Raw genomic sequence first — 72089 nt, 5'->3', positions numbered from 1 at the left:
TTTTTGTTTACACTTTTGGATCCGATGGAATCGAACCAAGCATAAGAAACACCGCGCTTCCCGTTTCAAAATCTCTTTTTTTCTTTTCCACACTTAAAATTTCGCAATCCGCAGATTTATGATTTGTGTTCCCGCAGAACAGACCCTGCGATTCGGCTGACGCAGCTAATAACTCAATTGTAGACGGCTTGCTTGTTATGGCTGGAGTATGTTTAGGTTTGAAGGGAGATGCTTTTCCAATCGCGGATATTTCTCTCTAGAGTTATAATTAACAGAAGCCGCGCGTTCTCTACTGAATACTTCGTTCCTCAAAAAGGCTAACAGACCTTTTCAATCTCAATTTTCTTCTTTAATTTTTCGGCTATAATCAAGAACGAATTCGTTAGGAAGTAATTTCAAAATTAAAGGCGTTAACAGATTTCCGTAGGTATCAGAGTCTATTTTTAATGCTTCAAGATTTCTTAACTGTACTTCGGCGTGATCGATAAGTTTTCTTAACCCGTTTATATCATTAGAGTTTCTAACAGGTGAAGTACTTAAGAGTTGTCCTAAATGCGAATTAATTAAGATGTTCGTTTGACCAAATCTGAAACATAGCAGTTCTAGAGCAGCTTCGTAATTATTTTCGATGAGAGCGAAACCAGAAATAGCTTTGGCGGTTGAGCCACCAAGAAAGCTTTTCAAGTAAATTAATTTTTTCTATTTTTGATAAATTCGGATTTTTATCAATCGCATTTTCGAACTGACCTATAAACTCTAACCAATCCGAAGGATCACCATAAAATTTAGAGATGGTTAATTTTGGAAGACGAGTGAATTTGTTACTTTCGTTTTGGGATTCTGTAACGGTTTCATTAGAAATGTCCCTACTTGCATTGTCCGAATTTTCTAGCTTGTTCAATTCTTTCAACTTTTTCTTTCCTCTAAACTGCCACACTTGAATTTTCTCTTCATATTCCAAAATGGATGAGATTTCAAGTTCAAATTCGTCCACTTCGACTTTTAATTCTCGTTCTATTTCAGCGTCTAAATTGCTCAAGGATTTTAATTTTTCGTTTAACTGGTCTAAAATTTCTTCTAATACATTTACATTTATGCTACTATCATCTTTATTCAGTTCGGTTTCAATTTTCTTTAATATCTTGGACACTGCGGTCCTCAATACCTTTCGTTTTGATTTCAATTTAGCAATAAGATCTTCCTTATTATATCAAAATAGAAAATACAGGCTTACCTTGTCTGTCTTCGCATAAAATGCTATCCAAAATTAAAAAACACAAACTTCTAAATTGGCCAAAGGTTCTCGGCACAGATGCGCCATATTGCGAAAGGTTGATCTAATTCTAAAGGAAGCTAAATACTTCAACAATCTACAAAAATAATAATTTATTTACAAAGAAACCTGGATTGCATCAGTGGTTCACTACTAACTACGTCGAAAACTGCAAAACTAACATTCTTTCTCAGAAGAGAAGCACCCTCTAACGGCGATACATAAATCATTTGGGGGGTTTTTCCATAGCTTTGGTTAAAGCTTCTTTAGCTGCTATAATACCTTTTCAGCTCTCTCAGACGACCGGAGAGGAATTTTAGTATTTTTAGCTGGACGGAATGATTTCTTTTGGTTAGCATGACTTTCGAGAAAATTAAATATGGGACAAAATGTGTGCTGCATGTGATATAAATCTGAGATAGAAACTGAATAGGACAAGAAATCTGTGAAGTTGTATTAAGCTTGTTGGTCTAGGAAATTTAGAAATTGCATCGACCAGAAGTACCTTCTTTAGAGAGTTTAAATCCTAAGAAATCTAAGGTAGGAACTCAAAATGTACACATTGAGGGGTTTATTATTAAACCATAATGGTCTAATCTTTTGAAGAAAGCTCGTAAATGTTCAGTATGTTGTTCGATGCTTTTGAAGGCAATCAAAATGTAATCAATAAATACATATAAACCTTTTACACCTCATCGATAAACCTTTGAAGAGTGTTTGATGCATTGCACGAAGGAAATTGCATTCGAGTACTCTTGAAAAATACGAAAGGTGTACAGATAGCAGTTTTACGGGCATTCTTCGGGAGCAATCGAAATTTGATCAAATGCTTTGACTAAATCTACTTGGGAGAATATGTTGGACCCACGGAGTTCATTAGTGGAATCCACAATATGAGGGAATGGACACTTGTCCTTTTGGTCTCAACATTAAGGGCTTTAATCCTCTCAGCGCTAAGGAATTTTTCCTGAAATTTAAAAGTTCCCCGAATTGTCATGAATAAATAGTATTTTTTATTATAATTTAAAACGACCCTTTAACTCTGCATCTTGACTTCTTTTCTCTCTTTTATTCATCCAACAGGAAATCGGATGCATTAGAATCTGGCAAAAATTTTCGTGTGTAGTGAATTGGAAAATGGTCCTACTATACAGAATTTTAATTCAATAACTTAGAATGCACTTAGAGAGCTAAACTCACCAGCAGGACGGTTTTGCACTTTTCCTATTTTCAATTTATCAAGTTTATTATTGATCAGTTGCAAACTGGCGTGGTTTGGCAATAACGGGACGGTAAAAGTTTCTGTTGCTGAACTGAATCTTTGACAATTTGGTTTGCGCTTTGAGCTTGAACAATATTAGGACATTCATTTAACAACTTAGAATAATTATTGTTACAAAATAAGATTTCGCAGAATATATACTAGCAATATTCAAAATATCATTAGAAGTGAATTTAGTAAAAGTGTCGTTTAAGCGACAATTTCTTAGATTCGGTTAGTTAAAATAATGTAGAAAATCTGCACTAATTATAGCAGTTGGAACATGCACACATATAAAGGATATACAAATTGTTTTCTTAAACCTAAATCTAAAGATAATAACAGATAATAACTTTTGTTTAGACACATTTATTTTAGCTCCATTTGTTGGTAGAAAAGTTTGGTTAGGAGTCGTTAGTTTATCAGATCTTGCGGTGGGAATTAATCGATATTTCGATCAATGTAGAACAATCGAAGTATCAATTAATCGATACTTCGATAATCAAAACCTGTATCGATTAAATAACATTGACTTTGGGATGACGAACAAATAGGTGACGAAAACTAGAAGGCGAGGCGTATGTCGCCATTACTTCTTGCTCTAGAAATTTTCCTGCAAATTGCAGGATGGAGTACACTTCTTGGTTTAGGAGCAAATTTGTGGTGGCACCAACATAAATCACTTTTCTCAAAGGATTTGAACGAAAGAAATTACGATTACGAGAATGACTTCTTGAACGTCGCTGATGTGAAACTTTGAGAAGCGATTTTGTAATTTTGTATCTTTTTAAGCACTTCAGAGCTTAGCGTAAAACTGGATTGCGTACGAAAATTAGAAACTGCCGCTTTCCTGGGCAGATGACGAGTCCAATATTTTATCCGCTATTTCAGCAGCCTTTTTGTGGTTAGAGGGGGGGATAGATGCTAAAAAGGATTGTACATTCTCAAGTATTTGTAGAAATAATTGCCAAACAAGTGTGTCCGCCATATTATGATTCTTCGCACGTCTCTGCATAAAGCGTAAGAGCTCAGACGGCTTTCATCACCAGTTATCATCCGGTCCAATGACGGTACGTTTTTCTTCCGAGCAAGCAGAGATGTGAATATGACAAGAAGATGACGCAAATTTTTCTCTCTTAACTCAGGCACCCATTTGAAATATTTGCAAACCAATACTAGTTTGCGAATATGCTCCGAAATGGTTTTTTGAGCTGACTTACGCTCTTTTGAAATCTACGATGCTATCAAATAGGGATCTTGCTTTATCATGGTCAATATCGTCATTAATTAAAGATGGCGCCCAAGAGCGTGGCTTGTTATTAAAGTCGAAATTACCTGTTTAAAATTTTTCGAAGCATCTTCTGAACGTTCAGCCCGAAACTGCATTACCATTTTCAGTACATATTGACATGCCTCTGTAACATATCTTCCTTGCTGAAATTCATACAAAATGCATTGTAGTAAATCACCTTTATCGATAGTCATGTTTATACGTGTTTTTAGTGGTGAGGAAGAAGAAAAATTCATAAACTTTGTTAATCATATCCAACATAACAACGCTTCGACGAAAGCAAACTTCTGCTCCTCTCCGCATACTTTGCAATATCTCATAGAACCCAATATATATATGTATATAAACTGCAACTGAATTTTACAAAACGAAAACTTCGCACATTCTTCCCATAGCAACACCACAAATTCAGCATGTTTGGGTCATTAACTTTTTCAATCATCTTCTTTGCCATGATTACCGTGTGTGCTACTTTTAACCCTCGGAAATATGGTCAGCCTCTTTATGACTGACCATTTTCTGGCTTATAGCAGACCATGAAATAATATTTTAAATGTAATTTAAATATTTTAGCTTACTTTGCAAATTGAACACTTTTTAAATCTGAATTTCAGATCAGGACTTTTTGTTTCTTTTTTTAAACATTTCATATTGTTGCATGCGTACGGGTTCGTTACGAAATGAATGCACAAATCCGATGAAAAATGAACAAAAATTTATTATTATCACAACAAATATGATTAAATTTTCTCAAATTATCATGCAGTATTACAATATCTTACAGTAGTTATCTTTGAACTACTCAACTGTCCAATAGAACGTAATTCAAAACAGCTAAAGAAAGCTAATCCGCGAATTCGCTACAATCAACAAGAGCAGTTTTCTAAACAACAACAAACTAAGCAACTACTATGAACTGAGATGTTTTCCTCCTTTTATATGATTTTAAAAATCACGCGCTAGAATTTTCTAGTACTTTCTCGAAATCAAAAAGAGATATTTATTTATTTAATGCACGCGCTCTTGTATTTTCAATTTTCCGGCTTAGCTTTCTTTTAATATTCGTCACGCACTGCACTGTGCGAGAAATAAAACCATTTAATTTATAATTGAACTAACATTAGCTTTTTAAATACCAAATTCGTAACACTGCCCCTTTCCCAAGGACTGCACGTCCCGGGCAGTACAATCCCTAGACAGGAAGCCAAACTTACAACTGAGGTATAAATGCAACTGAGGCATAAACATTACATTACAATATCAAACAACATGAACAATAAATAACTTAAACAAATCAAATACTAAATGCATATCAAATATTAAATACAAATCAAATCAAATACACATTTAAAAACAAAAGGGACCATGGTCTTATACTATTTACAATTATTTACATTGCGTACTATGGCCATACTAATGAGCTAACCTGTCGTAATGAACGACTTTAGGTTTAGAGTTCGAAGACTTCGAATCCGAACGACGTCATTCAGCCTGTTTAGGACTGTGTACGGGCTATCCCAAGGTGACTGTAATTTCGGACAAAGTCCTTTCCGTCGAGTCGGATTCCACAACCACACCTTGTCTCCTTCGTGGAATTGATGTTCAGTAACTCTTGTGTCGTATCGGGTCTTCATCTTCTCCGTCGCCAAGTTGACTCGCTCTCGTGCAAAGTTGTGCATCACTTCAAACCGGGCCTGGAGATCTTGAATATATTCCTCAGACAATGAAGGAGCATCCGGAGGGCGGCCAAACAATAGATCACAAGGCAGACGAAGGTCACGTCCGAAGAGCATCTGTGATGGAGAATAGCCGGTAGTCTCGTGGACAGCACTGCGGTAAGCCAGTAAATGGTAAGCGATAATTTCTTGTCCCAGTCCTGATGGTTTCTGGAAACCACTAATGAGAGGTTATTAAGGATGGTTCGATTGAACCTCTCTACCATGCCGTCCGACTGGGGATGTAATGGCGTCGTTTGGGTTTTGTCAATGCCGAGTAAGTTGCATAGTTCTTTGATTACTACCGAGGTAAAATTCCTTCCCTGATCGGAATGTAACTGAAGAAGCACTCCGAACCTGGAAATCCAGTGCTGTATCATCACCTCAGCTACTGTAACAGCCTCTTGATCAGGAATAGGATACGCTTCAGGTCACTTAGTGAAGTAATCAACGACAACGAGTATGTATTTGTTGCCATCAGCAGTTCGTGGCAGAGGTCCCAAGATATCAAAGGCGATACGTTGAAAAGGTGCACCTACGTTGTAACGTTGCAGTTTGCCTCGGCTGCGTCTCTTCGGTCCTTTAAGACCTGCACAGGCATGGCAAGATCGGCACCACTTTTGCACGTCATCCTTCGCATTATTCCAGTAAAAGCGCTAACTCTGCAAGGTCTTCTTTATTCCAAAGTGACCTCCTGTTGGGCTGTTATATAGTTCTTTAAGGACATCAGGAATCCGGGATCTTGGAAGTATTAGCTGCCATCGGAACGTCTTCCCATCATCCGATTCGAATTTCCGGTATAAGACGCCGTTTCGAATGTGAAGTGAATCCCAGAGTGCCCAATATTGTTTGGTTGTAGGACTACAGATAGAAATTTCCTGCCAGATAGGTTTTCTGTTTGATGACTCTATTAAATCAATTATGGGTTTAATGTCGCGGTCTTCCAGCTGGTCTTTCCTAACTTCATCATCACTCCACGGTTCTCGATCAGCCGATGTTGATGTTGTAATTTGTCTTGCGACCGGAGTCAGCAGCTCGTATTTCGCTTCCACCCTGGAACAATATCGGCAGCTTTCTGGGCAAGGTCTTCTAGACAGGGTGTCGGCGTTTCCGTGTGATGATCCCTTACGATGACGGATAGTGATGTCATATTCTTGGAGTCTCTGTGTCCACCTGGCTATTTGACCCTCAGGATTCTTGAAATTTAAAAGCCAGGTCAATGATGCATGATCGGTGCGCAGCAGGAATTTTCTGCCGTATAGATAGTGATGGAACTGTTCTACAGCTTTGACTATGGCGAGCAACTCTTTCCTGGTGACACAATAATTCCTCTCAGGTTTAGACAGGCACTTGCTCCAGTACGCCACTACACGTTCTTGGTCGTCTATTTCTTGGGACAAAACAGCACCGACACTTTCATTGATCGCGTCGGTGTCGAGAATAAATGGTCGGTCGAGCTGAGGATACGTCAGGATTGGAGCAGATGTTCAAGCCTTCTTTAAGTTGTTAAATGCATCGTCGCATTCTTTTGTCCACAAGAACTTTTGGTTGCTCTCTGTCAGCTTGTGAAGGGGTCTTGCGATGGAAGAAAAGTCCTTCACGAATCTCGTATAGTAGGTGCAAAGCCCTAGGACGTTTCTCAGCTGATGGACATTTTCGGGACGTTTCCAGGATTTAACCGCTGATACCTTTTCAGGATCCGTGCGCACACCTTCTGCAGAGATGACATGTCCCAGGTAAGTCACTTCCTTTCGAAACAATTTGCATTTAGCAGAACTCAGCTTCAGATTGGCTTCTTTCAGTTTCTGAAGCACCTTTCTAAGATTTTCTAAATATTCTTCAAAACTCTTTCCGACGATGATGATGTCGTCCAGGTATATCAGGCAGACTTCGTAGGAAAAGCCTTTCAAAACAGTCTCTATAAGACGTTCGAATGTTGCCGGCGCATTACATAGTCCGAACGGCATCACCTTGAATTGCCAAAGCCCTTGTCCCGTAGTAAATGCCGTCTTTTCTCGATCTTCAGGCTGTATTTCTACCTGCCAATACCCACTCTTTAAATCAAGTGTTGGCCCACCAGCGGCCGAGCGGTTAAGTCGCTAAACACTGGTAGTTCGGTCCGAGGTTCGAATCCCGCGAACGGGGTGGCTGCATGTGTGTTTTTGTGGTTTTCCCCATGTGTAACGTGTATACGAGCCAGTTTCCCTTAGAAAGTCCTCCACGAAAGCATCCCTCCCCTTAGGCAGATAGCCCTCGTGTGCCTTGCCATATTTAAATACACCAACACTAAATCAAGTGTTGAGAACCACTTGCTTTCAGAAAGAGTGTCTAGAATGTCGTCAATTCTAGGAAGAGGGTAACTGTCTTTCTTCGTAACCTCTTTCAACCGGCGATAGTCAACGCAAAATCTTGTTGAGCCGTCTTTCTTTCTGACTAGGACGATGGGAGATGCCCATGGACTTACTGAAGCTCGATGTCATCGCCTTCTTCCATATCTTTTAACAGTGTTCGCACCTCTTCCTCTTTAGCAAACGGTAGACGTCTTGGATGTTGCTTGATCGGGGGATGATCGCCGGTATCTATTCTATGTTGTGTCAAACTAGTTCGACCCACATCAGAAGACGAGCGGGGGAAAACAACTTGAAGATCTTTAATGACGCGATCGGCAGCTTTCCTCTCTTTATCGTTTAATTGCGCAATCTGCAATAACTCCGATGTAATGCTCTCTGAGGACACGGATTCTTGGATGTTACTCTTTCTTTGAACGGTGGTTACTGGAGTACATGTTGCAACCGCTTCACCTTTCTTAATAACTCTCGCCTTCTCAGTTACATTGGCGACTCTCACCGGAATAACCTTTCTGGATAGGTCGACGAGTGTTGAGGCTACTAGTACTCCTTTCGGACTGTTACAGTTATTGGGATATTCTATGATGGCGTAGCGGAAATTTCTATTTTCGTCTATGGATTCAGGAAGTAAAAACTCGATTCTTGCGGGTATTGTAATATTATCTTGAGCTATAATTTTGTGCATAGATTTCACTCCATAATTAGTTCCGAATAGGGCTATGTCCTCAGATGTAGAATGCAATTCGTTATTTTTAAAGTCCAAGGAAAAATTGTATTTCCTTAGAAAGTCCAATCCGAGTATGCAAGAATAAGTGATCGCTGCTACATAGGCCGTGTGATGGTAAGCGGAACTTCCAAACGTGATGTTTAACGTTCACTTTTCCGTCCATGTCGATCTTCTCACAGTCTGGAGGGTAACGCAGGGCGGCGTCCAGATAAGTTTGCTTCCCAGTTGTTGAGTCAAATCTTTTCGGATGATGGTAACGTTAGCTCCTGTATCTATCGTCATATTGCAGGGAACTCCATTAATACGTCCTATTACGAAAAGTCCATTACTGCCGCCTTTCACTGCAGAAATTTGAATCGCTTTAAACTGGGGCTTTTCATTATCTGGCAACTTCCACCCCGAGAGATGGCCACTAATTAGTTTCCCTGCTGCTTGCTAGGAGCGGTCTTAACATCCGTGCCCTGGGGTGTTCTGCAGTTCCGCCGTATGTGTCCTTTAGCTCTACAGTTCCAACATTTTAAGGTCGGTTTCTTTTCACTGATATTTCTTCTTAAGTCATTGAGTTGTCTGGTTATATCGTCTAGACGAACAGTAACTTGATTCCTTGGTTCCTGGACATGAGCAGCTCTGATTGGGTGGCGGTCTCTACGAGTGGCTTTCTGGGCTGCCTCAAATTTCATGGCGTACACTAAAGCGCTTTTCAGATCTTTAACATACGCCCTTCGCAGTGCTTTCTGTATTTCAGGGTCCCGGATGCCATCGATGAAATATTGCAGGGACAGTAATTCCCTTGTTTCTGTCGGGCACTCCGAAAAGGCGTGATGTGACAGCCTTTCAACATCCGTGGCGAGCTCCTGAAGTGTTTCGGTGAGCTTCTGTTGAAGGGAATTTAATTGGAGCCCGCTGTAGTCTTTTAAACATTTCTCGCCGAAGCGCAGCTCCAAAGCGCTGGATAGAGCTTCGAAATCTAGCCTCTGATTTTCGGGAAGCGTCTGCAGGATATCCGCTGCGTCTGCTCTCAGAGAAGCGGCGAGATGACAGGCCTTAGCTTGGGAGTCCCATCCATTCGCATCCGCAACGATAGAAAACTGGTTCTTATACACTTGCCAGGATGTCTTCCCATCATATGTGGATAGCTTCAGAGATGGACGAGCAGGCATCGGTAAGAATTTAAAATCATCACTCTTGCTCCCTGCCGTCGCTACGAATTTTTTTAAACTTTCCATTTCTTTGGCAACTGCAGAAACTCTCTCTTCAATTTGTTGTTGGACGGTCGAAACTCTTCCTTCGACTCGTTGCTCCACAGCCGACACTCTATCTTCTATTTCATCTTTGACAGAAGAAACCTTTTCTTCAATTTGCCCGACTTTATTTTCGACAGCTCCTATTCTGTCTTCCATAGCCTCAAATTTACTTTCTATTACGCAGGTTATTTCTCTTTTCATTTCGTCTTGACCTGCTTCAATCTTTTCTTGTACAGCTTTTATATCTTCTTTAAAAGTTACTTGACCAGATTCCAACTTTTCGTGAACGGCTTCCATTTCCTTTTTAACGGATTCCATTTCCTTTTTAACGGATTCTTCCAACTTTTTCTGACCAGCTTCCATCTTTTCCTGACCAGATTTCATCTCATCTTCCATTTCTTCTTGTCCCGCTTTCATTTCTTGCTGGCCCGTTTTCATTTCCTCTTTAAATGCAGCAAAGGCTGATATCAGCTGTCTTAACTGCTCTTCCATCGGTCTTGTGATTGGCATTCAAATCCCACTCCTGACACCAAAAATTGTTGCGTGCATACAGGTTCGTTACGAAATGAATGCACAAATCCGATGAAAAATGAACAAAAATTTATTATTATCACAACAAATATGATTAAATTTTCTCAAATTATCATGCAGTATTACAATATCTCACAGTAGTTATCTTTTAACTACTCAAATGTCCAATAGAAAGTAATTCAAAACAGCTAAAGAAAGCTAATCCGCGAATTCACTAAAATCAACAAGAGGAGTTTTCTAAACAACAACAAACTAAGCAACTACTACGAACTGAGATGTTTTCCTCCTTTTATAAGATTTTAAAAATCACGCGCTAGAATTTTCTAGTACTTTCTCGAAATCAAAAAGAGATATTTATTTATTTAATGCACGCTCTCTTGTATTTTCAATTTTTCGGCTTAGCTTTCTTTTAATATTCGTCACGCACTGCACTGCGCGAGAAATAAAACCATTTAATTTATAATTGAACTAACATTAGCTTTTTAAATATCAAATTCGTAACAAATTTATATACAATGCATAATAGGCTTTTATCGTAGATCATAAAGTTAAGTTTAATAAAAGAAATTAAGTTTTAATAAACTAATTTTGCCATTCTGTGTTTTTACCATCTATCCTACAACACCTGACAGTGGACAAAACGTGGAACAAGAATCATGCATTTGCAAAATAGTTGCCTAATTGCTTGGACATTTTCGCTATCCTGATAAAAAATACGTCTTTAGCTTTAATTTAGAATTAATACCAAGAAAAGAGTTAATTTTGATTAATTTGATGAAATATTTGGCGAATTTTTAAACCTACTATCGGAATTGATAATCCGCATATGTCCCGCCCCTCTGGAAAAAAATCTAATTTATCTGGTTGTAATGAAAGTTTTCCACCAAGAAACGTTCTTAATAAAGTTAGGGGGGGAAATGAAAGCAATATCTTTAGTGCGAGTAATAATAATCATCAAAATCTATGATTTTCTGTTAACATTTTGGTAGTTTTTCAAAGCCTTCGACCCAGACACTTTTCCAAAAACATATCAGTCTCATTTCGGACGTCCTGTGCAGAATGGAAGATAGCACCAGCAAGATGTAGCTGTAGATGTGAAAAAAGGTAGAAGTCCAAAGGAAATATGTCAGGTATATGTGGTGGGTGTGACAAAAGATTTCATTCGAATCCATACAGAGTCCAGCCGTTGAATGAAGACACATGTGGTCTTGCATTATCTTGATGGAGCATTACCTTTTTGCGCCGGAACTCAGTTCGACGTTTTTCCTTGATAGCAGCTTCAACACGGACTAGCATTTCTCTGTACACTTTACTATCGAGGGTTCTGCCTTTTCCCAGATAGTCTTTTTGGATAATACCACAGTAATCCTACCAGATACAAAGCATTTTGGTTAAAGTCAGTTTACACCTGTCAGAGCGGCTCGGAGCGAGTCGCTCGTTACAATTACTTTGACAATGTAAACGCTCACTTCGACGGAGTAGAAACGTAGGGGAGATGAGTCAGCGCTTCCATTTCTAATTTGAACCTGTTAAAAAATCTATTCGGGCAGTTACTCCGAGCAGCGTTCGCAGGGACGTCGTGACAGTGAGTTCTATAATGTCGAGATTAAGCGATAGCCAAACCATGGCATTTTTTAATGCATACGCATCTTATGAATTTTTTTAGGGAACACTTCACTGCATCATTAAGATGTTGCATACTTCTATAATTATGTGAGCTTATATCCATTTTTCTACAAGCATCCCTACATGAGGATGCAATAAATATATGACATTATAAACTATAAAAATAAAAATGGAATTGTGAAAAAAGTATGTAGATCTGTTTTATTAGGGATATTTAAATTTCTTACTTTGTATAAAAACATTCTGTTCTATAATTCGTTACAATTCAGCTTGGATGTGAAACATGTTCAGCTTTAATTGTGTGAGTGCAAGTACTGAAGGTGTATTAAGGTTTATACAAATTATGCTATATGAATTCTAATCTTCTTAAATTATCCGTTTTAGCATTTTAAAAGTAAAGTTTAATCACTATATTTAACCATTATTAATTTTGTTGACATTATTTTGTGTGTTGTTCAGAAATACAATTTAAGTAGGATCCAAAAGTAGCAATTTGCGATAAATATCTTCCTGTTGGAACTGTCATAATATATGTATTCTTTTAACTGTGGTAAATATATGTAATGCTCCCAAGTTTTTTGTTACTTCTTATTTATTTAAGATTTTCTGAACTGTTGACTAAATAACTTCTCTCAAACTGAGTTTCTTTTAAATTCTTGTATCTGATATGCAATAACATTTTTGTAACTTTGGACATTCTCGTCCGAAATTCATTTAATAGTTCATTTGATACTCCTAATTCATCGCGTCAAGCTACCCAGTCACGTACCCATTTTCTTTTCTTCCTTTCCCTCCCAAGAGCAGAAATTAATTCATTTGAAACTGCTTCGCAGACTTCAAGTACTGCAGCCAAAGAACATCTATGTATGTTAAATGGTTATTCTTTCCTGCAGCTGCCACGTCGGTATCCATTTCGTAAACAAACGGACGCGAGTTGTCAGTCCACTCTGATTGGTGTAAACAATCTATCAGAGTACAGGTCCGTTCATTCGGTTCGAAACGCCCAGACGAGCGGCTCGCTACGAGCTGCTCTGACAGATGTAAACTGGCCTTTAGCGATACTGCGCTTTCCGACGGGCTGACCGGGAGCAGATCAACCTTCTTTTCAGCCTGTGTTGTAAAAATAAATCCACTTTTCATCACATGTGACGATAAGGTCCAGGATTTTGTCCTTGCATTGATAATCGAGCAGATTAATGTAGGCCCGAACAACGTCGAGTCAGCTCATGTGGCACCCAGCGATTGAACTTGTACGTCAAATTTATGCGATGTAGAATGCGACTAAAGGACATTGTCTAACTTCTTAGGAAGCTCTTGAGTGGGTGCATATTGATCTTCTTTCACAAGTTCTCGCAGGCCGGTCTCATAAACATCAGTAGGCCAGCCAGAGCGTTTTGATTCAGGAATGTCATAGTACTTGTTTTTGAACTTTCCATACCAAACTTTCACAATGTCATATGATAGAACAATATTACCTAAAGCTGTAGACATGATTTGGTGAAATTCTGCAGCTGACGTTTTGCAACAGAATTCAGCAAATGATGGTTCTAATCTGGTAGCATGATAGTTCCATTTCAGACACCGTATACTTAACGATAATTTTTTACAACGCAGTATTCTAAAGCAAATCTTTTTCTTTCAAGCACCAAAAATTTTTTGACAAAATATGATTAAACACGCCAAAGTGAACTGTTTGCGCAGATGACATTTGCGATGGCTGGAAAACCCGATATTCTTTTGATAAATATGGAGGTCTGTAATAGGAAACTTTAGATCACCGGTTCGCAAACTGCGGTACATGAGCCACTGATGGTACATAACAATATTGAAGTGGCGCAATTTTTACAAGAAAAAATTAAATGAATGTTGTGCCCCTTTTAATATTTTGTTTTAATCCTTATTATTCAGAAATACATATATTTTTTAAGTTTTTGACATTTACGGCTCTAGCTTTAATGCTGAAATGACGACATTTCCAAGAAGACTGACTAAATTCCACAACACTCATCATTTTTTAAACTTTGTAATATCTAAAATGTCAAAAAGACAGAATGTATATATTTATTTAAACATATCTTTTCAATGCTGGCCCTTTGACTCAGGGGTCTTCTTTGCTTTGTACAACTATACTGTTTGCATTATATGTATTATTATTCACTATTATTTACCACAATTGTTATATATATATGAAATGTAATTTCTCATACATTATTTGTTTTGTGCAGCCGGGGCAACAGGAATGAGACAAATTTTGGAATATAAAGTGGTAGGTTTATTTTAGCATCCATCTCACAAGCGTTTCTCCTCGTACCTTGAGCAGAAGCCCAATTTATACATATGTGTGCGTCACGAGGCTCCTCCAATCAGCGATATTAATTGAAATCACGAGGTGACGCTATCTTCTCATCAGGAGTGTTCTCAAGTACTTTATGTAATATGACAGATTTATGCGTTTGGCGATTTGGCGGGCGCCAACAGGTTAATATATTTTATACTAAAGGAAGGATTTCGCCAAAATTTAGGAACAGGGATGCAATTTAGGTAGAGAATCGCCAACACGTTATTAAGCAATATTAATAGAATTTAATTTAATCAATTGATTTAAAAATATCATTACAGATTATCCCCCCCATCTGAAAATTCTTGCAGTCGCGGCCGTCGACCCAAGACAGTCCAGATAGTGAGAGCAGAAAATTTAGTTATTAGGAAATTAAGTGAGTAGGAAAACTGATTGGATTTACCTCAAGGCACACAAAATGTTTACATAAAATATGACATAAAATATTTGAATACAGTATATAAAATATAATAAATGATTAATGAAATTATAATATAGTAACTAAGTGCAGAACAAATAAAGCACTAATAACATATTGCTGGTTAGCTACGCGGCAATAGGAAATAGTAATATAACTGAATTTGTAAGTTTATATCTTAGGGCATGCCATTCACAGTTTGTGTATGAGTCCGTACAATCATTAGAGTTGTCATTCAGGCTCATCTTCAGTCTTTTACTGGTCTTTGGAGATCCCCGGATCATTTAATTAGCGCTAGAATTATGGATTAGCATTGGCACTGAAAACATTTGAGTTTTTATGTCACGATACTAGAGTTCTTATCTCTTGTTGAAAATACACATTTTGCTAGGTTTTTAACATATTTTGTCACTCTATTTTTCTCTTATTAATGATAACAAAACAAAATTTAACTTCCAACATCCATACCAGTTTTTTGTACACGATGCTGCAGAAACATAAAATGAAATTCAGAAATTTCAACAACTGAAATTTAACTTTTTCAACTGTTACTACAATTTATAACACAAATATAGGAAAACATGAGCTCAACGAAATGTGAGGGTATAGTACTCTACTTGTAGTATAGCCTCAATTGAGTGTTTCCCACACGGAAAGTGCATTGAACCTGAAACTCAAGTTTGAAGGAGCCCAGTAAAAGAAAAGGGCAGACAAACTTTTCAGACACTGAGAGATAAATCAATTATTAAGGGGGACAACAGGATGAAAACTAAAAGAAGGGTTATGGATAGTTTATTGATTTATAAATTTTGATTTATTCATGATGTAATTTAAAGTTCTCGGGTGGATAATAGAACCTTAATTTTGACGCATGTACAATCTCAGTTGGTTTCTTCGTGTGAAAATTTTCCCTGTCGATTTCATAATTAACTTCAGATAATTTATTCATAATCCGATAAGGGCCTGAATAGGGTGAAGTCAATTTTCTAGTATTTGGGTATTCAAATTCCTCGTAAAGGACAAAATCTCCAGGTTGAAATTTAGATTCTACAAATCTGATGTCATATCTAGTTTTATTCTTTCGGTGGTATTCGATAGTTCTTTTCTTTGCTAAAGCCCTTGCTTCATTTAAGGAAGGGTATTTATTTTGATCAATTGGAGATTCAAAAGGGAGGTTACCAAATAGTAAGTATGCTGGGGTGAACTTAGTTACCGTATGAGGGGAGTTGTTATATTCGATAACAACTTGCTCTAGCACTTTAGTCCACGGTACTTTTTTAGAAGAAGAATTTACTTTACATTTTAGTCGACTTACTATTGATTGATTTACTCTTTCTACTTTACCATTTGTCTGGGGATGGTGAGATGAAGTTAAAAGTTGTTTAACATTATGCTTTTTAAGAAATTTTTTGAATCTAGAGGAAGTGAAGGCTGCATTCCTGTCACTCAGAATTTTTTCGGGGACTTGTATTTGAAATATTTGTTTTAGACAATTGGCATAGGTCTCTGAAGTTACACTTTTAGAGGGAAAAGCCCAGACATATCTTGTTGCATGGTCAATAACTATATGTAAATATTTTTTTGTAGACTTATAATGTTTAAATCCTCCCACAGTGTCAATAGAGAGACATTCGAAAGGTTTGTCGGTTGGGGGTACGTCTTGCATAAGACCAAATTTTTTCTGTTTTTTCTTTTTATTAAGTTGACAAGTATGACAATGTTTAACAAAATTTCCGATATCTTCGCTAATATGAGGCCAATAATATTGAGGGGTGATTAAGTTAAGCATAATTTGAACTCCCGGGTGACCAAAATTTTCATGGGTTTTATTCAACAATTTTAATCTTAAAGATTTAGGTACTACAATTTTATAAATTTTTTTTCTTAATTACCATCATATCATTTATCTCTTGGTAATTTTTTCCGCAGACATTATCAGTTTTTTGTTGTTGGATTATTTCATTTCTATCAAGTAAATGTACATAATGTTGCAGGTGCTGTGAAACAGGATGTCTAGAAAGCATGTCAGCTTCAATATTGGTAGAGCCCTTCTGATACTTTACTTCATAATTGAACATACTTAGTTTGAGTGACCAACGGAAGAGCCTACCTTTTAAATTTTTAACATTTTTGAGCCAAACGAGGGCCGCATGGTCCGTATGTATAACAAATTTTTGTCCATGCAGATAGTAATAGAATTTGTCTAGGGCATCTACTATGGCCAAACATTCTAACTCAGTAATCGTATAATTTTTCTCATAATTTCTTAAAGTTCGGGAATGATATGATACAGGGTGAAGGACATCATTTTCATCTGGTTGTTTCAAAACAGCTCCAACAGCAGTTTGAGAAGCGTCAACAAAAATATGACATGGCCTACTGGAATCATACAATTGTAAAACAGGTTTGGAATCAGTATTCTTTTCTTTTCGTCGAAAGCTTTTTGACATTGGTCATCCCATTCCCACTTGACATCTTTTTTCAAGAGTCTGTTTAATGGAGCTCTAATAGTTGCATAATTCGGAATGAACCTATGATACACATTCACACTTCCCAAAACTCTTTGTAACTCTTTGGTGTTACTGGGGTTTTTAAGTTTCTTAATAACTTCTATATTATGGTTATCAGGAATTATTCTACCATTTTTTATTTCATAGCCAAGAAATGTGATCTGATCTCTGGCGAACACACATTTGTTTCGATTCAATTTAATATGCTCCACTTTAAACACCTCAAATAAAATTTTTAAATGTTCTAAATGTTCCTTCTCAGAGGAAGAGTAAACGATTATATCATCAAAGTAACTGCAAGCGAAATTAATTTTATTTTTTGTTAATATTCGTCTAATTGTTTTGTTAAAAATTGCAGGAGCATTTTTGAAACCAAAAGGGAGTCTTAGCCATTCGAATAATCCAAAATTCGTGCAAAAAGCTAATTTCTCAGTATCTGCAGGGTGAATCGGGATATGCCAGAAACCAGATCTCAAATCAATTGTAGAAAATACTTTTGCTTTACTTAATTTGTCTAACAAAGTGTCAATGCGAGGAAGAGAGTTTGCATCTGTTTTAGCCAGGGAATTCAATTTTCGATAATCTATACACAATCTAGTTTTCTTACCTTCCTCACGTTTAAGTACTAAAGTCACGGGGGACGAATATGGGCTACAACTTTCTTTAATTATACCTGCTTGTAATAATTGATCAATTTGGGTCTTAATTTCCTCTTCTTCCATAGGGGATGTTCTATAAGGTCTTAATGATACAGGCAAATCAGAATTTAAATTAATTCGTTGAGGTTCAATATTAAGTTTTCCTACATCATACTTATTTTTAGAAAACACAGATGAATAATCATTTAACAATTTTTCCAAGTTATACTCTTTGTTATCGACAGTATTAGAAACAGAATTTTTCACATAAATGTTAGACTGAGAAACTAATTCCTTTGGATTTGTAGTCCGAGATTTACAGGTTGGAAAATTTCTTACATCATCATCATTATTATTAACACATGGATAAACATTTGTTGTACCACCTTGAAGTTGGAGGTGTAGAGATATGGGTCGGCTGTCAAAATGGCAGTCATCATTAAGTACAATAGCTCTCTGTTTAATTTTTAAATTAGTACAATCAATACTCAACTCAAATAATTTGCATTCATAAAGTCCTAAAATTACATAATTCAAATTATTATCAAGAACAAACAAGGTAATTTGGTTACTAATCCGTCCAATTTTCATTTGTATACAACATATTTTCTTGAAGATTATTTTTCCTTTAGTTTGGGTTACTGAAAATGATCTAACTGTTTGTACTTTTAAACGTAATTGTCTAGCTGTTTTGGAAGAAATTATTGATATGGTGGCACCACTGTCTACAACACACTCTAGACGTTTCTTATTGGACAAATATACCGACACCTTTAATAGTCAACTACTGTGAGGGGTTTCTGGGGTTGGTTTTATTGCAAGGGGAGTAACATTAGGTGTATCAGATCCCTCCCCTCTGAAAGGACAAACCTGAAACCAGTGAAAGCATTTGGGATTCCGTTCCGGGTGCAAAGTCTACAGGGACTGGGTGGCAATGGCAATCTATTTTGAGAATTATAATTATAATGACTTGTAAATCTTGGACCACTGAACCGATTATAAAAATTACTTGGTCTCTGAAAACGTTGGAAATTGTTGGGTCTAGGAGAATCTTTTCTCACAGTAGTTTTATAGCTTGAAGCTGAAATTCTACTTCTATTAAATCGATTGTAATCTTGGGGACTGTTCCCAATCGGAGTAACAAATCTGGGAGGTGCACTTTTGATTTGTTGATTTTCGCTAATCTTATGGACATGAGTAAGCCAAGAGATGGGGTCAGAGGGTGCGTTGATCGTCATTAAGGATTTTAATTCTATAGGAAGGCCATTCGTCAGACCCTCCAAGATCATTTCATGAGTTAGATTTAATTTTTTACCAATATCTAATTTTTTGCGAAAATATTGCGTTATGTCCTCTTTATGATTGTATTGTAATTGGCAAAATCACCAAACGTAGTTAAAGTGGGGTCGAAAAAATTTTCCTTTAAAATTTGGACTAATTCCACAAATTTAGTAATTTTATGGCAGTTTTTGACATATACGCTAAGTGCATTACCTTTTAGATATCGAGCTACATTATTAAGCTTCCACGTTTCATCTTTATCTAAATGAGTTTTGTTAAAGTACTCAAGCCATGAATTTATATCCATATCATTCTGCGCGTCAAAGGGAATTATACTTGTTTCAGGTTCAGCGCTAGCTGCCCTTAATGAATCATCAGGATCAGAGATGTTTTCATTAGCCATTATTCTCTTAATAATACTTTCATAAATAAAACTAATAATACTTTCATAAATAAAACTTACTTTCATAAATAATACTCTTTAAATTTTCCCAAAACAATACTAAAACCAAAATACATCCTTTAAATACCAAATTTAAAATACATTTATACCAAAAAAATACTTTTTAAAATTTTCAAAATAAAAGCACTATTATTAAATCAGTAATTATAATTCAATAGTAATAATATCATTTGCATCGCCAGTCTTTTTACTAATTGCTTCTGTTTGACTTATTGTGACGAGAATACGAGTGATGAAATCGACACGAAAATACACATTTTTGTGCACTCTTGATTAGATTTTCGCAAAACACGATCAATCACCACACAAGCACAAACTCTCGAGAGCAACACAGAACGGCGTAGACGTAGGGAAAGATTTCCATCCCCAAAAGTAGGTCAACGGTAAGAGCACATTTGATGAACGACGAACTTTCGATGCAAACACAGATCACACATCACAGGGGGCAGAAGGATGCTTCTCTGGACGTAAAATAATCTGCAGAATACCAGAATACAGGTAACAGAAGGATGATTCTCTTGAAGCAAGAACGCCTAGAGAAAAATGTAGAAACATAGAAGTCGCACAGCGGCAAATTTATCTAAAGTGCGTAATATTTTATCCGTATAATCCTTGGGGTATCTTCTTTTTTAGATAATCCCTTTGAAGGTGGTATCCTGCCGGCTTTCTGAAATGTAATTTCTCATACATTATTTGTTTTGTGCAGCCGGGGCAACAGGAATGAGACAAATTTTGGAATATAAAGTGGTAGGTTTATTTTAGCATCCATCTCACAAGCGTTTCTCCTCGTACCTTGAGCAGAAGCCCAATTTATGCATATGTGTGCGTCACGAGGCTCCTCCAATCAGTGATATTAATTGAAATCACGAGGTGACGCTATCTTCTCATCAGGAGTGTTCTTAAGTACTTTATGTAATATGACAGATTTATGCGTTTGGCGATTTGGCGGGCGCCAACAGGTTAATATATTTTATACTAAAGAAAGGATTTCGCCAAAATTTAGGAACAGGGATGCAATTTAGGTAGAGAATCGCCAACACGTTATTAAGCAATATTAATAGAATTTAATTTAATCAATTGATTTAAAAATATCATTACATATATATATATATACTCGTCGTATACTTATTTATATTTTACTGTAATGTAAAAGTTTCATTTACGAATATAATTAAATAATATAATTTAAAGGGTTTTATTCTTTGATTATAAACACTCCATTTAAGATGCATTGATTTTTAATGGTGAAATGTTTTTATGGTAATACATATATTTTTGTTTCATATTTATGTGGCACAATTTATGTGTTACGAATTTGGTATTTAAAAAGCTAATGTTAGTTTAATTATAAATTAATTGGTTTTATTTCCCGCGCAGTGCAGCGCGTGACGAATATTAAAAAAAGAAAGCTAAGCCGGAAAATTAAAAATACAAGAGCACGTGCATTTAACATTAAATAAATAAATATGTCTTTTTGATTTCGAGAAAGTACCAGAAAATTCTAGCGCGTGATTTTTAAAATCTTATAAAAGGAGGAAAACATCTCAGTTCGTAGTTGTTGCTTAGTTTGTTGTTGTTTAGAAAACTGCTCTTGTTGATTGTAGCGAATTCGCGGATTAGCGTTCTTTAGTTGTTTTGAATTACATTCTATTGGACATTTGAGTAGTTAAAAGATAACTACTGTGAGATACTGTAATACTGCATGATAATTTGAGAAAGTTTAAGCATTTTTGTTGTGATAATAATAAATTTTTGTTCATTTTTCATCGGACTTGTGCATTCATTTCATAACGAACCCGTACGCACGCAAAAATTTTTGGTGTCAGAAGTGGGATATTGAATGCCAATCACAAGAGCGATGGAAGAACAGTTAAAACAATTCATGGCAGCCTTTGCTACATTTAAAGAAGAGACGAAAGGCTCTGTTAAAGAAGAAATTAATTTGGCCAGGAATCCGTTAAGGGAGAAATGAAATTGAGCCAAGATGAAATGAAAGAAAAGATGGAAGCTAGTCAGAAAAAAATGGAAGAATCCGTTAGAAGAGAGATGAAATCTATTAAGGAGGAAATGAAAGTAGGTCAAGAGAAATTGAAGAGAGAAATTACTTGCATAATAGAAAACAAGTTCCAAGCTATGGAAGGAAGAATGGATACAGTTGAAGACAAAGTTGGAGAAATTTAAGAAAAAGTTACTGCGGTAGAGCAACAAATTGAAAAAAGAGTTTCTGCCGTCCAACAACAAATTGAGGAAAGAAGTTGACACTTTAAAGAAGAGCATAGCGACAGAAGGAAGCAAATCTGAGGGTTTTAAATTCTTACCGATGCCTGCTCGTCCATCTCTGAAGTTATGATGGGGTATATATATGATCCACATATGATGGGAAGACATCCTGGCAAGTGTATAAAACACAATTTTCTATCGTTTCGGATGCGAATGGATGGGATTCTCAAACTAAGGCCTGTCATCTCGCCGCTTCTCTGAGAGCAGACGCAGCGGATATCCTGCAGACGCTTCTAGAAAACCAAAGACTTGACTTCGAAGCTCTATCCAGCGCATTGGAGCTGCGCTTTGGTGAAAAGTGTTTGAAAGACTACAGCAGGCTTCAACTAAAATCCCGTCAGCAGAAGCCCACCGAAACACTTCAGGAGCTCGCCACGGATGTTGAAAGGCTGTCACATCACGCCTTTTCGGAGTGCCCGACAGAAACAAGAGAAATCCTGTCGCTGCAATATTTCATCGACGGCATCCGGGATCCTGAAATACAGAAAGCTCTTCGAATGGCAGATGTAAAGGACATAAAAAGCGCTCTGTTGTACGCCATGAAGTTCGAGGCAGCCCAGGAAGCAACAAATAGAGATCGCTACCCAGTTAGAGCTGTGCGAGTCCATGAGCCAGTGGATCAACTGATGGCTCTTTTAGATGATTTAGCCAGACAAGTCGTCGCTTTGATACGGAGTAGGAGCGAGAAGAAAGTGGCTCTAAGGTGTTGGACATGTGGTAGTGAAGGTCACCTACGAAGAAACTGCAGAACACCCCGAGGTACGGAAAGTAAGACCATTTCCCAGCAACGACGCAGTAAACAAATTAGTGACCATATCGAGGAACGGAGGTTGCCAGATAATGAAAAACCTTGTTTTAAAGCGCTTAAAATTTATACAGTGAGTGGCAACAGTAACGGAATGTCCATTAATGGGAATATAGATGGAGTTCCTTGCAATATGATCATTGACACAGGAGCTAATGTTACCATCATTAGGAAAGATTTAGCTGAACAGTTTAAAGATAAACTTATTTGGCCGCCATCCTGTGTTACCCTTCAGATTGCGTCTGGAGATAAGATCGACATAACTGGGAAGTTAAACGTAAGCATCACGTTTGGAAATGCCGCTTACCATCACATGGCTTATGTGGCAGATATCACAGATCCATGCATACTCGGATTGGACTTTTTAAGGAAATACAATTTTTCCTTAGACTTGAAAAACAACAAACTGCTTTCAGCATCTGATGGCATGACTATCCATCCTCAAAAGGGATCCTCACCTGGAAATGCCGACGCCTTGTCCGAAAGACCCAGCTCAGGAAGCTACCGAAATCGTGCTAGGCCCAAAAAGAAACGCAAGACTACCAGCTATTCTCCATCCCAGATGCTCTTCGGTCGAGACCTTCGTCTGATTTGTGACCGCCTGTTTGATCGCCGTACGGATGCTCCTTCATCGCCCGAGAAACACACCCAAGATGTCCAAGCCCGTTTTGAAGTGATGCACCGTTCCGCACGAAAGCGAGTGAACTTGGCGACGGAGAAAGTGAAGACCAGATACGACACGAGAGCTACTGGACATAAATTCAAACAAGGAGACAAGGTGTGGTTGTGGAACCCGATTCAACGAAGAGAACTCAGTTCTAAATTACAGTCACCTTCGGATGGTCCATATACAGTCCTAAACAGTCTGAATGACGTCGTGGTTCGGATCCGTAAGTCTTCGAACTCTAAACCTAAAGTCGTTCATTACGACAGGTTAGCTCGTTACTATGGCCATAGTACGTAATGTAAATAATTGTAAATAGTATAAGACCATGGTCCTTTTTGTTTCTAAATGTGTATTTAGTATTTGATAGCATCTGTTTTGTTTTATTTATTGCATTTGTTGTTCATGTTGTTTATTATTGTAATGTAATGCTTATTATTGCATTTATGCTACAGTTGTTTAGCTTCCTGTCCAGGGATTGTACTGTCCGGGACGTGCAGTCCTTGGGAAGGGGGCAGTGTTACGAATTTGGTATTTAAAAAGCTAATGTTAGTTTAATTATAAATTAATTGGTTTTATTTCCCGCGCAGTGCAGCGCGTGACGAATATAAAAAGAAGAAAGCTAAGCCGGAAAATTAAAAATACAAGAGCACGTGCATTTAACATTAAATAAATATGTCTTTTTGATTTCGAGAAAGTACCAGAAAATTCTAGCGCGTGATTTTTAAAATCTTATAAAAGGAGGAAAACATCTCAGTCGTAGTTGTTGCTTAATTTGTTGTTTAGAAAACTGCTCCTGTTGATTGTAGCGGATTAGCGTTCTTTAGCTGTTTTGAATTACGTTCTATTGGACATTTGAGTAGTTAAAAGATAACTACTGTGAGATACTGTAATACTGCATGATAATTTGAGAAAATTTAAGCATTTTTGTTGTGATAATAATAAATTTTTGTTCATTTTTCATCGGACTTGTGCATTCATTTCATAACGAACCCTTACGCACGCAACAATATGTATTATTATTCACTATTATTTACCACAACTGTTATACATATATATATATACACTCGTCGTATACTTATTTATATTTTACTGTAATGTAAAAGTTTCATTTACGAATATAATTTAAAGGGTTTTATTCTTTGATTATAAACACTCCAATTAAGATGCATTGATTTTTAATGGTGAAATGTTTTTATGGTACATAATACATATATTTTTGTTTCATATTTATGTGGCACAAAATTTGAAAAGTTCGAGAACTTCTGATTTAGATTATATTTTATTAGGTATAATTGGTCATGTGTAATAATTGGTTTAATTTATATCAAAACAGTCAAAAAGCTTACCTCTTAATTAAAAATTTTATTTCATGGGGCAGTTAAATAACATTTAATTGTGTTTTAATTCAAGAAGATTAAGTATTTATAATATATTTAAAATAAATACTTTAAAACAAATACCATTGTTGAGTTCTATGGGTTTTGTGAATTTGAAGTAATTGATAACATTTGATGAAGAATCAAAACACAATTTATTCGCCAGTATTACAAAGGACAGTTCCAAATACATGTTTACACCAGCCTTCAGGCTATAATGTGAAGAGAGTTTCATGGTAAAGTACTAAGGTACAGCTCCCGACTCGGTCGATCATTCTCACGCTAAACTGTGAACTCAAGACACTACTACTCCGCGTACAGGCAGGGTGTACCAGTACAGCGGTGACAAACTCAGAACAGATAGAGTACACCTATACAAATGGAAATCACATAGCAATGCATGCTCAGAAACGCTTTCCTGGCACGGTATTGACGACACAAAACGCAAAAAAGGAAGGACAGAAATAGTGAGACAAAACAGTACTTTTCCGTTTCGCCGGCGCAAATCTCACCAAGCAGACTTTATTGGCGACAACATACACATAAAAAATGTTAACAAATGTTAGTTCTATGAATTTTTTATTTTGAAGGCATAAACATTTTAATATCATTTAAAATTTTGTAAAAAGACATTAATTTAAGAATTTACTATGCTTTCATGGTTCAACATCCTAATTTGCCAGTTTATATCACGACTCAAATGATCTCATCTCACGTAAACTACGCTACAAAAACCTATGTGCCGGGTGATCAAAAAGTCAGTATAAATTTGAAAACTTAATAAATCACGGAATAATGTAGATAGAAAGGTAAAAATCGACACACATACTTAGAATGACATGGGGTTTTATTAGAACAAAAAAATAAGTTGTTATCGGGCCTTTTTTCTTCGAGGAAATGCGTGATTCTGGTTTTGTAACTGCTATCGTCACGGGTGAGAGGTACGCCGATATGTTACAGAATCGCATTGTCCCCAGCCTGGCTGATAAACACCTGCTGGAAAGTACGATTTTTATGCAGGATGGCGCTCCACCCCATATTGCTAGACGCATGGAAGATCTCTTACGCACGTCGTTTGCTGATGATCGTGTGCTCGGCCGCCACTTTCGTCATGCTTGGCCTCCCAGGTCCCCAGACCTCATTCCGTGCGATTATTGGCTTTGGGGTTACCTGAAATCGCAAGTGTATCGTTATCAACCGATATCTCTAGAGATGCTGAAAGACAACATCCAACGCCAATGCCTCACCATAACTCTGGACATGCTTTACAGTGCTGTTCACAACATTATTCCTCGACTACAGCTACTGTTGAGGAATGATTGTGAACATATTGAGCATTTCCTGTAAAGAACATCATCTTTGCTTTGTCTTAATTTGTTATGCTAATTATTGCTTTTCAAGTAAAACCCCATGTCATTCTAAGTACGTGTGTCAATTTTTACCTCTCTATCTACATTATTCCGTGATTTATTAAGTTTTCAAATTTATACTGACTTTTTGATCACCCGGTATATTAATATAAAAATCTCAAATATGAAAAATTAAAGATTTTGATTACCTTTTTATATAGTTTTCCAGTTAAAACTGAACCCACCAGCGGCTGAGCGGTAAAGTCGCTGAACACTGGTAGTTCGGTCCGAGGTTCGAATCCCACGAACAGGCTGGCTGCATGGTCGTTTTCGTGGTTTTTCCCATGTGTAACGTGTATACGAGCCAGTTTCCCTTAGAAAGTCCTCCACAAAAGGCATCCCTCTCTTAGGCAGATAGCCCTAGTGTGCTTTGCCATAATTAAATACACCACACCACACCACCATTTAAAACTGAAATGGGCTTTATGGTACTTCTGGTTCCTTAGTTTTACCAAAAAATATAATTAACCCTTTATATCAGGGATGTCAAACTCATAGGTACACTTGGGCCAAACAAACAAGGTTTAACTTTAGGCGGGCCGAAAAAAAAAAAAAAAAAAAAAATCAATATTCATAGAAACGTAGATTTATTTCGAATAATACAATAATAAACATATATATATATATATATTTATATAGAAAAGAACAAGAAAAATTTAATGTTTACGTCCTGATACTTGACATCTCTTCTCTGCTATTATCTTTCTTATTTCGGGAGAAATTTTGTTTGCAGTGATAACTTTCAACGCCGACCCAAGGTGAGCATCATTAATACGGTTTCTAATAGGAAACTTATTACCTTTCCTGACTGAAAATAACTGCTCGTACCAATAAGTGCTACCAAACATGGAAATAATTTCATATGCGAATTTTCGAGTATTTTCAAACCTGGCTGGTAAATATTTGTAAAATTCAGGCACGCCCACTTCAATGAATTTTGCTTTCAAATTTGAGTTGCATTGAATCTCGATCACCTCCAATTGCACATGGCTGGGTACTGAGTTCATACTTATTGAGAAAAAAAAATCGAAGAAAAAAAAAAAAAAAAAAAAAAAAAAATTGTCTTTGAAGGAACTAAAATCATTAAACCTCGTTTCAAATTCAGTTGTTAAATTTGCAATTTTTTCTGCGTATTTTTGATACGAACAAGTATCTAAACTTGATTTGTTCATGCTGCACATCGGGAAGTGCGTCAAATCTTCATTTTTAAGATGTTTTTCCCAAAGAACTAGTTGACATTTGAATGCTTTAATTATGTCAAACATGTTTGTAATGATATGATCTTTTCCTTGTAACGATAAATTTAAATCGGTTAAGTATTTGGTTATATCAACCAAGAAAGATAAATCTTGTATCCATATTGGATCGTAAAACAAACTTACGTCTTGATTTTTCGTTTTTAAAAACTGACATATTTCTTCTTTCAAATCCCAGAATTGTTTGAGAATCTTGGAGCAAGAAAACCAATGTACCTCGGTATAGTAGGACAAACCCGAATATTCACTATCTAACTCACTTAAGAAAGCAGTGAATTGAAGCTGATTTAAACCTCGAGATCTTATAAAATTTATAACTTTTTTTTTATATATGACAAAACATTCTTCATATTTATTACTTTCGTGCATAGAACTTCTTGATGTATAATACAATGCATATGATGAATGTTTGAACCGTGAATTTCTCTAAGTTTTTTCCTTAGTAATGCTATGAAGCCCTTGTTTTTCCCGGTCATTGATGGAGCGCCATCTGTAGCTACAGGATTTAATTTTGCCAAAGGTAGATTGTATTTCTGCAGAAGTCCAAAAACACAAGTAAATATATCTTCTCCTGTGGTAGTACCAGGCATCGGTATTAGTTCCAGTAATTCCTCAAAAATGTTAAAATTCTTGTCACAAGAACGAAGAAACACTGCTAATTGAGCTTTGCCACTGATGTCCGTGCTCTCGTCACAGGCAATGAAGAAACTTTCGAAACTAGATAATTTTGCTTTGATCTGATCACTTAAATATGGCTAAATCAGTAACAACTCTTTCCGCAACTGTATTTCGAGACAATGAAATTGATAGAAAAGCCTTCACATTTCCAGGACAAACAATTTCTCCAGCTTTCATTAGGCATTCCTTGATGAAATCACCGTCAGTAAAAGGCTTCGAACGTTTAGCTATCAACTCGGACAAGACATAGCTTGCATGTACCGCCGCTTCACTTTCTTGCAATACTTTACTAAACATGGACTGTTGCTTTTTCACTCCTAACTTGAGCTCTTTCAACTTTTCTTCTCTCATTAATCCTTCGTAATTGTTATATTTCGATTTGTGTTGTTCGTAATGACATTTAATATTATATACCTTTGGTACATTAATAGTATTATTACATATCAAGCAGATTATTTTATCTTTTATTTCACAGCAAAAATATTCTAATTCCCATTTTACTTGGAATATTCTATGTTCGTCAGCGATTTTTCGTTTCATTTTGCTACCACTTGGTTTTGATATAGACATACTGAATACAAAGGGCTGGAATAAACACGGTTAACGTTAAAAAGTTAACAAAAATTTATTCTTTCCACAAGAGATAAATCAAAATGCTGAAATATTTCTTCAAAAATATTCTAACAATATTACAAAATGTCAAACGTTTAGCAAAAATCAATTCAAAACAGAGAAACTAATTCTCAGCATTAAGTAAACAAACAGTTAGCTAGAACTACAGCTACTACTGAGATGAGTTGTTTGTTCTCGGCTTTTATAAGCTTTATAATTAATTTCTCGAATATACTGGAAACATCTATAAATATTTGGATTTTTGTGGATGGCAAGAGCAATTACGAGATATTTATTTATTAGGTATTAAATGGACGCGCTGTTCTATTTTTAACCTTCCAACGCAGCTGTCTTTTCAAAAATCGTCTGCGTTGCTAAGGCAACATGAAGCAAATCTAATTACAATTCTAAATAAAAAAAACTAACTAAATAAATAACTAAGAAATCCATAACAATATGAATTAAGTAATAATTAATAATAAAGCAAAATGCATGCACCAGTATATCGTACAAAACTATGATTGGAAAACTGAGACCATGAGTTCAGCCACATTCGGCTATCGGGGGATGCATACAAGTTCTGAGTGCACGTGTCCCCCAAAAGCCGAAGGTAGCTGATTGCAAGCTACTCACACGCATTTGTAATTTAAGTAGTGTGTGTGTCAGCTCGCTGTGAGTAATCTAACAACACTGAATAAATTATCGTTAATTACTTAGCAGTAAACATTTCATTTTTTTCTTCATCGATATGTTATTTTACTATTATATATTATTATTTCCTGATATATTGGCCGGGCCGCAAAAATATTTCCCGCGAGGTTGACATCCTTGCTTTATATGAATGTAGAAAACTTAAATATGGGGAAAAAAAAAATTTTAGAAGTTTGATCAGAGTTATCACGGACGAAAACAATCATCACATACATACGTACACCATTGTAAAAATGTGTCGGGGGACCCTAATTTGTGCTTACTCAGTGACAACACTACTGAATATATTACCTCCCGTACACGAGTATATAAGTTAACAGGAGGTAAAAAATCTCTTGAATCGCTGAAATTTCTGGGCATGTTTTAATAATTCATACTTAAATAAGATTTGGAATATAAAATCTGTGCTAAAACTCTGCTCTTCTAAAAATAAAGATGAAATAACATAAGAGTTATTTTTTACCTACGAGAAAACATCACAAAAGGCAGTGATTTTTACTGCGGTATGAATTTTAGGATCTGGTATTCAGAAACTTGCTGATGTTCCTCAAATGTCAAAATTTTCTACAAATGATGGTAAATTCAGAAATTTCACATTTCCCCCAATCATTTTAAACATCTGCTACTATTTCTGGGTCATTTTCGAAATTCAAACGAAAGAAGTTACACCAAATAACTGCCCAGCACTGACTGAAAATATTAAATCAGTGCCTTGTTTATTTGACCTGATTCTAATCCCAGCAAGCATGCTAAATGTATGCGTATTTTCATGGTTTAACACCAAGTATAACATGAATATATGTCAGTTTTCCTCAGAACAAAGACATCTTTTCAACTAGGAATGTAGCCCTTGCATACTTTGCCATACTAGTAATAAATAAGCATTGAATAACAGTTCTATAACAGCTCAGTAGAATTACAGGAAGCATGTGCCCATGCTTTAATTGTTTGTGATATAAAATTGTAGAAAACTTTTGTAAGAATTATCTAATATCTTTTTCCAATGAACCTATTATGATAAATTCTTCTTCTTCTTTTAAATCTTTAAGAGTTTTAAATAAAAGATTATTTTTTAAAATTTTATCTTTTTTAGTCTCAATGACATGTTGTCAATCAAATTATTCAATTGAAAAGGTGTTTTACAAAAATTAATAACCACACTTTTTTAAAGTTCCATTACATAAAATAATTGCCAAAAAACATAAAAAATGAAGTTAATTTTATTTAAACTTCACTTATGTTATTTTTCTGCTTTAGGCCAAAGGGAAAAAGTAAAATTCTAAGAGTTTTAATCTTGCTTTAAAAGTAAACAAAGTTTTTTCAGATATTTTGAAAAATTCCAAACTTTGTAACAGATACATATTTTGATGTTAAAATCTTAAAATAACAGACATCAAAATAGTCAGAAAAAATAAAGTCGAAAAATTCATTAAAAAAACCACAAATTACATTAACCTCTTTGTTGTCAGTAAAGCATCAAGCGCGTTGAAGGGAAACTTCTGCAGGGCGACCGTAACGCACTTCAAGCCTTCTTCTACATTTTAAAACACTTTCTAAATGCCCTTGTTTGAATTTTTATTTTTGTTTGCTTCAATACCTCCTAGAGGGCAGCACTAATCAGGCATTATATTTCTAATTGAATTTGCCCCAGGCTTTATGAATATTCGCGTCATTTTGCATAAGATGCAAGATAGTGAAAGATGGCTTCAATGTCTACTTAGCATAAAAAGAGAAAAGACAAGAATGATATATGTTTGATGAATACAGTCCATAATAACTCGATGATTGACATTGAAACACGGAAAAGAACTGTAAAAAAACCAATGATTGTAAAAGATTACAACATAATAATGGGAGAAGTGGATCACCTGGATCAGATGCTATCAAATTATCCCGCTGTGATAAATAAGCAGAGATATTATTCCAAAATATCTCTACACTTACTAGACATGGCTGTATTTAAGACATATGTTGTGTACAAGAAAAGTAGTGGCAAATTATATCACTTGTCTTTCATGCTTGATCTTGTAGACAATATCATTGATAAATATTACTAGTCAACAACAAATGCATAGAAAGAGCATCGTTTGAGCAGCTGTGATGCATCATGTCTTACCGAAAGGCACTTTATAGGCCGCATTCCACCTACGGCAAATCAGAAAAAACACAGATGTTACACTTGTTGTGGTAAAACATTTTGATGGAGAAAGGTGTGCAAAGAAAGGCGATACTATTGTAAAGAATGTGATGTAGGACTATATACTACTCCATGTTTTAGAGTTTAACATACTGTGAAAAATTTATGATGAAATGGAGTTATCTTTCAAGAAAAATGTTAGTACAATTTGAATATATTTTCAAAATAATAATCATGTTTTATTTAATATTAATTTGTATTCATCCACTGCAAACGGATGGAAAGTGATATCTGTTCAGAGAAAACAACACTACATGTGGCAAAAAACAGAGGGCCGCTGGGGAGAAATTTTCGCTGACAGGAAAGGACGGCAAAAGGGTTAAAAAGATTTTTACCTGATGGTGCAAAAAGTAGAACTGAGGTTTTTAATTTGTTTGTTGAAAGATGATACATGCAAAAAATAATTTCACCCTTAAATGAGAAAAAAATTCTAAACAAAAATTTAAAGATCACTTTCCCACATTGTATTGTCACTCCACAAAGAATGTATGCAAAATTTGGTTTTATTTAATCACCGCAAAGCACTCAAGGGATATCTGCCTATAGGGAGGGATGCCTTCGTAGAGGACTTTCTAAAGGAAATTTGCTCTTTACACATAGGCAAAACCATGAAATGTCCATGCAGCCAACCCATTCACTGGGATTCAAACCCTGCACCGAACTATCAGTGCTTAGCAGTTTTACCACTTGGTCACTAGTGGGCACCTAACAGCTCATTATATATTTTCTTATGAAACTGACGTCTAGAATCATTTGACTAGAATGAATGATTAAATTTGTATAACAAAAAAGCAAGCAAACTTTTGGTTTATTATTAAAATGATATATTTTTATGAAAATATACTAGCTGGACGTAGAGAACTAGACTGTATTAAATATTTTTATTTTATAATAGCTATTCCAGGGAGCTGAGAGCATACGAGGCTAATTTACTAAATATAATAAACATTAAATTCATACTTATCTTTATAGCATATTAAAGATAACTTTCAAGTTTCAGTTTTATTTTTATTATTTGCAATGCACCAAATCATATGTTTGAAAAAAAAAAAAAAAGATGTGTCATTATTATAAATGATATGAAGAGGAGAGTGAAGCAACAAAGGTTAAGAGTCACTGTTCTGAAGAATACATATGACTTTTCATCAAAATTTAATGAATAAACATTATAAATTTTTTGGCATTCTTAATTTACTAATACACTATGTGCAACTACCAACACACAATGTGCACTTTGTAATGAAATAAATTTCCCGACAGGCTTTCCTAATTTGAGACATATACACAGTTGTCTGTTATTTGCAGAATATAATTGAGCGACATATCAGTACTTCTACAAAACTGATGGAACCCTTTTCACCATTTTAGCCATTTTGAGCTGATTTCAATTATAAGGGAACGAAAAAAAAAAAAAAAAAACCTCATTCTTTTTTTTATATTGAGAATCAACTTATGTTATTTCTGTAGTAAAATTCCTTTTCTATTTTTATATACTCTCTAAAATCTGTTAAATGTACAATTATTTAAGATGATTTTTATTAATTCCAAACAAATATCAATTGAAATGTATTAAATCACATTTTTATTAATAACTAATGACTGAAAATTAAATGAGAGAATAAGCACAAAATACAAAGCATTTGTGATGATCCAATCCAGCCATCAAACAGCATGCAGAAAAAGATCTTTAATTTATCCATCAAAAAATTAAATTACTTCATGAAGAACTTAGGGTGTTATTAAACGTTGTGGAAAATAACAAAAAACCATAAGAAGTGCCCTTTCATAAATTATTCATGCAGAAATATAGAGCAGCGGACGACACACAGGTGAGAAAAATCGAATGTGCGGTCCCCCACAAGTCACAGTTTTCAAGCTGTTACGATATGCGAGAGAATCATTTCAGGCGGAAAACTAAATTCCGCTGCTAATCCGAAACAAGTCATGGACACTGAACGCAGACGCAATGATCCATTCTGTTTGACATTACAAGAGACATAACTTCACGACCAGTGTCAAGAGATTTTAGCATTCTGCACTGTATCTGTTGTCAAAGCCTCTCTATTTCAGGAAAGCAGATGAACCAATGATTTTGTTTTTCCTGTGATATTGTTTCAGATATAAAGAATCAGAAGATGTAAAATATACCCGAAAAATTAAGGAGGCGTGACTAATTCAGTCTGCAGATTGTTTCCAATGGAACAACACACCAGAATGCTCTGTAACTCTTGACTAAAGAGACTAGTCGTTAGCAAGATCCTCACATAATGAGGACAGTAATCTTACCCATGATAATTTTTGTATGCTTCTATGTTATTATATACTGTACAGGAACTTCTCATAAATTTGTAATAAATATATTTTGCATTGCAAAATGCAGTAAGTAATATGCAACCTCAACAAATGTACTAAAGAAATAACAACTTGGTCAGTTATTAATTCTTACATAGAGTCGTCAGCACAACATGCCACCGGTTATCACAAAAGAATAGCTTATTATATTTTAAGAAAATATTCACAATACTTCAGCTCACTGCAATACTAGCAATAAGAGATGACTAAAATTATTACAACTACACACTATGTATGTACCTGCAGAAAATAAAAGGTTTTACACTTAATTTCATCCAGATATAACTTACCTTTATGTTTATCACCCTATTGTTGATATCACATATGCCTCCCGTGTTTGGAATAATTAATATGCTCACATTCTAGCAAACTAATTTTTGATAGATTTTCTTTTATTTTATATAACCTAGAATAGAGCTATATTATTTATATTTATAATGTAATGAGATTTTTTTTCAGAATTCTATGTTATATGGTTTGACTGTTATATTTTTTTTCAACTGCCACATATCTCCAGAACATTTTTTAATATATTTATTTGAAACAAATGCATTAAAAGTAAACATGAACAGCTCAAACTTATGTACATCAAATATACAGAGATAAAAAACTTTAAAAAACTCCACATATCCTCTTAACAAGGAATTCACAAAAATATTTCACACTCAAAAAATACTTTGCTTTTATAGCTTTAATGTAATCTAGAGAATTAGCATTTTTTTCCATTAGAGTATAAATGCATATTGACATGATTAAACAATTACATGTAACAGTAGGAAGAATACTGTTAGCATGAATGACTGCATGAATTTAATTTAAGAAAATAGAAAATGAGCCAGTGATAAAATAATGCGTTATATACAAGCAAAATATTAACATTATTATTCTTAAATTTTAGTTTAATGTATGAACAATAAAAATTCATGCATAATAAAAAGTGAATTAGAAAAATACATTTTCATTTTGAATACAGCCAACATATTTTACATAAAACTTCAGAGTTCAATAAGCCGATAATCTCTTGCAAATGTTTTCTAAATAACAGTATTGTTTCTATCTAAATAACTTCGAATTTGTTGCAGAAGTTCCCTTTTCACTGAATCAGGAACTAATTCTGAAAGAGAACACAATAAGTATTAATCTAGTTTAGGGTAATTTTATAACCAATATAAAATATTGAGCATCAAGTAATGTTTACATAGTTTCGTATAAAACTCTCTATATAAATTTCAAAGATTCAGCATACCAATATACTCAATTTGTACAAGTAACATATCTCTGGAAATACTAGTTGAAGTGCTAGAAAGTAAATGAGTAAGAAGAAATAAGGGAACTAAAAAAAAGTTATCACAACAAATGTTTTCTAAATAACAGTATTGTTTCTATCTAAATAACTTCGAATTTGTTGCAGAAGTTCCCTTTTCACTGAATCACGAACTAATTCTGAAAGAGAACACAATAAGTATTAATCTAGTTTAGGGTAATTTTATAACCAATATAAAATATTGAGCATCAAGTAATGTTTACATAATTTCGTATAAAACTCTCTATATAAATTTCAAAGATTCAGCATACCAATATACTCAATTTGTACAAGTAACATATCTCTGGAAATACTAGTTGAAGTGCTAGAAAGTAAATGAGTAAGAAGAAATAAGGGAACTAAAAAAAAGTTATCACAACAAATTTATTGGACACATGTTTACAATATGAGTTATGTGCACACACGGTTCACAGGAAATTCTAAAAACTGAAAAAGTTGGCAGCCCTAAACAAAATCAGGCCAAATTCACAACATAAAAACCTTCAAAAAGATATTCTAGCATAAATCTTCAGTTTTTAAAGACTATTTTTAACGCTAAGGGGGAATGAGAACTTTCATAACGATGTCAGTATCCTTCACTAAGCAGAACATTTGTCTACCTTATTAATTAATGTCTTAATTAAGCCAATATTTCTATAAAGTTTTTTTTTTTTTTTTTTTTTTTTTACTTTAAAGTCAATCTTCATTAAAATTCTATACCTTTATGACTGCAGCACCTCTGTGAAGATTTCTAAATAGATCAATAATGGCTGACTTGCATAAGGGCACTACCTCCTTTATGAAGCTATATCTTTCCACTTACAGTAATACACATCTCATAAAACTGTACTGTTCAATGAACATGTAAAAAACTGCCAGACATACTCCAAATATATCCAGCTATCTGAATGATTTAGCTACCCAGCAGTATAGTGGTTACTGACACTGCACTACCGATGGGCCCATTTTAAATCCTGGAGAAGGCATGGGAGTTTGTAAGCATATAATACCTGCATGGCAAGAGGACACTAAAAATACATGGCGAGCTGAAAGTCCTCTCGAGAGGTTCATGGTGGAGAAAGAGCACTCGGCATGAGTCTCAAAAGGTAATCTTGGACTGCCCCTCCCCAGGTGTTCTTCCTCAAAAATTCGAGCTTAACTGCACAATTAAAGCAACAAGACTATACCTGTACAACCAGTGGTGAATTTCTGATGTGTCATGAACGTCTGCAATGATATCATTATGAGATTCAATGGAAATCTCCTAGAAGAGGTTCTAAAGGTAACCCCAAAGAAGAAATCAGTGAGGCACAAGCAAACTTGACAAACAAGCTATGGTACACAGTGACTAGTCCCTCATGGTAGAAAGGTTATGTTCAGATGCAACACTTAAGGTCAGCAAAATTTTTAGAATTCAGTGAACTGCTTGGCAGCACAATTCCAGACCTACATGCACAGAAAGAGAAATAAGGGTAAGTATAATAAACGATGAATATAATTCAGGCTAAACTTCCTCCATGCGATAAAAGCAAGACAAAATTTAGTGGAACAAAAATGCCTTTAGATGCCAGTCTCATGATACCTATATTGCCAGCGAGGAATTTTTAATAAACAAAGAAATGTTTCAGTGCGATGGCAATGCTCCAATCATCAATCAACTAATGGATCACAAAATCTGTAGCATTGTTCTAAATCCTGAAAATGATAGTAAAGAACAAGACAGGGAGGATGCTGAAATTGAAAAAATTTCGGTTGACAATTTGGTGGGAATTTTTGGCACGACAATTACAAGATTTGAACACTAGAATTTTGTAATTGAACAAGAAATTATGTCTATTCACAAAAGTATTAGCACAAAAGATGAAGCAAATTAAACAATGTATATTGACAGAAATGTTTAGAGAAGTAAATATTGATTTGGGGGGGGGGGATTTCGATTCCCTTAAGGTCATAAATGTTTCATTACTTCATACATCACTATTTCTAGTTTTAAATTTCATAATTTCTACATGTCATTTTACTAAATTAAAACTGATGCTTTAATACATAGAATTGCCAAGGATGTCAGGCTTTGTACTGTATATGTAATAATTCTGTAGATGACTTGAGAATTAGAAAAACAGATGTGCAGACACTTAAGATGACATAACTGTGAAGAAAAATTTAAGGCCCATATCACTTACGCATTTGTTTCCCATGAACAATTGTTTCGGACAATTTTTCAGCCTGGTTTACTATTGAAAGAAAGATGCACGATTTTTCCCTTCCTTAAAAAAAAAGAGTTGTTCATTTTCAACCAATCAGCTATTAGCTTTGAATGCCATCAGCTTGTTTGTAATGAAGAACCAGATTTCCCTGTGTTAACCCCAAAGTGAACTTTGGTGACTGGCTGTTATGACAAAGCAGAAAAAATTGTTCCAAACAGTTGTTCTTCCAAAACAAACGGATATGTGATCCACGATAGCATAAGAAAGGTGGCACTGATTCAACCAGTTTTATTTTGTAATGAAAATGGGTTCACATATTATCAGTATGGATATGCTATGCAACCCACATCTCTTTAGGCAATGACAATAAAAAGCAAGGCAAGAGCAAGTAAAATAGGGAAAAGGACCATGCAATAGTACCAGTGGTACTTATACTAAAAATTTCTTTAATCTGATGCCATCAGAGATTGATCATTAACAAACTTATGTTTAAATCTTAAAAACAAAAAACTTTCATTAAAAACGTACATGCCCATCCCAGGCCTTCAGATACATTTTTTTAGTGATTGCCCATGCTTTCATGAAGGTGATAAACAATTGTAGATGCTATAAGGGCATTTCCAGACTGGATAAAGGAGGTAAACGAGAAAAGAAAGCATGCCCAAATGCACTGCAAAGACTTTTAGTGGGATTAAAGCCAGAGGAATACAGCAACCAATCCATATGAGATGCTCTCACTCCAGGTACTGATTAACGATACTGATACTGGTTCGATGAAGACGTCCATTATCACCCATAAGGAGGAAATCAGGACCAACTGCTGCAGAGTAGAGTCTTAAAATGGAGTGAAGGACTTCATACCAATACTGCAGTTTTTGTAGGGCTGTCTTTAAGTATATGCAGCTGGATGAGATATCTCAATAAAATTCCAGTTCATATTATGATGCTGCCACTTCTGAATGGATGACGTTCAATGATGTTCTGGGCTTGATTCAGCTGTCTTGTTCTCTTGAGACCCTTACACGCTCATCTGATTCTATGGCAATTGAGTACTCTTCCATATATAGGACAATTAGACAGCTGAATCGAGATATTGACATCACTTTAATATTGTCCCTCTGAATTGGGTGGTTAGTGGATACAAACACATTTGATACTTAGGGATACAATTCCTTCATGTGAAGACTTTGACACACAGTACTGGAAGAAATTGCCTTACCAAATGATGCCACAGACATGGATGTAAGTGTTATGAGGGTTGCTCACTGATTCCACTTGGCTGCTATATACCGGTCCTCAGAGGAGGTGGTAATTCTTAGTCAACTAAGCACAGTTAACTAAGAAGTCTCCGGACAACTGTTTGACTTACTTGGAATTGCATCCACATACGAGAAATTACCGAACGATCAGCACCAACGAAAAGAGTGATATCTTTCACTGAATGTCCTGTTTTAACGTGTCCATCAACACGATAGCGCTCATCTCTGTCAACCACAGAAATATAAATATCATCAAAACTTATCCTATGAAAGTTGTAAACACTTTATAACATCATTCAAATTAACCTCCACAAATCCTTCAGAATGCTGGCATTGTTAATGACTACCTAATTAGCATATGCTCAGAAAGTCAATTATGATTGGCTGCAACATAAGTTATCTGCGCAATGCGCCACTTACATATGCAGTGATCTTTAGTCACTCAAACTCAATCATGCTTTTCAAAATTGCTAATTTGCACTATATGCTTAACTTTTGGGGGTCAGTATATATAAAAATTATTTAAAACTACTTCTGCAGATTAATGATTTAAAAGAAAATGGAAATGATTAAGGAAAATCTTCAATAATAAACAGGTTTTGCATTTACAAAATTACATAATTAAAACAAACTATACCTCGTCCTTTAGGTGTCATTTCTTTAACAAGGTCATCTACTGTCAGATTTTCAACACCTTTTTGTCTTACAATATCTGCATAGATAGATGATAAGTCATTATACCTTTTAATACCTAAAATTAGCTAAATATGAAAAAATAATGCAAGACATCCTATTTTCCAATTTGATAACATAATCAAATACACACACAGAGGGGAAAAAGCAACATTTATATTAAAATGCACACTTTAAAAGATTTTATTTCAAATTTTAAAATAACTTTTCTATATTGTTATATGAAAAAGTGTGGGTCATTTTAATTATCCAACAACTTATATGACAATTATCTAAGTACTTGTTTTTAGCAGATATAATGAAAATTCTCTCAAATTAAACTCACAGCTCAGTAAATAAAGAGAAATTAAATCATATATATCTGAGCACCGAGTTTCTGCAAACAACTTTTCATATAACGTAACTTACAGATTTTTTTTATAATTTATTAAAGAGTTATGAGAAAATTTTATAACATGCTCTCTTACTGCTGAAACAAATACTCTTAAGGAACAGAAAGCATATTTCTGAGAATAAGAGAACAAAGAGAGTCTCTTTGCATTGAGTCTTTGCAGTTAAATTACAGTAAAATCAATTTTAAATTTTTAAAGAAAATCACTATTTGCAAAAAAGGGATTCTTCATCTTCTTTCATTGAAAGGAGAAGTTCTTTTTTATTTTAAATAATGATATACATAATATTTCAGATGTTTAACTTCTAGGGGTGTTTGTGGGACACCAAAAAATCCCCTGAAACTTTTACGGACTCACTACCGACATTTTGGAGTTTCGAGAAGGGGGGGGGGGAGAAATGAAAAATTACAATTATGAAGTATTGAATGACCTAATTATAAAAGTTCAATAAATTACTTTTTTTTTTTTTTGCAAAATAATTAACCATAAATTTTCAAACATATAAACTACTACATTTTATGTAAATATTTTAAATTACCTGAATTAATTCTTTTAAAAAAAATTATCTAATTTCTGCTGCTTTTTTTTATTTTCTGATGTTTGTGGGCTTGTCTTTCTTCTGTGGTGAACTTCATAATTGCAGGAAGGTTGACTTTTATTTTCCTCATTTAGAGTGGAAGAAATTTCCTCGAGAACTGCACATGCAGAGGTAGAAGCAGTTTGCTTTTCTGCTAATGTAGAAGGTTTTTCAGAGACTTTTATAGGTGACTCATCTGAAATACATGTTTTTAAGTCCTCTTGATATGTTTTCCAACTTCTGTTCATATTCAGTAAGAGATCTTTGTGAATTGGATCAGTCATTGGATTTTTTGAGCCATATTTTTCACATGAGGTTTCTTTAGAAGCCATTAAATCATATTTAATAGTCTGCACTGCATCTATGGAATCAATCTTAAGAGAGGTTCTATAGTCAGTGACAAGTGTATCCATTAAGTTGAATGCACTTTCCACTAATGGGCCATGGGAGCAGCTAAGGCAGGCTTTGACCAATTTAGCCAATGTAGGATACTTATAATCATTTGTGAAATCATCTTTTAAATTAAAAACTTTAGACCAATATTTATCAATTGTACACTTGACTTGATTTCCACTTTCATCAGATGTGTAGAGCATTTCTTTGGTGATAACAATATCACTCTGATATAACTTTATTTCAGCTTCTACTTTTGACTTTTCATTATCACTAAAAATATGGGACGTAAAAGATGACAATTTTTCAAAAGCTAATATTGTACTGGTTTTACCACTTAGCTCTGGATCTAATGCTGTAAAACTAATTAGATATGAATTTTTAAGGGGTAATTTCTGTTTCATATGCTGTGCTGTATTAGTATAAGCTTTCATCAGAGAAATTTGGAATTCTTTTACTATACACTTGGATGATTTTTTGATAATTTCTTCAGGAGAGTGGAAACTTCTGCACCAGTAAATATTACTTTGCTAGGTAGATGGAATTCTGGATTTGTGACATCAACCTTTACTAAATCATTATAAGATGTGCATTCTATATTTTCTGGCTTCATAAAAAAAGAGAAAAATTTTACCATCAATTTATAAATACTGGAATGTATTAAACGAAGCATTGGTTTTTTTGTTTCAAATATATGTGTTGAACTCTGGTAATACTGCTGAATATAATGCCATATGCAATAAAGTTTTGTTTTGCATAACAAATAACCCATTTAGTATTCTTTTTTTCCGAGCTAAAGCATCCTTTGTGAGTTGTTGGGAATGCAAGCAAGAATACACCCCTTCAACAATTTTTTTCTGAGCTGCAGAAATATTTCTTTTATTGTATACAGTTTCAACATAAGAAAAATAACCCCCTTTATCAGTTTTATCCAAGTAGTGAAAATAAAATGCAATAAGAGCATCCCACAGATCTTTGATTCTTTCTAAAACACATAAAATGTACACCCACCTATGGTCTGGTCTCTTCAAGAGCTTAAGTTTTTTAATGGCAAGGGATTCACAGATTTTGAAAAAATTTTCTCTTTTAGCGCAGCTTTTCATATCAAAATAGATGTCATCAAACAAATCTTCTAAGTATCTATCAAAACATGAAGCAAATTTTTTTGCACAGTTATTAGCTGTGTGACATGTGTCACCATCAATATCTAATAAGTGGAGTGCTTTGTTTGATCCTAGTCTGGTTTCAACACCCTTTTTTTTTCCACGCATGGTGTTACACGAGTCCATTAATACACTAATTAAGTTTGCCCATGGAATATTATTATCTTCAATAGTATTAACAACTGCTTTAAAAACAGCTTCTGAATTACAAGATTCCATCTTTAGAGATGCAAAATGATGAACTACAACTTCATTTTGATTGTTGTCATAAAACTGCACCAATATTGCCAGTATACTTTCTTGAGCATTGCTAGTACTTTCATCCAAATTTAGAGAAAATAGAGTCTCCTTTAAAGTTTTAATGATATTTTCCTTAATAGTTTTTGCGAGCCCATATTTCATCTTATAACATGCAGTAGTCCTGGACATTTCCAACGAGTTTAGTGCTGTCTGATCGCGGCTCAACTGTTTGCAGAGTTTAATTAAATTGGGAGCTACATTGAAAAAAAGAGAATTTTCGGCGATAAATGAAATTATTAATACCTCTTGGCGTGCTTTTCTTGTCACTATATCCAATGGCCGAGCATCAGTCTCCAGTAAGTCATCAATATTTTTTGAATTAGCATAATTACTTAAAGTCATTGAATGTCTAATGCACTTTGAATATTTTATGTGCGTCACAATTTTAGAATGATTTGTGAAAGCCTTGAATCCTTCCCCACCATACTTCAGCAGTGAGTTACAAAAAACACAATATTCTTGTCCAGCAACATTTATTTTCTTGCACCATGTGCCGATGGTATCCCCATTACCATCTCTCCGTTCAATCCAATTCCACCTAAATGCATTCTGGACACATTCTTCTAATTGTATAATATCACTATTTATATCGAGAAATTTCATAGTGAAATTCTCTTGCATACATAAATAAAAAAATATTTCAATAAACGAAACGAAAAATTTACACGTGCATCAATAAATAAAACGAAAATTTTACACAGCGGAGAAAAAAAAGTTCAGAAGGGATCAATGACAAATAGCTAATACGGCGAAAAATCCCCCTTCTCTATTTATTGGCGCCACGCCAGGAGAGATAAGACCTTTGAACCCAGAGTTACGTGATCGCACATCTGGTCGAACGAAGTCTCTCCCTTTTTTTTCTGCTGCGCCTACTTGCCGAAAAGAATCAAGAAGAGAATGTCCGAGAACCAGAGGAATGAGTCATAACTCGCAATAAGGAAAGAACAAAAAAGAAGTTTTTTCCGCCTTTTCACGCATTATCACTGCCTTTGGAGAAAGAAAGGAAAAGTTTTCACCACACACACTGAGCTTGCGTTTTCTGCTTTCAAAGCAAACAAAATTACCCAGATCAAAATAAATAATTCATTATTATTCCTACTTCCTTTTGAACGACGATCCCCATAATTTCCGGGTATCGAAGTTCAAAATCCCCGGAGTACAAACACCCCTGAACTTCTTCCAGGGAAACATAGTTATATTTTGTTAGATCTGGGATGATAAAATTTTATTCACGTTTATGTCCTTTGAAGATTATTCTGTACTTGGAAAGTAGACTTCCCTCTATCATATGCCACAATACAAACCATATATTAATGTGAATAAAAATAACTCTACAGTTATTTCTATTTTCAGTAAATTATCTAACAGCTATCTCTCAATACATTGTGTATTTAAGTCAAAGATTTTATCAAATATGCTTTCTGCATTCAAAATAATTTAAAAATCTTTTTTAGTTTACTATTATAAATTAGCCATACGCAGTAACAACATTCATTTGTATTTAAGAATATAAACATGTCAATGTAAAACTTCCAGGCAAAACAGCAACCTTATGTTTGGCTGTGTCTGCTAGCCCTCAGAAATGGCAAGTTTTGACTAAAATCGACACCAAACTTTAGTCTGCTGTTTTTCCTAATTTTAAGATTAATTAATATTGTTTTAAAAGAGATAATTAATAATTACTTTGAATTAATTTTTTTCAATTTCATAACACATTTTAACAACTGAAGAATGTCATGCACAGAAATATAACTTTTTTTTACGTAAATAATTCAACTTCTGCAAATATTCTCATGCGAGGCTTCAATATTTTATTTCCTCTAGTTACCTGTCAACTGCAAATATACTGCTGGCTTTCTTATTTATCTCTTAAAGTTCTGTTTTGATTAATATTTTTATAACTAGTATTATATATATATATATATATATAAACCTGAAAGCTTTCAAATTTTAAATTATATCCAAAGGGGCTTTTTTTTTAAACATTTTGTGTGTTACCTTTATTTATTAAATACAGTCAAAAGTCGTTAATCCGGACTCGTCGGGACTTCGGCGATTCCAGATTATAGATCATCAGTTTAAATCTCGTAAGATGGCATGCAGAAATTCTAAAATTAAAAATATGAAACCATAATTTATTAAATAAAGAACAATTATGATCTAAAGGGTATCAAAATTTACAAAAAAAAAAAAAAAAGCTTAATATTTATTTGTTTACTTTATTAAACATTTCTTTCAATGTAAGTTGTTTAAGTTGCTTCGTTTTTATGTGATAATACTTTATCTTTAATTCTATAAACAGACATAATTTCTTATTCAGTTACAAAGTTCCGCTGTTTAAGTCCCGTTAATTGCTGTGCCGAGAATACCGACTAACTTGTCAATCGAAATTTTTTCGTTTTCACTAACCTCTCTGTCACATTCTTCATGTCTTTATCCATCTTTTGCAGCAATTCCACTTTTTGTTTGATGGACATCGAAACATACTTCGTTTTGTACGATCCTTTGGGAGCTCCAGAATCGGAAATTTTATTTGACATAATCGAAAGTTCAAGTTTACTTTTATAGTATTGCTCTTACAGTCTTCAAAAAATAATAAGCCGGATCCAATTCGAAGATTAAGGAACAACGCAATCATCAACATTAACTGAAATAGATAATGAGATAATTTTAGCTTATACCGTCTGTTATACATAAAACGCGCACGTGAAAACGTATTCTACGCTTCCGCACATGCATATGCGCAGTCGTGAAAGGTCTTACGCGCACGCGTAAACGCCTATGCGCATGTGTCAACGCGGCACATGCGCAGAAAGTTTTTAGCTTTGAGGTCTGGATTATAGATCATTCCGGATTATGGGTGTCCGAATTAACGACTTTTGACTGTATCATATTTTATGTACTCAGACTACAAAATTCAGTTCAACAGCAATATCGCAAATTAATTTTAAAATGAGCATATATTTAGAATTTCCGATAGAGAATGTCACGTGCTGGAGATAAAAAAGTTCTTTTCGTACAGCGTTGCCATTGCTCGCTTTGAAAACGTTTAGTTTTTTTAATCAAAAATTCATTGAAGTATTACAAAATATGAAATCGACAATAAAAAAAAAAAAAAAAAAAAGCCCATATTCTAGAGATTACGTTATTCAAATTTTGATGGCTCTAGGTACCGTTGTTTTATCACAATGCAAGAAACATACATACATTTATGCAGATTCTTCATTATTTTATTTCTTTAAATATAAGATAGGGCAATAATATATCGTGGGAATGATCTGAAAAGTGATACAGCCTTTTAAAGTTTTGATGCAAAATGTCAAAACAAAATTAATAGTTCTTCAGGGCAAATTGTGCCTTTGGACTAAAAAAAACTTTTTTTTGTTAATGGAATGCCACTCAGGGCCAAACATAAACACTAGTGCGAAATTTAACTCCATCGCAGCAATCCTAACAAAACATAAAGATTCATTAAAAAAATATTGGTCTTTTGTTCTCTTCAAGAATTTGATTTGAACTCATGTATTTTTGCTTAAAAATAAATCTGCATAATTTAGTATTTCACACAATAAACCTTCCACAGCCATTCATGGCATGATATCAACAGACTACCACATTTGGCACTTTGGTTGCTAGTGCCCCGTTAACAAAGTAGTAGCAAAATTGTTTCCCTTTCTTCAGAAATTACAGATTCTCTTGAAGAATATATTGTTAAGTCTTTTTTTCTAATTACTTTAATAAGGAAAAACTGAAGAATTTGAAACAAAATGAGAAATCAAAAATCTTTGTAGATTACCATAAATTATCACCCAGCAAGGGATTAAAAAAAAAAAAAAAAAAAAAAAAAAATGTGCAACAGTACTACAAAACATGTTTGAAGGCGTTCAGAACCGTCAACATTATAACTAATAGCAATCCAACTTTTAAATAGCTTAAAGTTTTAGTTTTAAGATTGTGAATGTTTTAGCTCAGAAGAGAATATTAGAGGAAATTTTTCTTACACATACCAGTAGTTTTTTCAGTCAGGTGTTACTTGTTTCTTAGCATTATATTTTAATTTTCTTACAGCTACCTCAAACTTTCAGAGGACAACTGTTATATGCACAACAATGAAAAATGAAAATGAGCAGTTTAGCTGATTTTCAAAGTGTCTTTCTATTTCTATTAAATAAAAAGGCCTCATAATTTTTTATATAAAAAATATATTAAAATAAATATGTAGTTCTGTTGAAAGCAAATTTTTAGTTTCATTCATAGTTAAATCAAAGACACAGTTATGGACCATATATTTGTGAATTTATCAGTAGTTAAATTTCAGAATATAAATAACAATACCACCTTTAAAAATGGAACACAATCAAAGATAAACTATACTCTTCTAAAATTTAAAATCCCCCCTTCTTTCACAGGTAATGTTTTCAAATTTTAGAAATCCTACAAATAACCAAAATAAAAATTTTATGTTTCTTGCAATATCATTTGACATATTTCAAGAATATGTAGCTCTAAGTAAATACAAGAGATTTAATTCTTCTCCAAATGGATCTTGATACCATTTTCTCAAAATTTAGTGATTACTGTTAGACCGCCCCAAAAGTTTTTGGAGGAGAATTCAATTAGGATTTACATTCATCTTATAAAATATCCCCTTACCTCAAATATCTCATTTCTTAAGTATCCGTTCTTTATAATAAGTTGTGAGTAATGGATTTAATAAATTTATTTTAATATAATCATGTACCACACCTTGTGATAAGTCCACGAATTACTGATCCTCAATATTATTATGGTACAATCTTCAAATGTATAATTTTCTCCCAATCTTCATGTTTTTACAGGTAGTACTGTTACCACAAGATATATATTCATCATTATGTTTGTGAAGGGGTAATTGCAGATTTTGTACAAACAGATGGAATGTGTCAGATAAAAGTTTTATTTATTTTTTTTATTTTGGCTTATGAATGCTAAAGGCAGAGAGAGAGAGAGAGAATTTACAGTTCATTTCTTCGATTTTACACCAGTTACATGAATCTTCTTATGCTTATCTTATTTTCACTAATTTTTGAATCTGTTATTATGTTTTCATTACAGTGTTTAGATTTCATATTTTTACCTATAAAGTAAAGGAAGTATTGTAAATGTAAAAATATTTTGGGTATCATATTTACCATTTTGACCACTACTGAATGCAATTTAATGACATTTTTGCATGACATCTGTACATAAGGGCAGAACAAAGGACATTTTTTTTTTCCAAAATGGTTTGCAAAAAGGATTTAAAATGGATTCAGAAGAGATTTCTAGGCCAGAAAAAGTATTAATTAACTTACATTCTTTCTAGTGGGGAGTGGGCAAAGTGTTCTCTTCGCGTCTGACTCAGAAGTGTAGTGTTTCCGAAAATTCTTTAGCGGCAGCGGGAGCTTTGAATAATATCAGTTGGTAAGACTTGGGTGAAGTAATCAGTGGTAGTGGGTGGAACTAGGAATTCTTGAGGGATGTATTCTGTGGAGTTCTTATTTGAGTGAAACCGTCTGTTAATTTTTTTTTTTTTTTTTTTGAAAATACTAGTGAATGGAAATTAACTAATTTCTGGCTAATTGTTGTGTCGAAACGATTAAGTATTTAAGAAAGGAAAAAAGGAATTTTCATTGTCAAAGAGCTATTTGATAGACTAAAGATTATGAAATAGGCCCATTTTTTTAGTAATAGCATAAGTCTGAAGGCAATTAGCTTTTTACAATATATACATATGAGTAATTACACTATATACAAATCCTTCAACTGATAGTCATCCAACTTATATCGCCTTCTCAGGTTTAGGAACAAATTATCATATCCCTATCAGTTAAATGATTTAGAGTGAGTATTTAACGCCTGCTCTTTTAAGGCAATGGTTAATAAATTGATTGGGTATTAGATTATTTTTGAGAATTTTAATAAGGAGCAAAATTTCGCGTTGTAGATCTATTGTATCTGTGCAGATATTTTTAATTCGTTGTATTGGATTTATTATTGTATTGTTAATTACTTTTTTGGATATGTTGGAATTCCAATTTATTAATTTATTAGTATTGAAATTGAAGTTTCTTGTTTTGTCAAAAAGTAAAATTTTTTTTGTAGTTAATGATTTGAAGATCTAGATAGTCTATGCTATTTTGTGAATTATTAGTTTTATTAAGTGTAAGACAATTTGGATAAATCTCAGGAGTGTTCAATTTTACTCAAATTATTAATTGTAATAAGGTCATCAATATATCTGAAAGTGTACTTGTAGTAATTTAACTCTTGTAGTTGTAGATTTTTCTGGAAGTTAAATTCTTTGAAAAATAAAAAGATATTACAGATCGAGGTGCTGGAATGTGAGCCCATTGGCAGACCTCTGACTTGTTTAAAAAGTTGATTTTGAAATTAGATGTAGTTATGTGCATTTTAGGTAGGTTTTCCATTTGTTAAGAGTCATAATTGTGAGCATATCAGGGAAGAGTTTAGGCAGATCTAGTAGACTAGTAACATTAATTATAGTTGAATGATCTGAAAAGAGTGAATCCATACTTAGTAAGTTCTATTTCGAAAGATGTTTTTAAGTAACTTGAATGTAAATTGTTAAAAATGTTTAACGGGGACTGGAATTAAATCATGAATAACAATTTTAAAAGGAATAAACTAAAAGCAAGAATTAAAGGCAAGTAATGATTGTCATTGATCGTAAATTAGTTGACTTTTCAAGGGGAACAAACCAACTTCCGTTCAATGAACAATAATTAAGAAATAAATACGAAGGTGTTTTGTCCTTTACTCGAGCAATAAGACGATGCCAAACTGGCAATTCAAGTCAGGCCAAACATTTCTGTGAATAGAAGGGATTAAGAACCTATGCAGAGATCCAAAGAACTTATTCCGATTAAGTATTTTAGCTAATTCAATTTTGAGTGAAAGGCAATTGCAGTAAAAGAGATATCGCTCGAGTAAGCATTCCCCGACACCCTACTGTTTATGCATTTGAGTTCAATATTATTTGTAAAAATTAAGCATTGGAAATTGTCATTATGAAATATAATTCAAAGTAGTTGAAATAAACATTAGAAAATTACTAAATATAAGAAAAATAAATCAAAAAATATATATAATTAGAAAAGTGAATGTAATGAAGATATAAAGGCCAGAAAAAGCATTAATTAACTTATGTTCTTTCTAGTTGGGAGTGGGCAACATGTTCTCTTCGCGTCTGACTCAGAAGTGTTGTGTTCAGAAAATTCTTTAGCGGCAGCGGGGGCTTTGAATTATATCAGTCAGTAAGACTTGTGTAAAGTAATTTATGGTGTGGGAGGGTTACTAAGTATGGATTCACTCTTTTCAGATCCTTCAACTATAATTAATCTTAGGAGATAATATGATCAATTTTATTTAGTAAATAATATATATATATATAGCTGCTCTGTTACTCAGCTTCATGAGCTAAGTTTTTTTATTCTTATATGTAAGTAAATTGTGCACTTTTTTGCTTTAAAAAATGATTGAATTATGTTATTTTTATGTTCCGGCTAAGGTTTTTATGCCCTTAGTAATTTGCATACAATAGATGTAGAATTATCAACAATTTTGAAACTTAGCAGAATAGTGAATTAAGTCAGTTTCTGCTCCTTCAGTGTCTTTTTGTTGAGTGGGACTAAAGGTTTTAGTTTTGTGCACCAAAAAATCTGCCTTCTTGCCCACCGAGCAAATTGCTTATTTTTGCAAAGAAATTGTAATTTGAATTGCAAAAATTGTTCTTTTTAATTGTTTTAACTGTATTTGGTGTTTTATATTTTTCAATCTTTAATAACGATATTTAGAGGTTTTATGTATTTTTGCCTTGCCATGAAGCGAGAACTGAATTAATTGAATGAGAAATATACTCTAATGAAATCCGAAGAAAAAAAGTTTAAATGAAATGCAGCAAAAAATGCATATATATAATTTAATATTCCGTACAAGGAAATCATGTGGTGTACACATCAGATTTTTATTCTTGCCAAGCGGTGTCTTTCTTCGACAAATAACGACAAATTTTTAATAAAAGCCTTGTTTTTTTTTTTTTTTTTTTTTTTTTTTTTTTAAAGCAAAGATTTGGAAATGACCCAATTAAAGGAAATCTAACTGAAAAGCAGCCACAACATAAGCCTTTGGGCAAAATTAAAAAATGACACAATACAAATTTGTCAATTAAGTTTACCACTTTTGGAGTTTAATTGTGATGCTCCACTGCTCATTAGAACTGGGTATAAAAAAGTTTATTTTAATTTACTTAGTAAAGAAATCATGTATCAGTCTAATTAAAAAATAATACAAAATAAAACCCTATTGAAAAAAGCATTTGATGTTTAAAAATAAGTAATATAATAATTTTTACCTCTACAGAAAGCTTTCATTTCATCTCTCCAGCCACTTTCTGTCAATCTTTTCTTCAGTAAGTCTTTCAATCTAAATTTAAGATAAACTGTTATATACTCTAGGAAAAATTTTCATTATTGACAAAATATGAATTGTAATATAACATATTTTATTAATAGGGTAAAACCCCACTAGTATAAATTTGTATGATTAATAATTTGCTCTTTAGCCATCTTTTTGCTTGGCAGTCATCTCAAACTGAAACATTGTTGATTTCACACCTACTGAGTACTTCTGTTCAGTAGAATTTAATCAATTTATTCAGCAGCAGAATTTAGGAGAGGCAAAATTTTTAAAATTTTGAAAGGCACTGAGAAACAAAATTAAGGGATGGCCATACAATTTAAGGGCAGCAAAATGTTTGGAATTTAGGACACACACAGACTGCATTGAACCACAAAATGTATATCATCGGCCTTGGATATGCCTAAAGTATATGTGGGAATTTATTTATTTGGGGCTTAGATAAGACTTAAGCAAGTATGGAACAAACATATCTTTAATCACCAATCTCACGATATATTGGCATTAGTGAATAGTGAAACAAAATTTTCCAATTAATGAAATTTATGAAAAAATTGTGAAGTTGGTTGCAATAAATGAAGATGATATAACAGAAGTTTTTCATTGCGATGATAATGGCTCAATCTAGGAAATACTGCTACCGACAGTGAAGAAATGGCAAAAAAGGCATTGAGAGTGAAAAAACTTTCATTGACATATTAGTGAGAATTCTCAACACAGCATTCAGAGGATCTGAAGAAGGGAAATTTTTAACTACACAAGAAATTATGTCAATACCTAGGAATAAAGAAAAATTCTGGCACAATAACTGAAGCAACTTAAAACAACTTACACTGCCGGAAATGCAAACAGAATTCTTATTTGTAATAAAGCAAATATTTTTTTTTGTAAATTTCGATTCCTTCAAGGTGATAAATGCTTCATTATTTCATATTTCTAATTTTATAATTTCTACATTCACATATAACTTTACACTACCATATTTGATGGCATATAAAACGCACCCTTATTTAGAAGGTCACACACATGTAGATGTAGAAAAAGTTATGTGTGTCTAGACCTTTATCCGGCCTAAAAATAGCATTCAGTATTGAAAGTTAACCTGTGTCCTTATTGTATAAGATGCAGGTAACTTTTTTTGAGACCAAATTTAGGAAAAAAAAGTGCTTCTTATATGCCGTCAAATACGGTATTACCCGGAAATATCCCAAACCCAGAATCGCCAAAGTCCCGACAGGTCTGGATCTCAGATTTTGTACTGTATAGTTGTTATTCAATTAAACTAGCAAAAAAGTTAAAATTAATTAAAAATTAAATAAACAGTGGGACTTTGGATGCGTTGATTTCACTTCAAAATTTAAGTAAAATTCATATTACAGTCAAAAGTCGTTAATCCGGACTTGTCGGGACTTCGGCTATTCCGGATTATCGATTTTTCCGGATTATAGATCATCAGTTTAAATCTAGTAAGATGGCATGCAGAAATTCTAAAATTAAAAACATGAAACCGTAATTTCTGAAATAAAGAACAATTATGATCTAAAGGGTATCAAAATTTACAAAAAAAAAAAAAAAGCTTAATATTTATTTGTTTACTTTATTAAACATTTCTTTCAATGTAAGTTGTTTAAGTTGCTTCGTTTTATGTGATAATACTTTCTCTTTAATTCTATAAACAGACATAATTTCTTGTTCAGTTACAAAGTTCCGCTGTTCAAGTCCCGTAATTGCTGTGCCGAGAATACCGACTACTTGTCAATTGAAATTTTTTTGTTTTCACTAACCTCTCTGTCACCTTCTTCATGTCTTTATCCATTTTTTGCAGCAATTCCACTTTTTGTTTGATGGACATCGAAACATACTTTTGTTTTGTAGATCCTTTGGGAGCTCCAGAATCGGAAATTTTATTTGACATAATCGAAAGTTCAAGTTTACTTTTATAAAATTGCTCTTAATGTCTGCAAAAAATAATAATCCAGATCCAATTCAAATATTAAGGAACAACGCAATCATCAACATTAACTGAAATAGATAATTAGATAATTTTAGCTTATACCGTCTGTTATACATTAAACTAGCATGCCAAACGTATTCTGCGCTTGCGCACACGCATATGCGCAGTTGTAAAGGTCTTACGCGCATGTGTCAACGCGGCGCATGCGCAGAAAGTTTTTAGCTTTGAGGTCCGGATTATAGATCATTCCGGATTATGGGTGTCCGAATTAACGACATTTGACTGTATTTAATTTCCATATCTATGTAAATTTTGGTAATAAAGTAATATGCAATCTATTGCCTGAGTTGCTTATTTACTTTTTTGATAGTGATACTATAATTGGTTGTTGTTTCAATCATTTCTTTTAGTACCATTTGCCTAACTGACAAAGTTCTTGAAAATTCTACAAACATTTCTTAATACTCAAACAACTAAACTGCGCTGGGGGATTCTGAAATATTACACAGCAAATGCTTCACATTTCCTTGAAGAAGCATGATATGATTCATTAATAAATGTGATGACTAATTTTCCCCCATCCTGCATGGCATTCAAAATATATGTGGCTGAATGATTCATAAAAACAGTTCTTTTATGTGTCACTTCTGCTTCTGTTTTGTAAAATTGGAAGGAATTTAATGGAATTAAAAATTTCATAGGCTATTTCATAATTGGAATCATTTTCTTTTATGTATTATTAATTATCTGTATTTATTTTTACATTTAAAAATAGTGTTTTACAAGCATCATCTATGAAATAACTACAGTCAAAATCGTTAATCCGGACTCTTCGGGACTTCGGCGATTCCGGATTATAGATCATCAGCTTAAATCTGGCAAGATGGCATGCAGAAATTATAAAATTAGAAATATGAAACCATAATTTATGAAATAAAGAACAATTATGATCTAAAGGGTATCAAAATTTACAAAAAAAAAAAAAAAATTGTTTACTTTATTAAACATTTCTTTCAATGTAAGTTGTTCAAGTTGCTTTGTTTTATGTGATAATACTTTCTCTTTAATTCTATAAACAGACATAATTTCGTTTTCAGTTACAAAGTTCCGCTGTTCAAGTCCTATAATTGCTGTGTCGAGAACACCGACTAATTTGTCAATTGAAATTTTTTTCTTTTCGGTAACCTCTGTGCCACTTTCTTCACTATCGGAAGCGATTTCAATAACCTCTATGTCACTTTCTTCACTATCGGAAGCGAATTTAGCAAAATTTATAAAAAATAAAGACTTCTGAATACTGGAATAAAGTTAAAAGTTATAATTGCTCTCAAATATATTTTGATTGGACAGTTGACTAACAGTATATAAAAAAGTAAAGAAACATTTTTGAAAACACAGCTGAGTTCCAATATATAATACAATGGCGAAAAAAGTGTGGATGATTATTCGACAAAAGTCCACTGAATAAAAGCGCAAGTGACAAAAATTAATCTCACTGTGATAATTGCCAATGCGACAAATATCCACACTAATGAACGCGCACATTGATAAAAGACCACACAGACAAAAGCCCATACTGACAAAAACCCAGACCAATGTATATGCACTATGTTGATATTAACACTTTTCCCCCATTTTTTTTATTATACGGAGCAGATTCATGAAAAAAGATAGAATAAAACATTAATTAAGGTTGCTGCTTTTGATGATTTATTTATTTATTTATTTATTTTTGCATATCAAGTTTTAATGGTTATTATAGACAAATCACCAGTTTTTTTGGTCTTAAATTCAATTTAAAAACATGTATTTATGGAATTTAGTTGTAATGGATAAAAATGCTGTGAATCTTCTGGATAAACAACAGCATTTTTCAGCAAATTGTTAAATAAAGGCTTTGCATCTATTCTTAAGGTCACGAAAACTTCACAAAGACAAAAGAAACCTTTTTAAATTTTATTTATTTAAAATGTAAAATATGAATGTAATAATAATTCCTTTTCTTGCATAAAAGTTTGAAAAACAATGCCAAGATGGTCCAACTAATATGCAAGTAACAACAAAGACATGTAAATTCTTAAATGTTTTAATCATTTAATTGAATCAGTTTTATGAAACACATGAATATCTGATCATATTTTTAAAACACTATATGCTATAAAATATTGATATGCTAGTACCTTTCAACTTCACCAGCTTCCACTATCTGGTTTCTTAGATTTTCGGACCTCATATTTCAGAAAATTATATCTGAAACATATAAATATTAAATAAGTATGATATAATAATCAATTTTTTTCTCCCAAACATTATCTATAAGGAAACAAATTATGAAAATGGTAAGCAGTAGAAAAATGACAAACTCATTTTTGCAATTTATGCTGTTATGAAATGTATAAGAATTCCATAGTTTTTGCCTAGCATTAAGTTCTAATGCAGAAAGCATTGGTTACTGTTCTTATTCCTTCTTTAAAAAGTCTCACTTATGGATCCTATATATCAATTATTATATCATTCTCTACAATCATCATCAATCACAGCATAAAATGACAGTCCACTGTATTGTCTTTTTCTTTCCCATAAGTACTTATTCTTTCTTTCTATTTTATTTTGTTTTACTTTAAGTAATATATCTAAACATACAAAATACTTAATGATAATTAAATAAGATTTATAATGATAAATGGCATTTATCAAATGAAAACAATGGTGATAAGAGGAAAAAAGTACTTAGAGTAGCTCACATTTGTTTTTGAACACTTGTGTTTTTCAATTTTATTTGTAAATATCAGCGAAATGGCTATTTTTCTTTCATGTACACTACTGATCATCTTTTTTAAAATTTACTTTTTCTGAGATAAGTTATTCAGAACTTTTTTGGCTAAAAAAATTGTTTACTCAAATAGTCCTGAAATTTGAACTCGTATAACATACATTTTGAAGAAGCAGTTCATATTTAACAAAAACATGAATGTGATGGGACAACCATTTTGTTGGATGTTCCTCAGACAAAATTATATTTTTCACATATTTTGAAATGGATTTAACTAATTTTTCATGCAAGAATGCTCCAATTTGTTCGTAGAACAAAAGACAGTTCAACTGAGAATCGGTTCAATTAAAACAAAGTTTTTACCCCATTCTTGAACCAACAATAACTGAAACTTGCATCCCTTAATTCAGAGACACTCATATCAGCACCGTCTATCAACCAGAATACGCAACAGCATTATTCCTCTACAAGTATTGCTTTTAGCAAAGCTTTTGAAGAAATATCATGTTTCTTTAATCTTTTTTTGGAACTACTCTGATATGCACCCTCAAGGCGGCAAATATTTTTGGCAAGAAACTCCACGCTTGCTATCTAAATTTTTTGTTTACATTTCGAACTTTAGGCGTAAAATGTCTCCAAAAACACGGTTTTCGCGAATGCAAAAACCACGTTTTGAACACACAATTTAAGCTAAAAATCCGAAACAAAAACAAAAAATTTAGATAGCAAAACCGTGAAGTTTCTAACCAAAATTATTTGACAAGAGTCCATGTACACAGCGATATGTTTTAACTTAAAAAATCATCTACGAATGGCACCATCTAGGCAACGAACGAATTTCCGAACTACGCACACCTCGCTTTAATAAATTAACATAACAACAATAAATTTCAAAGAATACCATGTACACAGCATTCTGTTTCAACTTTAAAAAATATCTACGAATTGCACAATTTAGACGGTACGCACTAATCAACAAAATAACTAAAATAAATTTCAAACAATTCAAAAAAACAATAACGACAGAAATTCATACTAAAAAAAAAAAAAAAAAGGAACATAACATTCTACAAAATAAGAACAAGAATAAAATAAAATGCACTTACCATTAATGCTTTTTCGAACAGCAGAAATACCAATTTCATACCGCCTTTAACATGCTGCCATGTAATCACTATCGTATTTATATGACAGTCAGACACACTATCCAGAAAATTCATACTATGGTTCACAAATAAATAAAATAACAAATAATCACAAATCCCTACTTCTATTATGCACAGCCACTAAAAATAATCTCCCATACCTTCTTTCCACACCTCCAAATACCCATTGCCCCTCTACAGGATGGCCACGACGATATTTCCTTATGCCGAACTTCAACAGATTTCACCATTAAATCTTTCCCCCCCTAGCTTCTCAGACACAAAGCATGGCGGGAACCAACGAACTCCAGCGAAAGATTTTTCAACGTCAACAGGGTTGCCATACAACACGCAATCGTGCCAAAAACCAGCACAGAACACATATCGCCATATTTGGTGAAATTAGGGCGTATACCAGAGTTGTATCCTTTTTTCTAACTCACTATTATGCATATTCAATAAGATCTAAATATGAAAAATATGTAGGAGTTTTAGCATCTTCAGGAAAGTTACAATGACCACAAGCAAATGTTCAAAGCTGCATGTTTTGGATCATCATCCGAAATGAATACATTGGGTATTTCTAATTTTATTGTGCATACTTTCAGATTTTTATTAAGAATATTTATACTGATCCATGCTATTTTAATCAAGGCTAAATTGTCCATCTCGGAAGCAGCAAAACATCTCCAAACGAATATGCCTCAACTGCTTAACTTAACAATAGGCAAAAATTTTTTTGTATTCACTTCTTTATTTGTCTTTTGCCATATAGCAATTTGTCCATTGGACCCACATACACTAAATTTTAATTTGTCTGCAAATATAGCATTGCTCCAATATGATAAATTTTTTTATTACAATGGATTTTTGTGAACATCAGATTTATTTTACTTGCTTTCTTGCTGATTGCCCACTGCATCCATGTGTCCTAATAATTAGTATGAGGATTAAATTTTGTTGCAAACTGCTTTTCAAAATTTACTGCAAGTTTCACACCATGAAATTTTGGATTTTGTTTGATTTTTTTGTCTCTCTGATTCTTTCATGTTAGTTTCGAATATTGACTAGACTTCGGTGCATTTTGAACAGTTTCGTGCAATTTCCATCATTTTGATGCATCAGATATAGTTAAATGCTTTACGGCAAAAGGTTTTTTAAATTTTTTTCGTACTTTTCTGTTTCACCGGTGCAAATCTCGGCAAGCAAACTTTATTGGCGACAACATACAGTATACATATAAAAAATGTTAACAAACGTTATTTCTACGAATTTTTTATTTTGAAGGCATATACATTTTAATATCGTTTAAAATTCTGTAAAAAGCCGATAAATATAGACAATAAATTTGTAAAAAGACATTAATTTAAGAATTTACTATGCTTTCAACGTTTAACATCCTGATTCGCTGGTTCATATCACGTGACTCAAATGATCTCATCTCACGTAAACTACGATACAAAAATCTAATTCTCTCAGTAAATTACAAGTTAAATCTTAATTTGGAACACGAGTTTAAATCCAAGAATTATTTCAATTCATATGAATAGCTTACTCAACTGCTTTGCTTTGCTAGTACATTCTCATTAGAATTCATGAATTTAAACCTTGACTTTGTCTTTTCTACATTTTCGCCTTCGGGTAAGCGGTGTGATTGCATCCAAATTCCCTTAATTTTCGCGAATTGCCTTAGGGCATAAAATTGAACTATCTGGTAAAATTATATGTAATTGTATGCCTGTGTTGAAAGAAACAATCAATCTGATAAGAAATGGCTGCGACATGTTTTGAAAATGAGGCGTAAAAGGTTACCAGCGAGGATATTCCGTTTGGCTTCGATTGTACCATTATTTTACCGCCTGCGCCAGCAAAACGGAAAAGTACCAATCTTTTTTCTATTTTGAATACACTTTTGTGCAATTTCCACCATTTTAATGCATCAAATATAGTTAAATGCTTTACGGCAAAGTGTTTTAAAATTTTTCTTTATTTGGAATACTTTTACTATTTTTAAAATCTGGAATACTTAAATTTTCAACAGAACTTGCTAATTTGTAGCATCTTACCCTGTTCACTTCATATATGGAACTGTTAATATATTATGCTAAAGAAGTAATAATTTCACTGCACATGATAATTCTTGTGACCTATTTTCATTTAAAACCAAAAATGCTGACACGAAACCAGGGCTGTGGAGTGGGTAAGGGAAATGATCAACTCTCCCTCATATATATGTAAATATATACACATGCATTACAGTTCATTTTTATAAATATATATTAAAAAAGTAATAGATGCTACAGAAAAGAAAATTGATGGCATAGAAGATTATTTAATTAGCATGAAATGAAAAAAAAAAAAAAAAAAAAAACTGGCATTACTAATTTCTGAGAAATGGTATGGCTTCAGTAAGATCTTTGATAGAGGACTGCACATCTGATTTGATAAACTTCAGAGCTGAGAATAATCTTTCCACACTAACTTGAGTAGAAAGAAGAGCTGTTATTGTTAGGGCTACTTCTTTTAACTTTTCAGGATAGATTTATGAAGTTCTAAAAGAGATGTTTTTACAAAAGCGATCATGTTTCTGTATTTACTCAAGGCTTATGTAGAAATCTTGCTTGTATTTTATCATTTTTATATCTAAAGCCTCTTGGTTCTTTATTTTCATTCCCTTTGCCTTAGCCTTTTCAATATTGTCCAGATATTCCTCAAAATCTAATACATCATTGGAAGAGGATGATAGTTGAAATGTCTGCAGTATGACTGTGCTGATATGAATACTCCAAATGGTCTGAGAATAATTTTATTCTTAGTGAAAGTGACAGACGGCTTTCTTTGGCTTTTTAATTTGTTCATCACCCAACGAAATTCGGCGTTTTGGATCTACATATATTGAACACAGCAAGATCTCGGTGTCTAGCAAACTAGTTTCTCTTCTTTTCATTGAGGAAATGATTCCTTCTGTAATAAAACCGGTTGATCTTTACATTACGGTAACTGGTAGTTTGGCGACATTTTGGAGGCGATAAAGGTTACTACCTGGGACTTTGGTAATAACGTGAGCAGTACTGAGTTCCGATTACGCATTATTTTGTGTGGGGGAAATGAGAGATCATGGGATATGTCATGTGATATTAATGGACGAATTACGGTTCTTTAATCGGAAAAGGGGGGAAATCGGGAAAAAATCTGGAAATTTTGTATTTGGCTTTATTCTGTGTTGTGTGAAATAGTGTTTCTGAATTTTTGGATCCCATGGCCGTAAGTAAAGTGAATTCGAAATGGGTATTTAGTGGTATTGAAAAGGATAGTAAGAAATGTTTTTTAAGGTTGTGTGAGAGAGAAATAAACATGTTTTATTATGTTATTTATTTTACCTGGTATCTTGCTTTGAAAGATAAGTATGATTTTAAAGATTCTGAAAGAGAATGAAGAAAAGTGTATCCGCCACATAATGAAGATTCTGAAGGAGATTAGGTAAGTTAGTATTTTTAATTATTTTTATGCATTGTTGGAAATGTAAGGTGGAAAGGAATTTGGTATTATTGGGAAAATTGTTATTAGCAATGATTTAGTTTAAAGTAATTAGGATTGTAAGGTAATTTTTATTAATTGAATGTATATGCTCATGTATATTTTAAGTGGTGTTTTTGAATTTAATTATATTTTAATGAAATGATAGTTATTTTGTGAATTTTATACTTGTAGGAATTTGGTGTATGTTTAAGTTGAAATAAATGTGCATGGAAATAATTTAAATATTTGATAATAAATATTTGTAATGCTTCATGTATGAATTCGTTGGTGACGTGTATAATGTAATAGATGATTTAGAGGTAAAAGTTTTTGGATATTTTATTTATTTTATATGTGGAAATGTTCATATTTGTAAAGGGTAAATACTTTTTCGCGATCATGTAATTTCATATATGTTCTTTTTACCGGGTTTAAAGATTGAGAAAATTGTCATGTATTTTCGTGAAATTTTTTTAATTTATGAGATAAAAGCAGTGTACATGGATATAGTGAAGAGTGTGCGCAATGCCATTTTTGTGCAATTCTGGGATGGTTTTTTAAGTAAAAATAAGTCGACGTGTACATGGTTCAGTGATATTTTAATGAAATGATAGTTATTTTGTGAATTTTATGCTTGTAGGAATTTGGTTTACGTTTAAGTTGAAATAAACGTGCATGGAAATAATTTAAATATTTGATACTAAATATTTGTAATGCTTCATGTATGAATTCGTTGGTGACGTGTATAATGTAATAGATGATTTAGAGGTAAAAGTTTTTGGATATTTTATTTATTTTATATGTGGAAATGTTCATATTTCTAAAGGGTAAATACTTTTTCGCGATCAGGTAATTTCATATATGTTCTTTTTACCGGGTTTAAAGATTGAGAAAATTGTCATGTATTTTCGTGAAATTTTTCGAATTTATGAGAAAAAAGCAGTGTACATGGATATAGTGAAGAGTGTGCGCAATGCCATTTTTGTGCAATTCTGGGATGTTTTTTTAAGTAAAAATAAGTCGGCGTGTACATGGTTTATGTGTATGTGTTATTTTGAAAAACGCGTAAGGTGTACGGTATTGTGCACTTTTTCCGAATTTTGCAGTGAATATTTGTCATGATTAAGCAGTTTTGTTTGATAAAATTTCTAGCATAAGTGTAATTCGGCTAGTAGATTGTTGGAAGAAGTGTTCAGTAGATAAGAAGAAAAGAAACATGTCTTTACTTCGTGAAAACAAAATGGCGGCGGGGAAAAAAAATAGAGGGTTGCTGTAGGGGAGTTGGTCGCCAAATTTTCGCCAAGTTACCGTAATGTAAAGATCAACCATAAAACCTCCTATTTTAGAAAGAACAGACATCACATTCTACCATTCTCACAGAAACAAGTCTTTTGTTAGTTCTTCAGATTGTAGCTTTTTTGTGACTATATACGGTGTAGAAAGAAATGTTTCCAATTCGGCAACATCATTCCACAGTCGTTCTGTTAGTGAAGCATTAAGGTCACACACATCTTCTAAAAAAGTTCTTAATTCTAACAACCTTTTTATCATCATATATGTACTTTCCCATTGCGTTGCTTGAACAAAATTGCTCTTTTCCTGCTCGCCTCCTAAGAATGGCACCAATTTAGGGAGTTCTTGCTGCTTGCCTAAATTTACCAACGAGATTTGTACCATGAGGTTCCTACAATCCATCTCTAACATAAAGCTGCAAGGTGTGGACTGCAAACGTATTTGCTTGATTTGGCAGAGATTCGATGTGTCTTCAGCAACATTATCTAAACATCATCCATCCTCCTATCTTATATTTATTTAATATGTCAATAAAATAGGAAATAACTAAATATTTATTAATCTCTATAGTCCATAAATAAAAATAATAATTAAGTTTATTAAATTTCTTTTTCAATTCACTTAATTTCATTTCAAAATCACACTGTCCACCAAAAATTGGACTCAAAGTTGACGTGTTTTTAGCGACACCAGCTCCGACTCTTTTTACCCAAAACTCTGACACTGATTCCGACTCCATTAATGCTGCAAGAAACATTGTTCATTAAGTCATCCTAAGAAACCTTTCTACTGTCTAAATTATTACATAAGCTATTGATTAACACTTTTTGAATAAATTATTTTATTGTAAGGAATATTTTGATGATATTTATTTTATAACAAGCTTAAAATAGAAAAAATAATAATAATAATAATAATAATAATAATACATCAGAAGGGGGGACAGGAGTCCGTCAAACTGAATAATCGCCGTTGTGAGTTATGAAATTGCATAATCTAATGACACCTTTAATAGTGGCAATAACGGATGCAGTTTTTAATTAAAAAAGAAAATTTACAAAGGGAAAAAAGATACTGTAATAAAAATACAATCGAAATAATTTAACTTTTGAAAAAGTAACCGGAAAATAACCTTTTGAAAGTAATCGGTATGATTAATTAATTGCCCAAATGGGTTTTCATCCGCAGAGAACCCATTGGCGGCGTTGCATTTTTACTCGCCAAGCTCACGGTTCATCGACAATGAGCCGAGCCGTAAACAGATTCTTTGCCGTAAACATATTTTGTTAACGTGATTTTTAGTGCATGTAAATTCAAGTTAGCACACAAAACAATATATTAAGCATGTGGTAGTAAAAATTCACAGATAATAAGCATGTAGATGTAAAACTAACCGGTTAAACGTGATATATTCATTTAAAAATATAAATTAGTATTAATGTACTGAAATTAACCGGTTAAACGTGATAAACGAAAAAAAAATTGTCTTAAATTCCAGTTAACACAGAAAACAATATATTCCTTACACCAGCAATGGTTTGCTAATTTTGATGACCATGGTGATGCATCAAACTATTCTGTCATCTTAGATAATCAATAATATTTTTGATTTCAATTTAATCATCTATTTATGTCACACCTGCCATCCTCTGAAAGGTTATTGTTAGAAAAGCATTAACATTATCTTGTTAAAATTTTACGCCATCAAAATTGATTTATTCTCATAATTTTAGATGACAATAACTAATAATACAAATAAAAGCATTACTTATTTATTTAAAATGCACATGCACATTTTTGCGGCCTACGGAAACAAATTATTTTAGAGGTTGGAAGCCTCATGATTCTGCTCATAGTTCTTAGAGCTATTAATAATTAAGAACACAACGTGAACAGCCATGTTACAAATTAGCATTCACTCCTCCCGCCGTAATTTATTTCTTTCATCCCGAAGAGAACTGGCATCTATCTACGAAAATATTTCTATCTATTCATTGTTAAAAAATTCAAAAAAATAATAATAAATAAGAGAAGAATAATATAAATCTGCAAATGCGAACAACAACAGTGATAATTCAACAAAATGAACGCAAGAGGAATGGTTGCAAACTTCGAACAAGCGAATAGGATAAATCTGCTGGGTTACCAGGTTTGAACTATTATCGCCAAAGTTGGCGATGTTTACATTTACCGGGTTCTCTGCGAAAGTGCTTCAGCTAAAATTTTCGGCTGATCTTTAGAATATGGTAACTGGTAGTTTGGCGACATTTTGAAGGCGATAAAGGTTACTACCTGAGACTTTGGTAATAATGTGAGCAGTACTCAGTTTCGATTATGCATTATTTTGTGTGAGGGAAATGAGAGATCATGGGATATGTCATGTGATATTAATGGACGAATTACGGTTCTTTAATCGGAAAAGGAGGGAATTTGGAAAAATATCTGTGGCTGTATATTACTTTGTATTAAGCTTCATTGTGTGTTGTTTGAAGTAGGGTTGAATAATTTTGGGATTGTATGGCGCTGTCTAAAGTGAAAAATCGTATGAATGTTTGGAAGATGAAGGTTTTAAACATCTTGCTGTGAACCACAAATATTATTTTAAAGATCCGGAAACAGGTGCACATACCAATACAATAGAGGGCACGTGGAGTGCTATAAAAAGTGCCATTCCGAGGCATTGTGATAAAGAGAATTTTGCTTTTTATTCAGCAGAGGAAGTGTGGAGGAAAATTTCGCAGAAAAAATCGTTCAATAATTTTATTGAATACATAATAAAAGTGTATCCACCATGTAAGCAAGATTCTGAAGAAGATTAGGTAAGTTAGTATTTTTAATTATTTGAGGATATTATTTTTATGCATTGTTCTAAATGTAAGGTGGAAGTAAAGTAATTTGGTATTATTGGGAAAATTGTTATTAGCAATGATTTAGTTTAAAGTAATTAGGATTGTAAGCTAATTTTTATTAATTTAATGTATGTGCTTATTTATATTTTAAGTAGTGTTTTTGAATTTAATTATATTTTAATTAAATGATAGTTATTTTGTGAATTTTATGTTTGTAGGAATTTGGTATACGTTTTAGTTGAAGTAAACGTGCGTGGAAATAATTTAAATATTTGACACTAAGTATTTGTAATGCTTGCGGTATGAATTCGTTGGTGACATTTATAATATAATAGATGATTTAGAGGTAAAAGTTTTTGGATATTTTATTTATTTTATATGTGGAAATGTTCATATTTGGAAAGGGTATATACTTTTTCGCGATCAGGTAATTTCATATATGTTCTTTTTACCGGGTTTAAATATTCAGAAAATTGTCATGTATTTTCGTGAAATTTTTCTAATTTATGAGAAAAAAGCAGTGTACACGGATATAGTGAAGAGTGTGCGCAATGCCATTTTTGTGGTGGCGGGGGAAAAAAAATATAGAGGTTTGCTGTAGGAGAGTTGGTCGCCAAAAAATCGCCAAGTTACCATAATCTAAAGATCAACCATATTTTCTTATTGTAGTAATAAGTCATTTTAATAGAATGCTTACATTAAGGGTTGTTTCTTCCCATTCCTTCAGAATAAATGCTATTTTTAGGTTTCTCAAAGAGAGATAGGAAATATTAATAAAAATGAGTCAACTAAATTTAGAGCTAAACATTGAGGCTAAAGTGCAGAATCGCCCACTGATTGCCGTTTGTTTGGCGCTTTTTTTACAAGAGTAGGAAGAATTGGATTCTTTTTCAATTTTCTTTGACTTTTTAACCGGAAATAGGTCATGTCATTTTTGTGCAATTCTGGGATGTTTTTTTAAGTGAAAATAGGTCGATGTGTACATGGATACCGAGTATGTGCAACTCTTAAAAACGCGCCAAGCAGTGGGCGATTCTGCACTTTCCCCAACAATGAAACGGAAGCACTTCCACACAGGATCCGTTATATGTAAACATCGCCAAAATTGGCGAAAACAGTTCAAAGTTAGTAACCCGGCGAATTCGGTGGTCGTATATAATTAAAGTATATTGCTATATATATACTTTAATTTATATGCTTTATAATGTTTAACTCATTAATATTATGTCTATTCCTAGTAAGTCTAATTTTTATCCTTTAAATATTATGTTTCACTGTTTGATATTATTTTTTGCCAGCTAACTCTAATTTATGTGTTTAATATATTTCTTCATAATTTTTATGCTTTAAATATCATATTTAACCTTTTGATATTTTTTTCTGCGGCTAACACAAATTTAGATGCGTTTAATATTTTTTTTAATTTATATGCTTTAAACATCACGGATCACCTGTTTAATTATCTTGCAATATGTTTGTTTAATATATATAATAATATAACTTAATTTCTATGCTTTAAATATCATGTTTAAACTTTTGATAATTTTTTTCTGCGGCTAACTCAAATTTAGATGCGTTTTATATGTTTCTTTAATTTATATTACGGTTAACCTTTTTAAATATCTTGTAACGTAACTGTACACCGCTAAACTAATGGCCGATTAGCCGTTGACGAGTACATACGCTTCGCCGCCAACGGATCCTCTCCGGAAGAAAACATAATGAAACTCAATAAAAATGTTGTTAATTACAAAGAAACCTGAATAATGCAAAAGTACGTTCCAAGATTTAAGGCTCTATTTGTGTTGTAAAAATCTTGCGAATATTCGCATGACAAAATTTAGAACCAATAGTTTATGACCTGATACTTCAATCTAAAATTGTAGATTGCTTTACTACTTGATCGAAGCAGCAATAAACTAGTTATTGCTTATTCATTCCCTAATTCCAGATATTGATACTCAGTACTGAAGTTCACAGTGAACTGTAAAATTGAATTTAGCGGTCAATCTCAGCTTTTAAGAAACTAATTCATAAAAAAACTTTAATTTGTAGTAATTTAAATCCGTTTAAAGGATTATGCCTTTAGTATATAAGTTGATAAATAATCATGCAAATTCATAAATAATAGTATATAATATTCTTACTTTCTCGATAAAAAATATCGAATGTCGTACAAATAACTATCAGAACAACTCAGGCGCCAAGCAAAAATTTTGAGAGACGCAAAACCTTTATTACTGTATACAGTACTTTATTTGTCTGTACACAGCTGCTTTCCAGTGGCGGTTTCTCGAAAGATTTTGACAGCAAATTAACGATAAAATATTTTAATTACACAATTTAGGCTTCAAACGTTTCCATGTGTGTTTTTTCGCAAAACGAGATGTGTAATTCGAAAAAGATTGTTAGATGGCGCTTAAGTCGCTTCTCTTTTGTGCAGATTTCTGAACTGCATACATTAAGCTGAAGTTGGCCTTGGCTAAATATATTACCATGTTGGAAGGCGACAATACACCTTTTTAAAATTTTCTAAAACCCGATTTTTCAATTTTCTGATTATTTTTATAGCCCAATCATTTCAGACACACATTAGCGTGGCAGATAAAAACCGGTATTTTGATTTGTGATCTGACTTCGTACATCCAAAAATGGAGTTGCTTAGCTCTTCGGAAATGTTTGATTTTGTTCAAGGAGGCGTAAATTCTCGCTGTATTACTGAAGCAGAGAGAATTTCAGAAAGCGGATTATTTAGTAATGCACGGGATTTTACTTGAAAAATCCAATGTACAAATTTTGGCTTCCTATTTAAGGATAAGTTCTATAGCTTCCTAATCGCATGAAATCGAAGGACATTTTATTGTTGAAAAAAGAGAAATAGAATTTTAAAAAAAAATTCTTTAAAGGGCCACATTTTGGATTTCGTGTGTTGAAAGTCAGCCATTGCCATTTTTAAATAAAAATATGCCAGCAGAAGAAGGCGAGATGAAGCGTTACTTCTACTTTAATTTTGTTTTGACACATCATTATCGCTTGCTTATTATGTTGTAGCAGACGAGATTTGGAGTTGTTGCTGTTCGTTAGAGAAATTGTTCTTTCTGTCTACGGCGTTGCTTTATTCCTGCGATTTTGTGAAGTAAGGGAAAACGACATTACTCTCATTACTGAAGCTGATTGGGATAAGATGAAAGAAGATTTTGAAGAGCAATTAAATATCAAAAAATATCGTGGAAACCTAAGTGGAGGTACACTGACCATAAGAGTTTGTGACTCAGACCATTACCGCACAGTTACTGAATACCTAACTAAACTACATATTCCTTTTCATACTTTTAAACTCAACCGTGAAAAGCCTATCAAGGCAATAATTAAAAAACTTCTAAAAACAGCTAATATGGAACTAATCAAAAACAAAATTGCCCAAGAAGGTATCCCAGTTCAAAAAATTCGACAAGTAATTCACACTATTGAAGGAAAGCAAGTTCATCTTCCTGTTTTTATAGCAGAATGTACTAGAAATAAAGAAGGTAAAAGAATATATGATCTAAAGAAACTCAGAGGTCTGGATGTCTTTATCGAGCCTTTTAAAGCTCGCCCTGGACCCATGCAGTGCCAAAGGTACAGGCGTACATGGGACAAATGTCACTATAAACCTTGCTGTTTAAAATGTGCAGAGCCTCATGAAACATTCACTTGTAAACAAACAAAAAATGACAACAAACCCCCTGTCTGTGCCCTTTGTGGGCAAAATCCCATTTCTTCCTTCAAAGGTTGCAGTAAACATCCTTATAATGTTCAGAAGCAAATCAAAGAATTTAAAGCTTTAAAGGAAGAAAAGGAAAAAGAACAATTTAAATTTAACAAAAAAGATTTTCCTTCACTCCCTGAGAACAAACCAAAAAATGCATGGAATACTTCCAAGGAAAATGAAAACAATAATAAAACAGACAACACAAACTCAAACCCACTTGGCTTTTTTTAACTGGATAAAAATCCAATTCACTCAAGTTAAAGAATTCTTCCAGAAATTTAAAACAGCAAAAACAATATTTAACAAACTAGAGGTCGGTATGGCGGCTTTCGAATATTTCTCAAATCTAAACTATGAATTTTAATCAAACTCATAGTTGAATAAATTTTATCTCAGCTACAAATAGCTTCTTAAAGATTTGTTACTATAATGCAAACGGCATCAGATACCAGCAAGTGGAAATTTCAAATTTTCTTACTAGACATAACATTGATGTCATGCTAGTAAATGAAATGCATCTCCGCTCTTGAGACAAATTTAAAATACAAGGCTACCGCATCTACAGAAAAGACTACTGTTCCATCTACAGAAAAGACTACTGTTCCATCTACAGAAAGGAGGAGGAAATGCAATTCTCATTAAAAACCATATCAAAACAGCCAAATATGATTAAAACCCTGCTTGTTACTATAGAAAATGCTGCAGTACTTATCTATAGTGGTTTTAGAGAACCTTTTCTTTTTATCTCCGTCTATCCCCCCTCAAGCACTCTTGATCTCAATAATCTTAAACTACTTACTGAAAATAACTACCCCACCTTAATAGCAGGTGATTTAAATGCTAAACATTCCTCTTGGAACTGTAGAGTCACAAATAGAAATGGAGAAAATTTAAACAACTTCATCCACAATAGTAACATCAATCTCATTGCTCCCAATCACCCAACACACAACGGACTCAGAGATATTTTAGATATAGTTTTGATGAAAAACCTTCTTAATATTCCTAATCTTGATGTTCTCCTAGAACTTTCGTCTGACCATCTCCCTATAGTCTTCAATTTCTGTGGATTTTATACCCCTCTCCCTAAAGCTCATACAAAAGTTAATTGGTATATGGTTACTGAACAGCTAAATTCTGTAAATGGCAGAGCCACACTTCGTTATAACTGTGATATTGAACTGGAAATCGCCAGATTAAACTCCAAAATTCAAAACGCTATCAATAATGCTACCTATACAGTAAAGAATAAAAATCCCTATGGCATCCCAGAAGAAATTAAATCCCTTATACAAGAAAGAAATAGAAAAAGATGGCATATTACTTCGCAATCCTACTGAAAAACATCATGTTAATTATTTAAACAGAAAAATAAAAGAAGACATCACCACCCATCGATCAAATTCGTGGGATAATTTTCTAGAAAACATGGATCTTTACCCAAACTCTGTTTGGAAAGTAGCTAAATCACTCAGAAATGTTTCACCCAATCAAATTCACCCATTCTATCACATGGGCAAATTTCACCACTCCGAAGACTCCATTGCTGAAATTCATGCAAAAGAATTAGAAAATATTTTTAAACAACATGAAAATAATAATTCTGATCACGAAAAAGATATTAATTATTCTGTCAATACCATCCTCAACAGTCCCAGCATTAATTGTTTTACACCTGCATCTCCAAACGAAGTTCAGCAAATTATTAAAAAATTAAAGAAGCGCAAAGCTAAAGGATATGACATGATTTCTAATGAAGCATTGCAATCTTTGCCTAGAAGATGCATTGTCTTAATTACAAATATTTTTAATGCTTGTATTAGACTCAGCTACTTTCCATCGCAGTGGAAACACTCGATCATTGTTACCATCCCGAAACCAGGAAAAGATCCAAAGCTAGCAAAAAATTACAGACCCATCAGTCTTCTGCCAGCGCTTGGAAAAGTTTTCGAACGAGTACTTAGTGCTCAGCTCACCAATCATCTAGAACGCCTTAATCTAATAGACAAGCATCAGTTTGGATTCCGCAAAGGCCACAGTACCACACATCAAATATTAAAAATATTATTAATTTAGTTATGAATTTGGAATGTGAAACTCCTAAATGTATGGGATCGCCGCTTCTGGAAAACTTAAAAAGAAGCGAAAGTTTTATGGTAATCTTTTTACAAGACCAGAGTTGCAAAACATTTCTGTAAGTGCTTCATCAAGAAAACGTATTTCTAGTTGTTTTGAAAACGTAAGTGCTGATTCTAAATTTCAAGGATATAGGATTTTGGATATCGAAATTTTATTCAGTAATATTTCCAAGTATCTGTGTTGTAAACATTGTGGATCAGATGTGCAAGTGTGCGAACACAGCAATTATGGATTATCTTAAAAAAATCTTCTGCTTTACGATACTTGTGGTGAACTGACTTCTTTTTATTCTTCGTCTATGATGGGTGACAAGAAAAACATTCCAGGAATTAATGAAAGATTTATGTATGGAATGATATGTATTACTCAAGATCTTTCAGGTTTGCACACATTTTGTGGTGTAATGGACTTACCACCACCTATCCAAAAATCAGCATTATTGTAGAAAATTAAGAAAAGTGCTATTGACAACTTCAAAAGTTGCTGAGATGTCCATGTCGTATGCTGTGGAACAAGAAATTGAGGCAACTGCTCAGACCTTACAGTTAGTGAGGATGGATATATGGAAAACGTGCAGCTGTTCATCACATGTGGGATTTGCCACTGTAATTAGTGCAGAAACTGGCAAAATTTTAGACATTGAAGTACTCTTATCATATTGTAAAGGTTGTGGATCTTGGAAAGGGCCAAAGTGTGGAGCACAGTATCTTTTATAAAAAGCAAATCATGAACAAAAATCACAAAGGATCTGCAGGTAAGATGGAAGTTGATGGAATATGTAAAATATTCAATTGTTCCATAGAAAAGCACAGTGTCGAATATGTCAGCTACATTGGGGATGGTGATATGAAAACATTTTCTGAAGTGCAGAAAAATCATAATTATGGAAGTGATATTGTGTTGAAAAAAAATCAAATGTGTAGGTCATGTACAGAAACGAATGGGTAATAGGTTGTGACAATTAAAAATCAATACGAGAGGAAACCAGTTGGCAGATCATAAGCCATTGGAAAAGGTTGATTAACATATAAAGCTATAGATCAAGTTACAACGTACTATAGTAATGCTATTAGGAGCAACAAGGGATCATGCATGGATATGCATAAAGCTGTGTGTGCTATATTTTACCATAAACATTTTACCGATGATGAACCTCTTCACAAATTTTGTCCACAAGGTGACAATTCATGGTGTGTGTTCTGAAGAGGAAAAGCTGCAGGTTCTGAGGAAGAATTCCACCACAAGAACAGCATGCCAGCTGCAGTGATGGACTGTATAAAACCTATATTTAAAGATCTTTCAGATCCCAAACTTTTGAAATGTTGCCTTGGAGTATAAACCAAGTATAAATAGAAGGGTTAGGTCATTCCTTTGTTTGACTCCTCACCGACGCGAGCCTCATGGAGGGGGTTAACTGGAAGTAATCTGATGTATCTGTGTTGCACCTACTCTGATTTCACGCATTTAAAACTGTAGTTTCCTTCAGTTGCAAGACGATTTTCTGGAGGTCACATATCCCAAATTAATTTTAATCATACATATTTGTTTTCTAATAATGCAAATATTCAATAATTTGTGTATATACAGGGTTATTCAAAAAGAAAGAGCAGATTGCGAACATGTATTTCTTCCAAACTGCAAAAGATAGAAACATGATTCTAATGTTAATGAATAGAGAAAAGTGCAAAATTTAGTACAAGTAAAAGTTCCAATCATAGTCGCATTGGCACAGTTGTTTGTTCTGGTATTATTTGTCGGTTGGTAGTCTGTAGTGAAATGGCGGTGACAACACAGCAGAAGTCTTTTTGTGTTCTACAATTGGCAAAACTAGAGTCCATTGTTGCAGTTCAGCGAGCATTTCACCATCAGTTTAATAAACAACCACTGCATCATAAGCAAATTTACGAGTGGCATC

General features: G+C 33.5%; 1 protein-coding gene across 2 annotated transcripts; it reads right to left on the bottom strand.

Annotated features, from left to right (window-relative positions):
• Nucleotides 1–34524: 34524 nt before the first annotated feature.
• Nucleotides 34525–66700, bottom strand: LOC118197882 (transcription and mRNA export factor ENY2-1-like). Of its 2 annotated transcripts, none has more exons than XM_085821646.1 (5): nucleotides 66432–66694; nucleotides 54886–54955; nucleotides 50687–50757; nucleotides 39414–39488; nucleotides 34525–35121 (listed from the first exon to the last, which is right to left on the bottom strand). In XM_085821646.1, exons 2-5 carry the CDS (start codon nucleotides 54936–54938, stop codon nucleotides 35042–35044), a joined length of 279 nt encoding a protein of 92 aa, XP_085677772.1. In that variant the 5' UTR covers nucleotides 54939–54955; nucleotides 66432–66694; the 3' UTR covers nucleotides 34525–35041. The 2 variants fall into 2 exon arrangements, with proteins under 2 accessions (XP_085677772.1, XP_085677773.1); XM_085821647.1 differs by lacking the exon at nucleotides 34525–35121 and adding an exon at nucleotides 35342–35450 and having other exon boundaries at nucleotides 66432–66700.
• Between the last annotated feature and the right edge of the window lie 5389 nt (nucleotides 66701–72089).

The sequence above is a fragment of the Stegodyphus dumicola genome, chromosome 8 (assembly GCF_044657685.1).
Source record: "Stegodyphus dumicola isolate Sdum_Otavi_A_Nest chromosome 8, ASM4465768v1".
NCBI classification, from domain to species: Eukaryota; Metazoa; Arthropoda; class Arachnida; order Araneae; family Eresidae; genus Stegodyphus; species Stegodyphus dumicola.
Note: the sequence above shows the minus strand (reverse complement) of the source record. Positions and strands in the feature narration are given on the sequence as shown.

Coding starts and splice junctions, on each gene's coding strand:
- LOC118197882 (XM_085821647.1), bottom strand. CDS start 54,938: ATGAGGTCCGAAAATCTAAGAAACCAGATAGTGGAAGCTGGTGAAGTT. Junction 50,758..54,885: donor GAAGCTGGTGAAGTTGAAAG/GTACTAGCATAT, acceptor TCTTAAATTTAG/ATTGAAAGACTTACTGAAGA. Junction 35,451..39,413: donor AATGACACCTAAAGGACGAG/GTATAGTTTGTT, acceptor GTTCTCTTTCAG/AATTAGTTCGTGATTCAGTG.